The sequence below is a fragment of the Pagrus major genome, chromosome 8 (genome assembly GCF_040436345.1).
Source record: "Pagrus major chromosome 8, Pma_NU_1.0".
NCBI classification, from domain to species: Eukaryota; Metazoa; Chordata; class Actinopteri; order Spariformes; family Sparidae; genus Pagrus; species Pagrus major.
Genome location: NC_133222.1, coordinates 32418228 through 32481820, shown reverse-complemented (window position 1 = coordinate 32481820; position 63593 = coordinate 32418228). Strand labels below are relative to the sequence as shown.

At 41.4% G+C, this 63593-nt stretch overlaps 3 protein-coding genes across 3 annotated transcripts; 2 read left to right on the top strand and 1 right to left on the bottom strand.

Moving 5' to 3' along the window:
* Positions 1–5584: 5584 nt before the first annotated feature.
* st3gal2 (ST3 beta-galactoside alpha-2,3-sialyltransferase 2) lies at positions 5585–30035 on the top strand. Its single transcript, XM_073472811.1, has 8 exons — positions 5585–5618; positions 12390–12997; positions 24030–24089; positions 24513–24646; positions 27994–28173; positions 28519–28564; positions 29653–29772; positions 29862–30035. The coding sequence occupies exons 1-8, from the start codon at positions 5585–5587 to the stop codon at positions 30033–30035; spliced, it is 1356 nt and encodes a 451-aa protein (XP_073328912.1).
* Positions 30036–38984: 8949 nt separating this feature from the next.
* On the bottom strand, positions 38985–56773 carry aars1 (alanyl-tRNA synthetase 1). Its single transcript, XM_073471500.1, has 20 exons — positions 56682–56773; positions 54268–54423; positions 53903–54091; positions 53464–53609; positions 52314–52505; positions 50626–50770; positions 49452–49597; positions 49174–49282; positions 48808–48958; positions 46948–47072; positions 45714–45858; positions 45435–45613; positions 44384–44497; positions 44026–44232; positions 43570–43754; positions 41842–41950; positions 41108–41221; positions 40821–41027; positions 40331–40444; positions 38985–40248 (listed from the first exon to the last, which is right to left on the bottom strand). Exons 2-20 carry the CDS (start codon positions 54409–54411, stop codon positions 40069–40071), a joined length of 2901 nt encoding a protein of 966 aa, XP_073327601.1. The 5' UTR covers positions 54412–54423; positions 56682–56773; the 3' UTR covers positions 38985–40068.
* Positions 56774–57288: 515 nt separating this feature from the next.
* On the top strand, positions 57289–58929 carry exosc6 (exosome component 6). The gene is made up of 2 exons (XM_073472321.1): positions 57289–57608; positions 58219–58929. Exons 1-2 carry the CDS (start codon positions 57331–57333, stop codon positions 58763–58765), a joined length of 825 nt encoding a protein of 274 aa, XP_073328422.1. The 5' UTR covers positions 57289–57330; the 3' UTR covers positions 58766–58929.
* Positions 58930–63593: the final 4664 nt, after the last annotated feature.

The window sequence follows — 63593 nt, the reverse complement described above, 5'->3', positions numbered from 1 at the left end:
GGTTTACATACCTAAATTTTCAAAAAACACATTATTTTTCCTTATATGGTGCATTACTGCAGCACCCCTTTTCACACTGTGTCTTGAACACTGTTTTAGCTACAGAGTGAGAAATCTTGCATTTGTTCAATCTTTGATGCGAGTTGCACATGCGCATTACTCAACAGGATGTAGCCAATCAGAGGTATAGTAGGGCGGGTCATGCCGAGCAAAGGTAGTGTGATCAAAGAACGTTATAATTGATCCAAGATAACGCCGCTACAGCTGGTAAGCATGACTGCGGTACAGCCGTATATATTTTATTATATATACAGTATATATATATATAAAAATATATATTTATATAACGCCTGTTTCATAGTGACAAACATAAGTTACAGAAGTAAAGGCTTGACTCCAAACCAGGTGTTTCAGGTAGTGCAGGAGCAGTGTTATCTGTGGGAGAGAGTAACTCACTTTGGCGTGGACTTTGGGCTTTTCCACTTTGCAGACCTTTAACGTGCACAATAATGCTACATTACACAATAAAGCAGAGGCAAAAAGCATAATATGACCTTTTTATTTAAAAGCTCTTTAAATTATCTATAAATATGTTAATGGAATAGTTCATTTAAAGATTTCTGACTGTGATTTGTACGTTTAGGTCTCCCACTGATTATACCTTACTTTGAATGTAAAACCTAAACAACATTGAAAATGACACTACCTGGGGATCATAGAGAGGCTGCAGTTTACACTTAAATCATGAAGTTAAAGAACCTTTTGTACCTCCCTTCTTATCTCACTTGAATTGCTGTAGGTATTTATATATTTCCTTCTTTTTTTGTTTTGTACAATTGTATATGTATTTATCTGGAGTTGAGGAATAATAACATCTTAAATGAACTCATGATTAGGGTTTGGTTTTGAGAGCTAGTTCGTTTTTGTACATCCTCATACCCAGTCGACTGAATATTTCGAGTGCCAGTCACTCCCAAAACATCATAAATCACAGTTCCCACCAACAACATGACCTTTGCAGTGTACCAGTGACATTGGACATTGAACCTTCATTACAGCTTGCAGTTTGGTTAGCTTTAGGCACTAAAATTAGACGTTACTAATGTAACTTAATGAACCTACATAATTGTAGTTATGTTATGTAACTTGGTGGTGTAACTTTACTTTTGGTTACACACTTGGCAAGAACAGCAATCTCCTGGCTAAAAGTCGTGTGCTTGTTTGATCCGACCATCCATCCCAAACCTCCTCCTTATGTGGTCTTGCAGCCTATACCACTGCACCTGACTTCTTCCTTTGCTGCTCTGATAATTGCTCCAGCCACTGGAGTTTTTCAGGCTTTCAGGCTGTTTTTGTTTTTTGTTTTTTTTTACCACGAGTATTCTAAAATAAACACAAATAAAAAGTAGTTCTAATATTTTCTGAAAGGTCTTAGGAGCCTTTTTTCACTTTTTGAAATGAAAGCTACGTTATTACTGCTTTGAGAGCAATAAAAGGAATACACAGCTTACCTTTGGCTTAATTAGGCAATTGTGCCTAAGTAGAAAGAGCTGAAACGATTGGTTGATAGTTTGAGTCATTTTCTGGACACAAATGATCATAGGAAGTCTATCATAGGAAGATTTGCTGCTCTTTTGGTTTTATAATATTGTAAACTGAAGATCTTTGGGTTTTGGAGTTGTGGTTAGAAAAATTATGATAATTCAAGACAGAATTATTTTAATACACCAAAACATCATCTTAAAATTAATTTGTAGATTAATCAAAAATGAAAATAACTGGATGTTATTGGTGGATTTCCACTTTTCTCTTAAATTCATAACATGCTATTAACCAACCTCACTTAATTGATATTTGTGTCATATCTAGCTGTTCCATACAGGCTCTCCTTTTATCAGAAAGCAGCTAAATTACATGCCAAAAATCCAAGAGCTGCATTTTGGATCTTAAGAAATAGGGAATAATTGCAATCCACTCTGCAATCAAATGAAATGACTGCATTTTCGAGATCAGTGCTTATCACACTTAGTCTGTCAGTCCTCCATTTTGAAGCCCCACAAAATTAATGCCCTCAACCAGTAAATGAATGTGCAATTAAAATTAAAAGTAAGCTTAACTGTCAAACACGGCCAGTGATTTTAGACTCAAAGACAAATCTCTCGCACTTTATTAATAAGAAACACCAGACCAAGACGGATGTTGTAATATTTGGGATGTGACTGACATGTTTGCTAAATCGGCAGCATCACCAGTTTTTCTTTTCCTCGCTGTTTATAACCTGTCCATCTCGCACAGGCCCTTCTGTCTGAACAATGAAAATCTTTCAAACCTGAATCTTAATTGCCTTGGAAACATCAGATTGTTGCTTAATGAACCAATCCTTTCAACTCTCTACATCCTACATCATAAATATTGTTGTAAAAAAATGAATCTATAGTCAAATACAGCATGTATGTTTTCCTTTAATCTAAAACACTATTTTACCAGATAGAGGGCTAGAGATATGTTTCCTTGCAGCAGGTTGGATCACTCAGTCCCATGATCAAAGTCTGAGTTGATACACTGAAGTCTGCAGCCTGGCTTGGACACATTATGGTGAAGCCAAAAGAAAAAAATGGCTCTTAAATGCAAATATTTCATCCACAAAACAGATCATTAGGACGTACAGTATGCAGAGATTCATGAGTAGGAGGAAGATGAATACTGAAACTGTATAATGCCATTTTTAACAGCAATTTTGTGCAATCACACAGGCTGTATTACAATTAACTGAACGCAGGAATGAAAGAATAATCTCTTTCCATAGGATACCGACAGTGGGTTTCCATGACTACAGCCAAGGTGCAGAGACTTTCTACTCGCAGTTTATAAAAATGGAGACACTTGAATTCAATGATAAATAACACACATTCTCTTCTTTTCAAATTTGCTGCTCTTTGACTGTGTCTGGGATTATTTTCTGAGCATGCTATATTTAATTTCATGTTTGCATTTTCTCTCTTCTCTCTGTGTCACTATATGCTGGTCATGACTTTCTCTCAGTGTTTCTAGGTAGTGAGTAGAATGAATCAAAGCCAGGGGTGTTTGTCTCAGATACATCAAAACATAGACATCAAAACTGAGCTGCTGATGAGGGTGCTTCTTTTAGTGGTTTTCTTTAAGATGAATCCAGAGAGGTCTTCTGGTCAAGACTCAAATGTAGTCATGTTTTCAGACAGGGGACATTACCAATTTCTCAGACAGTATCAAAGACAGAGATTGTGACTGTAAGTAAAGCTCCCACAACATAAAACTTTAAAAGAGTTTAACAAGTGAAGAGTTTGGCAATGTGCAAATGCATTTTATCTGCAAATGACAGGCTGCAAATTAGTCATATCAGACAATATGGTACACTGTGTCACGGAAACATAAAACCGTGTCATTATCAAAATCATGTCCCATGAGAGATCAAGCTAATAGGCCTGCTAACTGGCATTAAGCAAGCAGTTAGCAAGATAGCTACCTCAGTTGTTACCTTGTTGCCTCTTCTTGCCTCTTTAAGGAAACTCTTAGTTGAATTTAATGTCTGGAGAGCAAAATGCCAGTGAGGAAGACAAAATAGAAGCTTACGGAGCTTTCATGTCTAACTAGAGCTAGCATGATCCTTGCTGGCCAGCAAGTTCGCAGTTAGTTTGCCAGCGAAATACCATTCAGTACCATACGAAATACTTTATTAATCCCCCAGGGGGGATACTGAGTTTAACCATACATATATATGTAGGACAATAATAAAAAGACATGCAAGTCATCGACATCATATCATCATCACATCAATTAACAGTGACAGTCAGTCACCAATGTTCATTAAAAAGCTTCACTGCAGCCGGTACAAAAGACTTCCTGGATCTCTCAGAAGAGCATCTCGGGATAACAAGCCTGTCACTAAAAGAGCTCCTCAGCTCACTAACACTGTACAATGGATGATCCTCATTTTGCATGACACTCTTGAGCCTCCTACCCATTCTTTGTTCCAGAACCACATCAAGTGAGTCAGGGGTCACGCCAACAATGGATCCTGCCTTTCTGATCAGTTTATTGATCTTATTCCCTCATCTGAGCTTGAGACACACCCCCAGCAAACAACAGCATAAAACAAGACACTGGCTAAAAATACTCTGATAAAACACATGCAGGAGTGACCTGCTGACATCAGAGGACCTGAGCTTCCTGAGGAAAAATAACAAATAATAATAAAGTACCTGTAGTTCACTAAATATTCCTGGCAGTAGCCCCCACAACCCACAAGTTTTTAGAATCAAATATTTAGCGGAGGCATATGGAAGAATTTTTCTGTACCACTATTTGGTGTGACCAGGCAGGGCTGCACATAAGGGGAAACCTTTCTGGGACCCAGCCCCTAGGGGGGCTCATGGAGGCTGGCAATAATTTTTTTCATCCTAAATATAAATGATTACCAAATTATATTTTGAACCAAAACAATCACCATTACTTATTAAAACAACACAAATAAGCATTTTATTTATTGTTGCTGCTTTCTTTTTTCACTGATCTAAACTAACTACTAGCTAATGTGGGAGTTAATGTCCTTGCAAGGCCAGGACCTGCACATGGGGATGCCAGAAAAGAAAGGAGAAGAAAAAGATGGAGCTGGCAAGAGCTGTAGACCAAAATAGTAATTTTATGACAATCTAGGATGATGTTGATAATAGAGAAGATGCTGTGCAAGTTTTCCAAGTATGAGAGAGAGAGAACACATGCATTTTTTTAATATGTTCAAATATGGTGCAGTGACATTTCCCCAGCAAACATACATAAGACCAAATTTACCAGAGAGAAATATTATCCATAGAAGATCAAGGTCAAGAGTTTGTTTGTGTTTCTGTGCTTTAATTAAGTGTTTAAAGGCAATTATGGCAATATTCTTATTTTTGTTCGCACATTTGAATCTTTGGATTTTTGTTTTGGATTCAGTGTTTCTGTCTTATCATTCAGGCTTAGTTTGTCGAAGCTGCAGGGCGTGCGTGTGCACCATCATTAGAAAAAACAGGAGAAGTGGGTGTTGCATTACAAAAGCGTCGGACAGCAGCAGCCGTGGTATCATCCCTTTACTGTTTCTGATTTTAGCAACAGTAATGATGAGAATACACACAAGTGTGCAGATAAAAAGGAAACACAAAGAGAGAAGGTGGTGGCAGAATGAGACTGTAGACTGCAGGCAGGCTGAAGGAAAGAGGCTTGTGTAACAAAAATATAGATCTAGTTATACAAAGACCATCAATTGAAACCTACATCTATTATTTACGTTGAAGTGAGGGACAGTGGAGTAAGGTGAGACACAGCAGGAGGAGGACGGTCGAGGGGAAGGTCGGAGGTATATCGGGCAACCAAAATCTTGATTGAAATGGGAAGAGAGAGGGTTGATGGAGTGGAACAGGAAAAAATGAAAAATGAGGCAGCAAGGTTAGGAGAAAAAATTGGAGGAATGCAAGAAGAGATAAATGACGGGAAATTATTACAACCTGTTTGAACCTTTTAAAAAAATCAATGAGACCATGTCCTTTTAATAGATGCCTCTAATGCGAAAATGTACGGCAGAGAGGAAACGAGACTGGAGAGAGGTGCGCTGTGCACTTGTAACGTCGGCTTCAGTCATTCATCGTCATAAACACGCTCATGATGAGAGGAGATGTGGATGAATGAGGAGACTAGGAAATAATCAGAAACAAATGGTAACTGTAGGAGATGGAGGGAAAAGGTGGGTGGTGGGGGGGAGTAGATTATGAGACGATGATGAGGAAAAGTAATTGAAAATGGTCGGCACCGTGATAACAGCTGCTAATAGCAGATGTTTCTCCTGGAGAATTTTGCTGACGCCTTATTTTAAACTGTGATAATGAGAGGAAAAGACAGGAGATGGAGAAAAATAAGACGTGAGCCGACTGAGAAGATTTGACTCACATAGGCAGGCTAATGGCAGGCTGGCAACAACGTGCTCGGTGACAGCAACAGTTAAGGCGAGTAATTAAAGTAATGAAATATGGTAATTAAACTTGGAAGGGGAGTAACACAGATACAGTGGTGTTAATATGCATCCAGACATACAGGCTGGCCTTAGCAGCTAATTGCTTTACTGGTCATCAAGCATCTCCAGAGAAATAAGAGCGGGAACCAGTGACGTATGGAGCATTCATGTGGTGTCGGAGCAATCAGAAAAGTGAGTTCTGGATGGGGAAATTGACTTTAACGCCCATGCGAGTCAGAACTCTGGAACTCTTTGGTGCACGACTTGACAATTTTGTCGTGTCATAAACAGAAACATGGCAGACGAGATGAAATGTTTGGTTGCTTGTTTTCATGGCTTAAGTAATAGTACAGACGAAGAGTGACAGGAAACGGGGTGAGAGAGAGGATGTGATGACATGCAGCAAAGGGCCATATGTCGGATTCAAAGAGGGTCGGGCGATTGGACGAATATATCATATATTGGCGATTGGCTCAACCCATCGGCATCATCCTTGCCCCTCTCTATTCAGAAAATGGGACCATCTGAGGAGCTTGTGACTGCACTATTAGTCAAGGTCATGTCAGTGCTTGTCTAAAGGTTAGCAGTCAGTCTTGCGTTAAAACAACGGAGGGGCATTGGTGGGGGTGTGTTGCCTCAGGTACCAACACATTGCACAGCCACTTTACTCAAAAGTTATTACTCAAGATAAGACTTATGGAGTTACCATGGCTATAAGTTATGTCAGGCTTTGACAACATAGGACATGCATTTTTGTAGGAGTCGTAGGGTCTTTGCATGGGATTTGTTAATGTTTCGACATTATGGAAAATACAGTATCTTGCCAGACTCATCGTTGAAAAGGTGAAGGACCTATTCTTCATGATTATGTTGCTAATTTGTGACTGCTACACCCCTCTCTGAAAGGTTTTTGTATCAGAAATTAGGATAATAAACCCTTCTTTTTTTACTTATTCATCATCTTTTAGATGCAGACCTGGGGGGGGGGGCAGGTTTCCAATGTCAATGATAATGAAGCTGGTGCTCACAGTTCTGCAGCAGTGCACAGAAGTGCGGAGTTAAACTGCGGCTACGAGTGCCAGAACCACATACATTTATACACTTTTGGGCATATGGTCTGGGCTGTGGACCAACGAGTGCCTAAAAGCCACTTGCACGCAGATGGACTCGTACTTGAGTTTGTCATTGTTCTGTTATCACGCATTCTTACCTACAGGATAAAGAGAGGAGGTGACTGAGGGTGTCATATACAGGAACACTCAACAGGAGGCAGAGTGAGAGAAAAGACTGACATTTTCCAGCACTTTGTAAGAGCCATTGTTACAGAAAAGCAGCTGGCAGAAGGAAATTGGACGATAATTGCTGGTTGTAAAAATGCGATGGCATCAAACTTCCTGGAATACGGCAGGACAATAGGTATGACTAAATGCAGAGAGCGACGGTAGAGGAACGTGGGGGTAGATGATTGACAGTTTAAAGTGGTGAGCTACTATTAAAGCTGGACTGAAATCAATGCAGAAGAAATGTTACCATTCAGAAGGCACTGCGTCGACAAAAAGCCAAGTTCACGTGCTGAATACTGCTTCCGAGGTATGTACACCTGGACGTGTGATGTCACCGGGCGTGTGTCCACGTGTTGGACTTACATCAATCTGATCTATATTCTCCTTTGGCTCCCATTTCTTCAGTAAAAAGCTGATGCGATGCATCATTTCACAGAAGACTTCAATGACAGCCATGTGGACATTATGGATAACAGCTGTTCCCATTAACAGCTGCCATAGTCAACAATTGTCTACATTTGTCCTTGGCTTTCTCAAAAATGAAAAATGAATTCAATAAAGACTGTTCCCAGTTGCATTGGGAGCGTTTCTTATTAAGACCAAAGGGGCAGAGGCGAGCTTTATACTCAAATTAATTGTATCCCTCGGCATCAATGACATTGAAGGAATACACAATCTGAAAAGTGAGCGTTTTTCCTCCAGTGTAACTGGTAACCCAACCAAGCTTAAGTTCATATTGTTTTCTGCAGCTTGTTAGGACTCAGAAGACAGCTGTAGTGATGTCACAAGCTCTGCCAGCTCTTCTTGCATGTATGTTTGTGTGCGTCTGTCTGACACTGGCTCTCCATTTTATGCCCGGGGGACGACGGTAAAGTTATGAAAAACAACCAGGACAGAAATGGAACGTAAAAAGAAAGAAATAGATCTTTGTTTTCTAGTACTGACCGATGGGTCAAGGTTGGGGGCTTGTGGTTTGTGTTGCCGTAACAACCCTGCATTTTTTACTGGCTGCCATGGCGATGCATCAGAAATAGAGTAGTGGAAAATGATCGTCGTGAGCAAAAAGGAGATGCAGACAGTGTTGCAGACAGTCGTCATAATGTAAATAGATATCACATCTAATCCAAATGAGCAAAATACAGTACACAACTAAGTGTTATTTGATAGAGAGCAACATACAGTACAGGGGGATTTCTACTTACAATGTGACTCAAGTCAATGTTGAGACAAAGTTTTTATTTATTTTATTTTTATTTTCATAATCATTGATTCTGGCGATTAACACTTCATGATAACCATCACTAGTAAATGCTACATTTATAGTTAATTAAACTTTAGTTTATACTTATCGGACTGGTAACAAACAATTACTTTGTACATAACAACTAAGCAACATTTATAAACATCAGTTACACATTTACAATAAACAATTGCTTGTTAAATGGTTATCAAGCAATAGTTTTGTTTTAAGGCACTGACCATCATATACGGATATTTTTTGTAATTAGACCTAGCAGTGCTAACAAAGACCTTACACTGGTGTAAATAAACCACATGTCCATTGCTCTTGTTGTTGTTTCAGACGCATGCTCATTACACAAAACAACGAGTGTGTGCGAATTGACATGATGATGTCATTGTATTTTCCAAAATGCTCAGTTTTGTACACATGGCTACTCAAAAAAACAGAAGGTTGCTCACTCACAAATGAGACGCTGAATTTTTCTGCCATTTTAGATCATAATAGTTGCTAATTATTTTTCTGTTGATTGATCAATCCATTGACCAATATTCTCAGCTCTACCTAAAAGTTTAGACAAAAGAAATTAAGCAGTAAAGATCGTTGCAGCACACGTAAAGGGGCGCTGTGGCACTTCTGTGTTGTGCTGGAGGCCGATCATTAGGTTATGTTAGTGGACTCTAATGTAAGCTACCGTTGCTCTCTGACAGGGGAGTGGAGAGAGGCACTGAGATGAGACAGAAGCAGAAGAATGTGCATAATTTCACATCCATTGGACCGTCGCAGAAAATCTGACCAGGGTCCTTCACACCGCGTCCAGTGTGCGATGATTTAATGAGCCCCTGATACCAAAGACCGCCTGTCAAAGGAGTCTAAAAGTTTGCCCAAAAATCTCCACATTGATTTTTCACATCTTATTCAATCACTGACCTTTTTGTTGGGCTGATGATATTCAGCTAGTTGAGTCACTCACATACGACCATATACTTTTGGGATGAAAACACAGTTTTTCTTCAACTTATACTTGAAGTTGAGTATTTTCTAGACGTGTGAATCATGCCTCAAAACAACATCAAATGTTAATAAGTCAGAAAGAAGAATAACTTTGGCTAAGCTCATATACATCTGTGGTCTTAATAAATACCTAGCTACATTGCAACCTGGCGGCAATTTGATGCATGATCATCTTGTACAGCTGCAGAAAACCCAGCAGCTACCAGATCTAAAAGGAGTTCGTAGTAGAGGTCTGTTCCTCTGCTTCTTTTTCTGCCCCGACTCCTTCAATCTGTAACCTGTCAGTCAGCTTCAACATTTCCAATTCAGCTTGGTGACATTTTGAAATTTATTCAGTAGTTTCTTTGTCCCTGAAAGACAAACTGAGCCCGAGTAAGAATGAAAAGAAGACTGAAACAGGACAAATGCAATTGATGCAGCTGAAAGAAAAATAAAAAAAAAAGGCTGCTGGAGACAAATAAAAGCAGAAAAAAATAAACCGTTTGAGGTGAGCCAGTTTGGACTGAGGGGAGAGGAGAGGAAATTAGATTTAAAAAGTGGGGGAGAGGATCAAAGTGGAAAAGGACATCAGGATTAAAGTTGTCGATATGGTCAATGAGGCTAATGGCAGTAAATTACATTCTGTCTTTTATCTCTTTCTTTTTATGTCTCTACAGGTTTTCCACGGGAACAGGAAGCTGGGCTTCAGGCTGGACATGGCAGTAGAATCCCTGAACAGCACACAAACACACAGACATTTGATCATGAAATAAAAGAGTGGGTGCAGTGGTTTGCGCCTCAGGGGTCCAGGTTGCACAGACTCACACACACACACACACACACACCAAAACTAGTCGTTGTTGCAGCAGAAAGACAAAAGAGTAACTGGGATCAGTTTGTGTGTAGGTGAGGTAAGCAGGTGTTTAGAGGGCATCAGGCAAACATGGGCAGGGCAGACAGCTGGCATAAAGTGGGCACTGCTTCGGTCTTACCCTCGGATTACAGTTTGGCAGATTAGAGCTAAGCAGCAGTCACCTCAAGCTCACCAGCCTCATGAAACGTACGCTGGCGGCCAACAGGGCACACACAAACAAACACACACACAGCAGCAGCACAGCTGTAGAACACAATTAAATTAGTGCAGCTGGCAGACGGTGTGCAACCCTGGCTTAACACTATACACACATTAAATCACAAAGACGTGCACACAAACACAAACTCTCTGGGCTGCAGGACAGCCGCTGCCCCCACCCTTCCTCCCGTCGTTCTCTCGAAGCCAGCTGGAGAGAAGATGAGATTTGGGGCTGATTGGTTTTGTCTTTTTTTTCCATCACACCCTCATCACCCTCACAACCCTCCATCCACCACTTTCACCGTTCCTTGGTGCAGCTTCGGCTCAAGATGAACCATCATCATAAAAATCTCGTCAACGGAAGAACATCGGACAATCCACTTGCAATGCTTTGATTACTTCTCCCAAAGGAGTTTTTGTTTTATCTTTTGGGTCTTTTTAAAAAAAAATTCATCTCTATGGCTGCAGAGTGGAGCAGAGAAAGGACTTCTTAACAAGTTGTTTGACTTTTTTGTGGATTGTTGGAACGATATCAATCTGGCAGAAGCCCTCGACTGCAGAGCTGACATCTAGAAGGTGATAGCTGTGCTCTCATTGGAACAGCTTCCCAAAATCTTCTGCTGCTCTCTTAGTGTGTTTGATTTTTTTCATCTCATTAAGATTTCATCACTCAACGCAAAGAGTTTCAACTTCTTTCTCTCAACTTTTTAAACTTTGTGTCTGCGAGGGACGCCAACAAAAGAGCGCTTTAAACTTGACACAGCTGCTACTCTCTGAGCAGCTCTCATAGCCTCTGTGACACTGGCAGACACGGACAATGGACTGAAAGGGCTGAAAGAGAGAAGGAGAGACCTTGAGAGAGTAGGTGTGATTAACCTCTAGAGAAAAGCAAAAAAACAGAAGAGAGAATACTGAGCTGCAGACAGAGAAACCAAGCCGAGACGGAGAGAAGAGAGGAACAAAACAGGTATTTTTTTGGTGTAGGATTGCTCGAGATGTGATGGAACACCCTTCAGGCCAGACCTCCTCCCTTCCACCGCTCCTCCTCCCTCTCCTCCTCCTCCCTTCCTCCCTCCCTCTCTCTGCTGCTCTCAACTAGTCTGCCAGCTTTCCTTGGCTACGTCGCTTCAGAGCCACGAGAGAGACGGAAAGAGAGAGAAAGCGGAGCGCTGGAGCCGAGCTCAACATTCACACAGATGGCAGAGGAGACGAGAAGGACCTGCTGCATGCATCCACGCAGTGCGCTGGATTCCACTGAGGATGAACGCTGCAATTAATGCAAAAAAAGAGGGAGGGAAAAGAGAAAGGTGGACATAAAGACAGTGGAAGCCAGAGCAGGGGAAGTTAGAAAGTAAAGAGGGAGGGAATGAACAAAGGATAGAAAGGTGGGAAAAACAGAGAATGATCGAGGCTGAAGGAGAGCTCACCTCTCATCGATAGCAAAGGACTTTCGGAGCGGTCAGGCTGCAGCTGTGTGTAATTCAGCCGCAACTCCAGCCTGTGTGTGTCTGTGTGTGTGGAGACATTTCTGTGTGTCAGAGGAACACAAAGCTGTAAAGGAGAGAGAAAGAGAGAATCCAGCGGGAGACGGGGAGAAAGCGTAGGAGCATCGCTGGCGCGCAGCTTGACTGTGAGACAAATTGACTCTGACACATTGACTTCCATCTGTGCGTGTGTGCGTGCGCGTGTTTTTACTAGTCGGATATAGTGGGTGATCTTGTGCTATACCGGGAGTCGTCCCAGTCACATTGACCGGGCCTTGGTGCTTGTTGCGTGGAGGTGACAGCGGCGGGGGAAGAGGTGGTAGAGGTGGGCTGGGGACAGTGGCAGGCCTAGGGGTGGGGGCATGGCCATGGGGGGGCCGCATCCCCTCCTCCACCCTGAACCGGGACAGGAGGTGGGGCTGGGGGTCCTGGGGCGGGGGTCCATTCAGAGGAGCTCCCAGACTCTCCGAGCTCAGGCCCTGGCTGAGCGGAGGGTCGACGGGGGCAGCAGGAGGTGGAGGTAGTGCTGCGGGAGGAGGCGGGGCGGAGAAAGGAGGCAGAGTGAGATGTTCCCGCAGAGTCTGGGTTCTCCTCGGCTCGCTGACTCTCATCTTTCTCACCTCGCTTTTCTTCTCTGTCTCGCTCCGTGGGGGCGTCGGCTTCAACTACTTGGAGCCGCCGGGGTGGGAGGAGTCGAGGCGGGTGAAGCTAGTGCCCAGCTACGTTGGTGCACACAAGTTATCACCACCTGACACCCAGCAGCAAAAGACATGTGCCTGTCCACGCTGTGTCGGAGACCCCGGTGTCTCTGATTGGTTCGATGAGAACTACGACCCGGATATCTCACCTGTGTGGACCAGAGACAACGTGCAGCTGCCTTCTGATGTCTACTACTGGTGGGTGGTAAGTAACCATATTACTTACACTTTCATGAAGCCTGAAAACAGGGGGACCTGCTAGCCATGTTGTTTTTGCCATTAATGCATTATGTCACTCCAAAGTTTACAGAGTTTTAGTGGGTTTACCTCACAATATTAACAACTTTTGCACACTCATGTGACAACTTTGAGACCATGGTTATCAGAACAATGTCTTGGAAGGGTCTTGGATAATTGGACACCACTGCTGAAAAAAACAGCATTTGAAATCTGGAAAGGACCCAGATTTAGCTGGCTACTTAGCGTGGCTGCAGTGTAATCCTTCGGGGCATCTACGACAGACAAAGTTACATTCACTTAAAGTGCTTGTCGTTGCCACTCAGGCTGAATTTGCTATTTTAAGATTCGCAAACATTACAGAGATAGACCTTTTTGTTAAAGAGTAAGATCCTTTTTATAACCAGAAACAAGACTCGTACACGGAGGAGTCGCTGTATTTCCTCTAGCTAAACTCCAAATTCCTCTCTCCAACATTTCCACTGATGTTTTCCTGCAACCACTCACATTTCGCAATTCGCAAAGCTAGCCTTGTCGTTTTTGCACTTTGTACTTTTTTTGTACAAATTAAGCAAATGTACTCTGTACAACATCTTGATTAGCTTAAGTCAGAACCAAATTAGCTGCCTACCCCTACTTTACGCTAGGCTAACTGAGTCCTTTCTCATCCACCATACTCAACATCCAAACATCTTCTCTCATCCGATTAATTTACCAAAGTGGTGTTGCACTCTAAAACTGTGGGGGGCGCCAAATTGCACAAAATGCCATATTCTACATAATGTTGCTTTAAGGTAAGGATGGCATTATCTCAAGCACATGTACAGTCCAGTTCAACCAAACAGTTCATGTCCATGTTTAGTAAAATGTTCCATTAAGTTTGTGACTCAGTGTGTCTTAATATATCTCATATTGTTAAAGTTATAGTTATGCAGTTACACTCATGTATAAAAGTATCTTATTATTATGTTAGTGGGTAAAGATATTTACATTAAGGTCAGTTAAAGGCACTATGTGTAGATCTTTTTATATGATCATAGCATCTTTTAAATAATTTTGATGGCTTACATTTGTGTTTGTAGATAAATAACAGTAACAAGCCCAATGGAAATGGGTCAAGTCCTTGTGTAGCTTTCAGTTGTTTTATCTCAGTGTCCCTGGGGTTTGGACCCTTTGGATAAAGGAGGGGGATCAGAGTCACCATACACATTTTAAATTCTACACGTTAGCTTTAACTTAACATTAAATATTGTTCTTGTTTACATGATTTAATTTCTCATTTAGGAATAAAACTCTTTCACAGGTCATCTAGACATATAGTGAACCTGCAGACTTTTTTCAGTTTTGATATCCCCACCTTCATTACAATTCATTAAAAACACACAAATACTCTATTACTTATAAATCACAGTATTATTAGTGTTCTGCAAAAGTCAAAACAACAGCAAAAACACAGTTTTGCCACAGCAACGTCAAATACTTTCCATTTGTGTGTATGGCACCGAGGGGGACAGTCAGTTGCATGGGAGTTTACTAGGACATCAACATATGGGGAGTAATACAACATAATCACAGATGTGTCCACATCTTCCTCATCCTCCCTTGTCATTGGGCCAACCAATCCCCTCTTACAAGTAGTACATGCTCCTCTTGCATCCCTGCCAGTCACATGTCATGGTTGAACAACATGGATGGTTGCTGAGCTTTTTCTTAAACCACCACTGAGTTTATTAGCCCTATTAAAAGGGCAAAGATGATAGCTAAGGCAAAGAAGGAGAAATCACAAATTGTATTCTGGCAAGAAACACACTTAAAGTCTTCTGAACATGAAAAGTTGAAGAAGATGGGATTCAGAAATACATTTTACTCCTCTTACAAAAGAGGTCGCAAACATGGGGTTGCAACTTTGATTTCAAACTCAGTTAATTTCGAATTCATATCAGAGATTAAGGATAAGGAGGGAAGATTTAAATTGGTCAAGGGTAAATTGGACCACAAAGAGGTGACCTTATTTAATATATATGCCCCTCCTGGGAGCAATAAGGCTTTTTTCGAGAAAATCTTTGATCTAATTACATGTGAAACTTATGGTGTTCTCATCTGTGCAGGGGATTTAAATATGATACTTAATCCCAAATTAGACACAAATAACCAAAAAAGAAAAAAAAAACAATTTAGAAATGTGGGTAAAGAAAAGATTACAGGATGCAGGATTGATAGATATATGGCGAGATTTTCATAAACAAGATAGACAGTACACTTTCTATTCCACACGCCATAATGTACACTCAAGAATTGACTACTTTTTTATGTACAACTCTGAAAAACATAGAGTGAAGGAATGTAAGATGGGCACAAGGGACCTTTCAGACCATTCTAGTTTGTACTTAAAATTACACGTGGATAGCAAACGCAAAAATACGCTATGGAGATTAAACACAAGTTTGTTAAATGACCCAGGATTCAAAACAACTATTAAAAAAGAATTACAAACATACTTGGAGAATAATAATAATGGGCAGGTGAATGCAGTGACATTATGGGACGCTGCAAAAGCTGTCCTCGGAGGTAAAATCATATCAACTACTGCCTTTATAAAGAAGGCAAAAGCCCAAAGACTGATTGACTTGCAAAATAAACTTCTAGAATTAGAGCAGTTGCATAGTAAGCAGAAAACTCCCCTCCTACTGCAACAGATGAGACCAATTAAGCAGGAGATAGACAAAATTCACAGTGAAGAGTTAGAGAAAAAGCTTCGGTTCATGAGGCAAAAATATTATGAGACAGGTTCAAAAGCAACAAAACTGTTAGCTTGGAGACTACACAAACAACAAGATGAAAATACTATTCATGAAATAAGAGATCCCAATTCTAATTAGACAACCTGTACACTGGATGGCATTCAAAAAGCGTTTGAGACATATTATGAGTCCTTGTACACCCAGCCAGATAGAGCAGAGGCACATACTGTAGAACAGGTTTTAAATCAGCTAGATCTTCCTTCTATTGGGAAACTACACAACGATGATCTCACAAAAGAGATAACTATTGAGGAAGTTGATAAAGCAATCTCTGGTCTGAAAGCGGGTAAATCACCAGGTACTGATGGGTTTCCTGGCGAGTGGTACAAGTCAATGAGAGAACAAGTGACTCCCCTACTCTGTGAATGTGAGGATGCCGTCAGGGCTGCCCTGCTAGCCTAGGACTCTTCAATTTGTTTATTGAACCATTAGCCCAACTAATAAGGCAGGAGACAGCCCTTGAGGGTATCACAATAGGAGGTACAGAACATAAAATATGTCTGTATGCAGACGATGTCCTTATAGCTTTGAAAACACCAGCATCAAGTATACCACTACTCATGGATCTCTTAACAATGTACGGCACATTTTCAGGTTATACCCTTAATATGGACAAAACCCAAGCTCTGGTCTTCAATTTTAACCCCCCGCAGGATTTTGAAAACAGGTACAATTTTAAATGGAACTCTACAAGTATAAAATATCTGGGAGTGAAATTGACAAAGGATGCAACTCACCTCTACAATGAGAATTATACAATGGCTAACAAAAAGATAGGTGACGATTTTAACAGGTGGGGCTCACTCCCTCTTGACTTCGGCAGCCGAATAATGACCACCAAAATGAATATCTTACCTCGATTACATACTTATTTCAGTCATTACCAGTTAAAATTCCCAACACACAATTTAAAGTATGGGATAAGCAAATATCAAGGTTTATATGGGAGGGGAAAAAACCACAAATAAGATACAATACATTGCAGTTGCCGAGGGAGGAGGGGGGGATGGCCCTACCATGTTTGAGGGATTTTTACGTAGCAGCACAATTAAGACCTTTGATTCTTTGGTGTAACCCTGAATATGAAGCCAACTGCAAAAGCATATGATCCAGATTTTAACCCAGCATCCCAGGATAGGGTATGGAACTACATCATACTCTTTATTAGTAAAGGATGGGAAATTAATGGACTTCCAGTCTATGTCTGAAAAGTATGGTTTAGGAAGACAAGATTTGTATAGACACATGCAAATCCAACATTATTATCAAAATGAGGTGAAGGGACAGCGTATGGAAGAACAATCTGGGGTTACACAAATGTTCATGAGAGCATACAACTCAGAGTCCACCCGACGTATTATTGGGAATCTGTATTCAAGTATTTCAATGATTAAGAACCAGTCAACAGATTATATAAAACAAAAATGGGAAAGAGAGTTGGATATTGTAATCTCCCCAGAGGAATGGTCTGCCATAATACACACCCAGATGTTGACTACAAATTCACAGAGTTGGAGAAACTTTTGTTGGAAGAATTTGGTGAGGTTTTTCATAACCCCAAAAATTAAATCAAAACAAACTGGTCATCAGACCTAATGTTGGAGAGAGTATGGACAACTAATGGCAGACCATACTCACATTTTCTGGTCCTGCCCCGCCTTACAACCTTTTTGGACTCAAGTACAAGCTACAACAAAGAGGATTCTGGGATTTGATATTGACTTTACTTGTCTTTCATTTTATTTGGGGAATATATCAAAGGATCTGCATAACAGGGACAGATATTTATTAAAAATTTTAATGGCAGCAAGTAAAAAAGCAATAACTAGATGCTGGCTTCTTAGAGACCCTCCCACCCTGAACCAATGGAAAAATATAATAAATGACATATACAGTATGGAACGTATAACTTTCATTTTGAGATTACAGAAGGAAAAGGGGAAAGATTACTGGGCTAAATGGGTTACATATTTAGCCAATGCAGAGTGTGACGGCTGAAGTTGTTGTAAACACAGCTGTGAACGAAAGTGTATCAACCTGTGGCGAGTATATTTAAGTGTATCATTCAATGTGACTGAATGTATGTATATGACCTCATGTTTGTGTTATGAAAAGGAAAAAAAAAAAGTTAAAAAAAAAAAACACCACTGAGTAATGTCTGAAAAAGTGAAATGAACAGTAGCTGGTCTGGAGTCCTGGTTCAGAGCTGCAGCCTCAATCCAGCTCTAAAATGGCAGAAAACTGCAAACACAGGCCAACAGCTGCCAAGTCATTAGGTCACACTGCTACAGGGAGGTGATGAACTAGTGGGGAGGCAGAAGGTAAAAATAAATGATGGGAATAAAAGGGAGACAGGGGTTGGATAGGGAAGACATGAAGATGATCACATAGAGCAAAGCAAAGAAAGGGGAAACATGGACAGTAGGAAAATGGGAGTGGTGAAATTACAGACGAGGGGAGTAAGGAATGAAAGAGATTTGCAAATAAATCAGAAATGGAGAGGGGACGGAGGACTGAAAAAAGATGGGAAGAAAGGAAGAATATTGAACATCTGGAAGAAAACAATAAAATAAATGAGAGAATAAAAGAATAGTTACATGTACAAGTATTTACAAGTACACGCACAAACCAAGGATATTTTATATTTGATGTTTTTCTGTTATTCTGTTATTCTGCACCACCACCAATAGCATGGAGTAGTGTGGCACACACAAGTTGCCTTGCTTTCAAATATACTGAACACAACTCTCAACCAGATTTTTAGTGCCTTTAGTGTAAGAATTGGCCAACTGCTGCTAATTTGTAGCTGCCATTAGCTAGTTAGCTCAGTTAGCAGTGGAGCACCTGGGGACTGTTTGTGCTTACATCACTAGCGCTTTGGACTGGGACAGGCTGGGGATACTGGTTAGCATGCTAACTTCTGTTGATATCTCCTTAACATAATACATATATGTCTTAACTTTTAGTCCACTTTTGATTGTTTTCAACTAAAATTTGTACATATAGCACCTTTAATAATATGGTTTTTAATGGAAATCTGGTGGAAAGATTCTGGAATATTTTGGAAAGCTTTTGGACAAAATGGCAACACTGCTCGAGAAACCAGCAGCAGAAGGGGAAGAGCATCTCGGAAAGCTTGTTTTTGGGAAGACCAGTAAATCATTCTGCCCTAAAGGGTGGTACCTGTCCACCTTTATAGGAATAAATAGACCATAAATTCTTAAATGATTTAGAGAACGAGGCTTGTATTTGGCCCATCAGATGCAGGCCTTTGTTTCTAATTTCCTGTTCTCTACTTAATACAAACTCAAAACATCCTCCACGCTACATGTTGCCATTATAATGTACAGAATAATAATTCCATCAGTAAAGCAAGAGTCACGTCAGGCGTTTCACTTTACCTTTTCACATTAAAAGTCTTTGGGCCTTCCTTTCATAGGTAGGCTTTTAGTATGAAAAAACATCAGGAAGGGTCAAGTTTTGTCCACAGTAAATTTGCCATGTGAGCTGTTGTCGTTACCCAGCCCTAATTAGTGACAATGGTCCTTTATTTTGATCGTGTTGGCCATGCCCCAACTATTATCTAAATATCTGCTTTTATATGAGAATCTACTGTATAATATACAGTAGATTCTACTCCAAATACTGTGTCTAAAGTATCTATAGAACACTGAGTGTTTTTGTGCGTTCTGGTCGGCAGATGTCCACTACAGAGGATCAATAAACACATTTTAACCTGACTTGGTTTGATGGATGGCTGGGTGGGTGGAGATGAAAAGAGAATAGAAAGAGGAATGGTCAGAAACCTCAGGAGGGATAATGCACCGGCCTCTACATGTGTTTCTAACCATGATACGGCATGGCAGAATTAAAGGTTGTTTCCTGGTGAGAAGTAGCCGTGTAAGTGCTCGCAAATGACTTGCTTGTCTCTCCTCTAAGGGAAATTCTGGTTTTTATGTTGAGAGTGGATGTAGCAAAACAAAATGGTGAAATAACCTCTCTGCTTTACCCTTTTTTCCCATCACTTTACTTGCTTCTGTAACCCTGCATCCAATCAACCATTGTTAGGAAGGAAGGAAAACAAAAATGATTGCTTGTATGCATGATTGGAGTATATGCTCTTCAATCAATTCTAATGTGTTATTATGCACTCCTGCCTCAGGAGGGGAAGGACTAAATGAATGAATTGAATGAAAGGAACATTTTGAAGAATGATTTGCTGCGCAGGACTTAAATTATTTAGTTTTGTGAGCCTTTTTTTAGATTTAGGATTATAAACACGCCATCCATCTTGGTTGATTAAGGGGCTTGATGTGTTACTCGTTTTTTTGATTCACTCGGAAAAATCCCTGTTGGTGATTTTTGATGAATAATCTGTGTGATATGCAGAGCTGAAACAGAAAACAGGCTTGAATTGAGCTTTGGTCATTGGTTTGGAAAGATGGCTGACAGAGTACAGGGGCCACATTTATAAGATAGTCTTGTGATCAGTTTTGATTTTAAGTATGTCTCAAGCAGAAAACCACATGTATGTACTGATTTATAAAGCCTCTCTTTGATGTGGAAATGATATGATCTGTAAGCAAAGTCTAGTCTTGACGTAAGTGATTCTCCTGCTGGTTACGTAGGAGTATTGCCGTTTGGGACACATATGGTCAAAGCCTGGGCTGAACTTTGTATGAGCTTTATGAACAATGTGCAGCGCCTTCACACTCCCGAGCTGCGTGTTTGACTTTGTTTGTTAACACATTATTTAGTCCACCGGATAATACATGTGGCCTCGCTTCAGGCTCCTCTGCATCGCTGTGATCTCACCCTCCAAAAAGTCAGATTTTCTCTCTTGCTATATTTCTGACAAACCCTCATTTGTGATCTATAGGTCAGTCACAGGTTTGTAAGTTACAAATGGGAGTCTTAGAACCTGCTTTGGCAAGGTTTTTCATGCTCAGCATCTTTTATGAATTAAAAGTAAGCGTGTTGGAATTGATTTTAAGACTATGGCCAAGTATAAATCTAAGAGCATTTTTATAAATGAGACCCCAGGATTTGGTTGCCAGAGATATTTGTGAATCCTTCACTTAGTTTGAAAGTCTTTTCTGCATCCTAAACTAGTGATTAGCTAAAAAGGTTTTAACCATTAAAACGTAAGGAGCATCACAGCTATTAAAGGGGCCCTATGTAGTTTTGGAGTAGAAATTCAAACTCAGAATTTTAATATTTAAAATATTAATGAGGTAATAATACAAACTCAGAAATATTCATTTATTTCCGTAACTGAATAAACAAGCTGTTCTCAGAGGAAAATAAGGTCCCAGGGTCTCAGTTGTTGACCGTATTATCTCTGTTTCTCTTCAGTCTCGTTAGCAAGCTAATGTTAGTTTTATAATTTGGTTCATTTAGCGCGGCAGCAGTTACACCTTTTTAAATATTTAGTTGCAGCTAATCTCTATGCAAGAAATTCTTGTGGTGCAACTCTTGTCAGTTGAGTGAGGCATGAATCTCCGCACTTCTCTTGTAATTATAGGCCGAGTTTGAACTTCACACAGCTGCTGCAAAATTGTACTTATATTTAAAAGTACGTGCCAGGAAGCTTATACTTTAGGAGTCAGAGGACAGCTGAGAGGAAGGAAGCAAGACTGCATTTGGCATGGCTGCAACAAACATCTGCCAAAAATGAGTAGCCCCTGAACAACAGTGGTGAGGCGAGCCAAGCTGGCTCTGGCATCACGCGGGGAGTCAGACACAGAAGAAGCCCGTGGATGGAGGGATCAAGGAGAATGGAAAAACAGAGGGAAGGAGTAAGAGAGAGGGAACAGCATGAGAAACAAAGTCAGAGAGCGTAAAAGATAGATTTAGTGGTCTCTGATCAGCACTGATGAGCCGCGTGGTGCGCGGGCGTCCCAGAGAGAGGAAGAGATGAAGAAAGACAAGAGGAGGAGGAGAAACAAAGAGGGAGCAGGGGAAATTAAAGAGGAGGAATTAGACATGAAGGCAGGAGACCACTGGAGAGGATGTGTGAATGAAATTGTAAGTGAATGAGATCTGTGTTGGGAAAAGAGAATTAAGGCCAATGGTGGGTGAAAAGGAAGTGGTGACAAAGGCATGTGAAAATGAGGATTGCTGTGTGGGAGAGGAGAAGAAAGAGGAGGGAGAGATGGCTATGGAGAGGAACATCCATGTGGTGGCTGCCAGTATCCTCACAGGACTTTAATGTGTGTGCAGGTGATCACTTGCTCTTTTTACACATGAATGCACATCTGCCTGCATGTTTTGACAGATGCTGACAGAATCCTTGTTTAACTCAAGCAACTTCTTTCTGTCAGCTGCTGCTAGTATGTGTCATCATTCTCTTAACATCCCACAAGGAGGCATTTCAAAACCATAATCCATGAACAAAAACACCACGCTTCACATTTAACTGAACAGGCACAGCAGAAATATATTTTTAATCTTGACTGTGAACGGTATTTCATGCTTCTAAGAACTCAAGCGCTCCGTCAGTCTACAGTGACTGGCGACTGCCTCAGAAAGGACTGAAAGAGGTTTTGCCTCCTTGTTCACACTGGCCATGAGAAGATCACTTCATAATGAAGTTCTGATGTGAATGATGCACAACTAACTTCATTCTGTACAGAAGTATATTCCAAAGTTTATCTGAAGCAAATATGAAGCTTCAACTTTCTGAGTTGATCAAATCCGACGGGTTTCTTCTAAAGTTACAGCCTTTTTAGTCTTAAAGTCCCTCTAATATTTAAAATCAATCTTTATTATGTTTTTTTAGCTGGTTAATAAATGGAGGGTTGAAAAGTAAAATAAAAAAATCAAAGACCCAAAATAAGCTGTGAGAAAAATGACCAGTAAAACCAGACTAAGATACCACACCATGCCATGCTAATATGGATACATATACAGATTCTCAGATTGTATAATGTTCACAATGTTTACTATCGTAGTTTTGTGTTAACATGCTACTATTTGCTAAATTACTATTTGCTAAACACAGGGTTGGGAATGTCATCAGTTCATCAGGTATAAACCAAAATACTGAACAAAGTAAAATCAGGTCAATACCACCAGAGTTTACACCAACAGGCTACATTTCTGTGAACGTATTGAATATCTGTTGGAGGATAGATTGCCATCATCTACTCACCCTCATGCTGATGGAAAGTCAGGTGAGGTTTGTAGTCCACAGAACATTGTGGAGCTTCACAGTAAAACAGTATCGTCAGGTGTAATCCAAGTCTCCAGAAGCCCCGAGATCTCAAATGGATTTGAAAAGATGTTATTTACACCCACGACGTGCGGTCGAGCTCGTGCACCCACTTCAGACGGGGTGTGTGCTTTTAGCTTAGCAGCTACAGTGAAGACTTCAGCTTTCAAAAGGGTGTTATATGTTATATGTATATTGTATATACAATACAAAAATGTTTTTTTACTTGGAAAACTAAAAGCTTCCCATTCACTGTGTTACTTAACTGTCAAGTCTTTGACAGTCAGGTACTTAAAGGCTAACTCATCTCCAGTATCTTCTTCTTCCACTTCTCATATTTCCTTCAACTCCATTTACATCTTGCGTTCTTTGAACTGCCCTGCGTCATTTTGCCTCCTTCTTATCTTTTACTTTTTCCACCCTGTATTTATTCGGTGACAGACGGTGTAAAAGAAAACTTGCCTGGAAAGACACAAAAAAAACCTTCAGCACACTCCCATGTTTAGGTGTAATAAACAGTTTATGTGCAGACAACCAGATCCAAGCAGGATGTTAAAAGCTGAAATATTTGAAGGGAGTGAGAAGTTTACGAGGTGTTTGGACTCTCCTGCACTTCTTGCTTTCTTTTTGACATTTTCCATCCCTTTCTCCACTGCCATCTGTTTCTTTTTTTTTATTTTGCTTTTTTATTATTCAGCCTTTTTTTGACATGTGGACAGCAATGTCTCTGCTCCTCTGAACCACAGCTCGCCCAGTCTGACTGCGTCCTGTCAGTCTGACACATGGCTGTTACCTAGGAACACGCGCACACTGGTGCAAGCACCTGCCTGCTTTCACATGAATGCTGACAAGTGCATGCGTACACACGGACATGGGCATACAGAAAATGACTAAATATAAAGTCTGTTGTCACATCCAGTTTGTCTGCAGAGGAGAAACGGCAATTCCTAACCATACTTTACCATTCTCTCTCTGTTTCTCACTAGATGCTGCAGCCCCAGTTTAAACCCCACAGCATCCAGCAGGTGCTGCTCAGGTTGTTCCAGGTATTTTATATTATTAATTTATCTTTCCATTACCCTGCTACTTTCAAATCAGCTAAGTCATTATTTCACACTCTTGAGCCAAACCCTGAGAGGAACAGATTGTTTTTATTAGACATTAAGGTCAATCAGTGACTCAGCTCATTCCTTTTTAATGCATCTGTTTTTCACTCTCTCGATGCATTCACATCAGGCTGTGGGTTTAGATATCTCAGTCTGGCTCCCCGAGGGCAGAAGGGGCTCATGTATTTTTCATGAATGGTCTCATGAAGAATTCACCCCAGTATTGAGAGGAGGATGCTTTTTTACTATCACGTCTGAGATGCAGGTTTTATGCCTCTTGCTGTTCTAGTGCTCGTATCTTATTTAATTGTCTGTGTAGCTTTGATCTGGTTAGCTTGATTCGATAATGGCTTTCTATTGCAGGTGATTCCCGGAAGGTCACCGTACGGCTCTTGGGATCCTGGACGCTGCCTGCGCTGCGCCGTGGTCGGGAACTCCGGGAACCTCCGCGGGGCCGGATACGGGGCGACCATTGACGGACATAACTACATCATGAGGTGAGAGGGGTGGATGTAACAGATGGATGAGACCAAGGATGCATCAGATGGAGCAGGAGTGAAAGATATGGAGATGAAGAAAGGAGGAGGAGGAGGAGGAGGGAGACAGCTGGAGAGAATAAGGGAAGAGAGAGAGTTCAAATGAGGAGCGCATTTTACCACCACACTGATTACAATGTGTCATTAAAGTTAAATAATGCAAGATTGTGTGTGACCACGAGGGAGAAGTACTTCTAAAGAAGAAGACAGCAGATGTGTCTTTCTAATTCTATATTTAATCTCACTGTCAATTGATGTCCTGTGTTCAACCCAGGAGGTCATCTGACTCATATGAGGTCACCACAGAAGCTCAAACACACAGATTGTGTCCCTCACATGCTCACAAATCCTTTTGTCTCCATCTATTCCCCTGGTCGTCTTCATGCAGCAGCGATGAATGACAGAGCCCGATTGTTGTCAGCTGGCATGAACACACAGCTATATGTTGTTTCCAGCATCGAGCGTGTCAGTGTGTGTGAGTGTGTGTGTGTGTGTATGTGTGTGTGGCCACATGCTTTGTGGCATTAAAACTTCTGCAGGAAACGACTAGTATTTTTTTTGTTTCTGTGTGCTCTAAAGGCATTAGCATCCATTAGCGTGACTCTCTCAGAGGACCTGTGTGGGCAGCCTCCAACTTCCCTCTCGTGTAATGCCATCTCATTGCTGTGTTTTTTATTCTCATTTGTTTTTTAAAATCAGCTTCAACCGCAACAGTGCTGCTCACCCCCACCACCCACCTCCTGTCTGTCGGTTCTCCATCCACCGCTATCTGAGCCAACATCTGTTTCACTGACATATGGGCAGGCGCACTCGGTGGCCAATTTTTTTCTTTTTTCAGGTGTACCTTCATGTTTACATAAACACCCCTCCAGACAGTGACTCACATCTACTGTAAATACAGCAAAAGTCTGGAGCACACAGACAGAGCTGAGTGCTTCAGTTACTGTCTGACTGAAGGACAAATCTACTTATTATATCATATTATTTAATGTGCTGCTGGAAAGTACATGTCATCAGACTCGTTACAGCTATGAGGCAAACCACAGGTAAACAAACGACTCAGAACAATTTTGTGTATGTAAGGACAAACCGCTCATCCAATCTTGAATCAGATGGTCTTCAGCAGGAAGGTCAGGATCAGTTTCAGGATTCAAGTTTCTGCTGATGAAAACTAAACATTTCCTGGTTTTGCTGCTTCATAATAAAAACATCTAAATAACTACAGAACAGGGGCCCTTTATTGTGAGGAATTTATGGGAAATTAAATGTGCTTATAACCGAATTATCAGAGCTTTGTTAGCGGCAATTCTTCGATAATACTGCAAGGAGGGAGAGCATTTACTGCCGATCCTTTGAACACTAGCCAGGACGAGCACGATCACAGTCAAAGACGCATCTTAAAGCAGGTAAGCCTGTTGTAATCTAACTGTAGATCCCTGCCACGCTGGGCTGATGTGTCAAGTTCAACAGTGTGAGGCCAAGCCAGCACATGTGTATGAAAAAGCCCCATAGTTAACACCTTGTTTATTCTCAGCTTAGCTTAGTTGAGCAGTTCACTGTCAAAACACACAGATCAGCATCTTTAAAGTCCCCCTCCAGTCAGTGTGTCTCAAACAGATAATGGGGGCGTGTGTAATAGTCATATTTAGTTATTACCATGGCAAGATCAACAACAGTAGCATGGATTAGCGGTAGCATCGATATTAGCATGGTAAAACAAGAGCATGAATATTAGCAGGGATAGTGCTAGCTGTCACTCAAACAGAGATTATAACCCCTACAGGAGGATGACATATGTCTCCCAGATTGTACTACAGTCATAGGTCATTATTCCATGTTAGCAACAGCTTAAATTTTGTGACTTTAAGTGACAAAATTAAGTTATTTGTCAAAAAATATTTGGCAAACTGTGTGGCTCATCAACAGTGCCAGGAAAGGGCTGAAAAATATGAAATATCATAAAAATATCAGAATACACTGGAGGGGGCCAGGGTTAGGGTTAACCCATTTCTAACAACAGTTCATCCTTCCATCTCGCACTTTTGAGCAGCATCTCCAGCTATAGTGCAGTTTGCCAGATATGGTCAGGGCATAAAAATTCCGGTTCTGGTCTCTTTACTGGCACAATGTTACCAAACCTGGCAATCTCAGTGTGATGACAAGAGTTGGGGAAGCACAATCTTTGCTCCTGGCTGTTTTTTGTTAAAAAAATAGTGCCAGCTAGTATGACTGCAATTTGTTGTTTTTACATTTCTTTTAAAACATTTTCATATTAACAATGACTCAAGTCTAATATGAAAGGTATTGCTCATATGTAGTGAGAAACCCACAGATAATAATCACCTCTACTTTGCAATTCTCATCTGGTCTGTGGAGTATTTTATCACCTTTCAGCTCATTGTTTTGGTTTTACAGCCCCTACCTTTTCTGTTTTCATTGCTCTGTGCTGTTTCAGTGGAAACCCTCTGATATACCCACTGTATGCTACCTGTCTAGCACTAAATGGCAGACAGACACAGTTAGTGACTAGATTGGGGGAACATAATGGAGCATTTAGCAGCTGAGACAATAATGTCAGCTTTGTGTTTACAGCTTGTTGGGCTGCCACAGATGGCCTAAAAATCAATTAATGCAGGTTTAATGGAGTCATATTATACTCATTTTCAGGCTCATTATTTTATTATGGGTTACTACCAGAATAGGTTTACATGCTTTAATGCTCAAAAACGCATCAGATTTCTCATACTGTCCAGAGCTGCAGCACTGTATTCCCCCTCTGTCGCTCTGTTTTGTCTCCTGTCTCTTTAAGACTCCCCCTCCTGAATACCCAGTCTCCTCTGATTGGTCAGCTCACACACGCCTGAGCTAACATCGCTAACAACAGAGCAGCTGTGCTAAATCAATTCTTACATACCAAACTAGCCGCTAGGGATAAATTATGCAATTGTGTGACATGATGAGGTAGTGCGATGTCACAAAGTCACAGAATTAAAGGCGGGACTTCTGACAAGGCATTCAGGGGCAGTGTTTTTTGTGGGAGAGAGGAGCTTCCCAGAGGAGCTGTTGGTGCAGACTTTGATCTTTGAGACCTTTTAATTTCCTAAAATGTGTAACTGCTCCTTTAACCACTCCTTTAAAAGCCCTCAAGTTGGTTCCAAAAATATTACAGAAAATCTATTAAGTCAGCATGAAATGAGATCCCTGTGAAAATGTTTTGGCACCTATGGCACCTCACACGTTGCCAGCCAACAAACTGTGACCTAAGGACACACAGTGAATCTCTTCTGTCGTTCCTCTCTTGCTCGTAGGATTAACCTGGCCCCCACGGTGGGCTACGAAGAAGACGCCGGCAGCCACACCACTCACCACTTCATGTATCCAGAGAGCGCCAAGAACCTGGCGGCCAACGTCAGCTTCGTCCTAGTTCCCTTCAAAACTTTGGATCTCGTCTGGATCACCAGTGCTCTGTCCACCGGCCAGATTCGATTGTAAGAACACACGCGCACACACACACACACACACACACACAGTTATGCATAAGCACGGATTAACACGTATGTGACCGCATACAAACGTGAAATTAATTCTGGAAACATACAGCACACTGCACAAAATGTTGGCACCCACCATTTGACTTTAAGGCACACAGATGCACATAAGTATAGTTTGAGGTCAAAAATTCACTTAAATCTACACACACAGTAGAACTGTGACAAGCCAGAGAGTTGCTGGACTGGAAAAATCTGTCAGCCGTCAGTCATCCAGGATTCATAGCTGCAGCAATCACATAAAGTGCTGATTGAATGTGTTTAATCAATTTCTCTCTCTCTCAGTACGTACGCTCCAGTGAAGCAGTTCCTCCGTGTAGATAAAGACAAGGTGTGTATTTTCAACCGTCATTGCAATTACTTTTGGCCGCTCTCACACTCACAGTAATATGCCAACGCAGAGTGACCCCGCCATGCTGCAATTATATCATCCCCCTCCCCATTGTTGATGAAGGATTACAGTTAGATTATAAACCTTTCCATTGTTTCAAATAATCTTCCGCTCGCTCTTTAATCCCTGAGAATAAATAAACTCAGACTAATCCCCTCTCTGTGAAGACTTTGTGAATATCTTCGCCTGGTCAGAGACTCAGTTTTTTACAGTGTCTTTGGAGCCGGCCCAGAAATATAGATTTATAAGATTTACTCCTCCTCAGCTGCAGAGCTCTGATCAGCCTAAAGCTCTGTTTGTTGGGACCGAACATCACCCGGAGGTAGATGATAAGTGTGTAATTACTATTCATTTGGATAACAGTGCTTTTAATCTTTCACAGCAATCACATCCTCGGGGCGTATTAAAATTTAACTCTGCAAAATCTTTCCTTGTTCGGTCGGACCTTTTGAATATGCAGCCACCGTGATTTGCATGAGGTTATCTTTTGTGTTGTTGTCTGAACCACCCGAGCGAACCTTTTAGTCATGAATTGAGAGGCACTTGGATTTAACTACACATAAAGTAGTAATATTTTTGAAAAATAAATCCATGTTTTGTGGCTGCTCCTATCTTCTCTGCCTACCTTCCATGGAGGAGTTTAGTTTTGATTTTGCTTTTTGTTAAAGGTGCAGTATGTAGTTTTGGGAAAAAAATTCAAATTCTAAAAAAGCAACTTTTACAATACTGGTTATAATAGTTAATATAGTTCCTACATTCAAAGAAGAAGTGAAGCTAACTGGAAGCTTAAAACACGACAGAGCAGAACAGAGGCGTGTGTGAGCTGACCAATCAGAGCTGACGGGGTATTCAGGAGAGGCCTAAAAAAAGCGTTTCAGACAGGGGGGGAATAGTTCAGTATGGAAAAACTGATGCAATCTTTGAGTATTAAAGCACCTAAATCTATTCTAGTCATAACCCAAAATAAAATGATGAACCTGAAAATGAGCATCATATGTCTCCTTTAAATATCTCTGTCCATCACCCAGGTCCAGATCTTCAACCCAGCCTTCTTTAAATACATCCACGACCATTGGACCAGACATCATGGGCGCTACCCCTCCACTGGCATGCTGGTCCTGTTCTTCGCCCTGCATGTCTGTGATGAGGTCAGTTTCCCTTTTCTTTGTTTTTACATAAGTGCATCCTGTATCTTCTTGGATCATGCTGAAACAGCAACTCTACGACTCTCCTCCAGGTGAATGTGTTTGGTTTCGGGGCAGACAGTCGGGGAAACTGGCACCACTACTGGGAGCAGAACCGTTACTCCGGAGAGTTCAGGAAGACCGGCGTCCACGATGCGGACTACGAAGCCCAGATCATCCAACGGCTGGCAAAGGCTGGCAAAATCACTGTATTCCCCGGGAAATAAGCAGCATCTCACCCTGTGTATCTAATGTTCCAACAGTGGTACGGCAACAGACCCTGAAGAAGCTGCTTACAATGTGTTAGATACTACCTTTCACCTACCTGCACCAGTTTGGGTTCCCGGCTTTCAGAAGGTGAAATGGTACCAAATGCCATTCCATTCACTTTCTGTCATATTTGAGAGGTTGTAAGCCAGCTGAGGCTCTGATTTGTGAACACAGCGTAGACACTTAGAAACCAGGAACAGGGTACATCCAGATCCAAATGTAGTCCACATATCTCTTTCCAAGGGGAGCATGAAATAAAACAGAGGGCTGGATTGCAGGAAATCTCAACAAATCAACATAAATACCAACTTTGAGCCGGAGAGAGGAAGATCTCAGATGCACATGTCCCACTTCTGGACTCTATCCAGTGGAAATGTCCAGTTCAGATGAGTATCTAATCCTCGTACAGAAACAGAAATACTGTATGCTACATACTGAAAGTGCCACTGAAACAGCACCATCAGCATCTAGACTATTGCTTTGTGGCCATGTAGTGTCAGACAGTGACAAAGTATGTAAACTTGGACACTAGACACTGTACTATTTACACTACGGACAGAAACTGTGGGGCTATCAGAAGCCATTGTGCTGTTGTTCATTTTGAGACTGGAGGACTCCATCTCTAACAGAACCCTGGGCCATGTCTACCTGGAGAATAAATTGATCTTCTCAGATCTTATATGAGGCAAAACCTCACTGGCCACTTTCCACTTTAATAACTCCACTTTATGAGAGTTCTGCCACACAAGACGGTGTTACGAGCACCTTGTCTGACTGTGATGGGCTGTGAAACAGTTGGTAAAAAAGGCGGTAGGTGATTGCTATGAGTTTATATCGCATGACTTTCCTCTAAAGCCCTCCCCACGGGTCTTTAACAGGCTTAGCAAGGCCTCGACACCTTGCAGCAGACTCACAGAAACACGATCCAGACGTTTGCCTTTTGGCCAATCTGACTCAGAACGAGCACTGCATCACTAGCATGAGCTTCAGCTTCTGCGGAGCCAGTCAGACTGGTTTTAAACACCACAGCAACCACCGAGCCCACCGCAGTCTTTGTTCACATCCAGACAACGGGAGAAATGTTCTGGGAGAGCGTTGGTTTGATTGCATGAGACTCTAATGAGGCCAAAAGTCCATCTCCTGGGATTTCATGTTTGGATGGAGGCACGCTGGTTTCTGGACCCGAGTTTAATCCCCATGTGGTCTCTCAGGGTCTATTTTGGGAGGGGAGGACTGGAGACAGAGCTTTGGGGAATTTGAACCAGCCTGACAAAGGCAGTGTGAGAAACATATAATTTGCTCCAGCATTTTTTAGGAAGAAAAGAAAAGTAATGACGTTGTTTTACTATTGTTGATATGCAGCAAACTCACTCTTCTGTACAAACTGTACAGGGTCGACCACTTTGGTTCTGAAAGGACTGAGACACAAAAGGAACATCGCTCTGCTTCTTTTCCCTTTCACAGGCCGACAGCTACAACCTGACACCTGTATCCCAGCGGGGTTACAGACTGTCAGGAGCATTTTGCCCCAGATTATGAAAGAAAACCCCACTGGATCCGCAGCTCGGCTTCATTAACCACTAGCCCCGGTCCCCGCTCGGCCAATTCAGACGTCAGCTACGTCTGGAAGTGGTGGAGCCACCGAACGCCTTAGACTTTACCTCCATAAGATGCACTTCCTGTTCTGATTTTCATGATGATGGCGTATCCCCACTGCAGACTGCAGATTTCATTTGTTAGTTTTATGTACTGTTTATCTTTAAGTTTACACTTTGGCTGGATTTATGCTATTGATTCAGATTAGATTTTCTTTCCCACCCAGGTGGCCCAGTAATGTTTTATATCATGAAATAATACACACTTACACATTTATAGCCTCCAGACAAATATTAGTCATGGAAATGCTGCTAGACTATTGAAAAACATAAACATCAGTGGGAAAACAGAAAATGTGTGCCACAGAGAGGAAGGGAAATAAAAGTATTTAGTTTGAGCTGAGGTTGTAAATCCATCCGAAGATGTGTTTATCAAGAAGCAGCTGGTGGCTGACGTGGAAGTGTGCTCAAGGTTCCTATGCAGATCTGAAAAATATGGAGAGGTGGAGATTCAAGGAGTCCTCAAGATAAGGATTTGTTAATAATATTAAATATTCACGGCTCAATACGCAACATTTAAAATAAAGGCACCTTGTGGAGTTTTTTACCACTAGTAGCGATGTGAGTTGTTTTGTGGGGGTCCTTGTTTTGTCTGTTCTTATACATGCGCACAAGAACGCAAATGTGATGCTCATTCCTGCCTTTATTCAACTGATCTATCAGGCCAAGAAATCTGTTGCCGAGAAATGTGCCAACAAAGGCAGGGAAGAAGAGTGCTTGCAAGTAAACCTTTACGTAAACGATGCAGGATTTAGCGTATTAAAGCTTTTAAGCTTCCCACCCTGAGCGTGACATCAGAGGAGAATGGCGGCCATGTGAATGTGGTCTATTGCTAAAACTTGGATCAGTGCATGGAAATTTGTGGCGTCAGGTTTAACCAACTGACCCCGCCCACTTCAAACAAGACTGAAGAGCACAGTCCGAAAAAAAAAATCAGAAATTTCTCAATTGTTAAAACAAAACTGCTGCAACTTTGTCAGAAAACTGTGTCTGGTGTAGGATCCTGTGACTCACAGGCGGAAGCAGAGAGTTTAAAACTATTAGGAGGATGCTGGTTACAGCTGAAAGTTCAGCAGAACTTCTTTTCTCCTCAGAGGGAGTCGGTGTATTGTTTGTGACTCATAGCGTGCTATACGGTGAGCTAAAATAAAAAAAGAACTCCGCCACCTTCAAAATGGTAAAGAAAGATGAATTTGTGAGAAGAAGCTGTGTAGGAACCGTGAGTGCAAGCCGCTGCAGCAGATGGTACTTTTATATGAAATAACACCTGTGTATGTGTGAGAGCAGTCTGCTGTTTAAAGGTGAGGGATTTAACCACATGACATTATTAAGTGTTTGATTTTTTTTTTACTTGTACTTGCTGAGAAAGGTTCGAGGTAGACACACACACAAAACGAAGTAGGTCGGGGTGTCATACCGCCCCCAGCAGGCAATGTGAAGAACTGTGCCTCCTATCCTGATATCACTTCTGGTGTATTATTGTGTTATCTTTGGATGATATCGTGTAACCACATGTGACTCTCATGCATCAACTCATTGTACTTTATCTGCTGTCAATGTTTTTATCCTACTTTGCACATAACCGTTTTATTGGACGCTTTAGTGTTGAGCTGGGCTCATTTTAAGGGTCAGTGCAGCTGAATTTGGACATATTGTTTGTGTTTCCTCTCTCTTTGTCACACACACACACACACACACGCCGGATATATACACACACATTCATGCTTTCGTGCCTTGTCCTGCTGCTGGACTTCTCTCGCCTACAGCTGCTCCATCGGCAACTCACACCTGCTAACTTTGCATTTTTTTTTTAGCCTCACACACACACAGACACACACTTCTTCTGGCTGAGAGCTGTGCCTTCTGAGCTGTGCATACACACACACACACACACACACACTCTGCCTTCTGCTCGGGGTACAGACGCCTCACGCTCTTCACTTCTTACTGCTTTGTACGCTGGCATTGTTTTTTAAGGATCGCTGTAGGCTAAAGCTGAGGATGTGAACTGATGCAGTGTGACTCGCCGTGAATTCATATTAGGCCATTAGCTACTTTTTTTTTTTTTTTTTTAACATATAGCGTATACTTCTGAGGCATTCCTGCTTTGCTAGATAACATATAGTGAGGAATGTCAGACAGAGAGGGTCATTTGCTGGATTCAAGCCCACATAGTTGCAGGCACCTGTTTTAAGTTTAGCGGATAGTGAGGGTGACAAAGCAGCTTAAGATTCAGACGTATCAGCTGCAGTGCCCCTGCTGTTGTTGATGTTTTGTTTCCCAAGATGCTCCTTCCAACTTCAAAATGAATGTGTAAATAGTTTTGGAGATAAACTTCAGAACGTCTCTGCGCTCTCTGACAGGAGAATAACACATTCCTGTCACAGTCTCGCACCTGCAGCAGGTAGAGGAGTCTTTAACCGTCGACTGTGTTCCAGCATGGAAACTGTTATCAGCTTCTGCAATTTCTCACAGTTGTAAACCAGAACATTGAGATCAGATAAAGGGAGGAGCAGGGTGATCCCTCTCTGCTGTGCCAGCCTAAATTAGAATGGATGTTTTTTTTTTTTCCTGCCTACAGTACATGACACAGATCTGAGAGTGTTCCCTGTAGCATTTCTAGCCTAAAGTAGGTCTTTTCTCCTGTCGCTGACCCAATACACCGGTTCTTTTTTTTCCTCTGGAGTTGATTCTTAAAATAAGTGGAAAAGGCACCGGTTTTCAGGCCAGCGTCTGAGGAGCTGCGTCGGTTGAGAGCATCTTGTGACGACGTGGTTCTTGATTGTCCAGGGAGTAGCGTGTTTTTCTCAGGTGAAATCTAAACGTGTGAGAAGGGTTACAGCGACAGAGACAAGTCAAGTGGAGCGCTGTCGCGACTCAAACTGGACTGACTTCTGTTTATTTATTGAAATTCCAGGCCAGACTCTCCAAAACATCCCTCGGTCTTCTTTGCTGTCCAGGTTCCTCTCTCATCCAGGACTATTTTTACACCGTTTTTGTCTCACACATTATGTGCTGAGGCACATTTCAGTAAAGCCACACACACACACCCAATTACTGCCCGAAAAGGTGTTATCAAGCCTTGTACGGCTGCACGAAGCAGCAGACACAAACAACTGGATAGAAAAAAGAGACACATTAGGTTCATTATATTTAATTCTTGCAGGGTAATTACACAGAATGAGCATGGAGACGAGCACAGTCTGAAAGCACACCTGTTCAGCTCAGAAAGAGTCGATGTTTTTGTGTCAGAGAAAGAATATGCATCGACTGTAAAGGAATAGTTTGACATTTATTTAAATAAATACAGTTGCTCAGTTGTAGTTCAGAGTAAGACAGGACAAGATTGATACCACACATGCACTCATATGTGTGTGTTAGATGTAAGTTTACAGCCAGGAGACATGTAGCTTAGCATAAAGACCATAAACAGGGGGAAGCAGCCAGCCAGCTAGTCTGTCCAAGGCTAACTGCTCTAGCCAAGAAATAGTCCTAACCTACAGCAAAACTAGAAATTGCTTTTACACTTCTGTTTTTGACAAGATAAAAAAAACTCAGCGAGTTCTATTGGGGTTAGCAGTTAAAGGTGCAATATGTAAGAATTGGCCAGTTGTTAAAGCCATACTCCAAAATATAGGGGGCGGAAGCTAACTGCCGCTAACTGTAGCTGCTATTAGCTAGTTATCTCAGTTAGCCGTGCAGCTAGTGGGCTGGACTGGGAGCTTGGAGCATCAGAGGCGTGTTGGTGTTAACGCCGCTAGGACAGGAACTTTGGACCAGGACGGGCCAGGGCTAGCTGGTAGCTGCATGCTAACTTCTGTAGACATCTCTGCAACACAGTACATAGAAGACATATAATGTTAAAACTGTTATTTCTTCACATTCTTTAAAGATGTTTTCAAATGTTTTCAACTAAAATTCTTACATATTGCTAGGCTAGCTGTTTCCAGTCTAAGCTGAGCTAACCCACACTTAGTTGTCACTTCTTGTTCACCATACAAATACAAAAGTGATATCAATCTTCTCATCGAACACTCTGCAAGAAAGCAAAATGGCATTTTTCCCAAAATGTCAAACTTCATACTTGCTACTTGTTTCCTCTAGCTGTAGAGTTTTAGGCTTTTTGACTCTGAAGTATTAATCTGAACCTCACTGTCGAACACAAAATCAGAAAAATTGGAAAATTGGACTGGTTGTCTAGCAGGGGATAAACAATCTTGACAGTGTCTCCAGCCGGAACACGAGAGAATCTGTGCCAGAGAAGAAGAAAATCACAGCTCTTATGGCTTGAAAAATACTTTTAATACCATTCACACCTCCTCAACCTGTTTCTTTCTAGTAGCTATAGATTACGGTGGCTGCAGCTCGGTGTCGATCCAAAGTAATGGAGAATAAGGTTTCTGTAGCAGGGACAGAAATATCCCTGACTGTTAGAGAAAAAGCTCTGAGGAACAAATACATCCTGATCAAAACACTGGCTGCCCAGGCGGCTGGCATGGTGACATCGCCCGCGACTGTTGCCAGCTCGCTGTGGTGTTTGAGGCTGAGGTGAGGACAGCCTCAGGCGGCTCTCCTCTCATCAGTTCACTGGTCTGCATTGAACAGAAACAGCTCTTTAGCAGCAGTCACTGAGCTGCAGACTGCACATATCAGACTGTCTCTGTGGATTGTAACGCTAACACTCATACCTCTGTCAGCTGTTGTGCTAGCACCCTGCAATCAAGTATGAAGTATCAAGTAGGATTAAAGGCTGCCTCATGAATACATCTGGCATAACAGCAAACGTACAGGTGGCTCATATGAAACACACTGCAGGAAGTTAAGAGTTCCCTGTCTCAGTGAGGAAAGGTGAATCTTTGCATACGGGATGTTTCCTGCTGTCTGTTGTCATCTAGTCACGCTTTTAATGTCTCATCTTCAGTAGGACTGCCTGTTCGACAAGGTAGGACATGTGTATTTACTACATTGAAACATATGTATGATATGTGATCTGACTCTTTGTATCTTATGCTATTGTACAAATAAAAGCTTCATGAAACATGGGCTTAAAGTGTGATGTGTTTGTGAAGTGATGGCTTTGATTTACACTGAGCTATTGAAGTACTGTGGTCTAGAGCAGGGGTGCCCCAGGTGCAACTCTGCCCACCATACTCAGATTATTGAGAATAATTAGAGATCTTACATATTTAAACAGCATTTTTAACCTAATAAAAAAGATTAAACAGCATAAACTTCATCATACATTTTTTTAATATTTTTTTTGTTTTGGGTAAACATCTGTCTGACCGTACCAAACCTCACAGTGGGCCAACTTTGGCCTGTGGGCCCAACTCTGGGCAGCGCTGGAAAATAAAATCAGTTAGCACTGCTGAGATGTTGTTGAGCACTAAGCTACGCTGATACTTTTAGATACTATCTGGAAATGCTGAGAGAAATATTGTACTTCAAATGTAATCAGTAATGATCAGCCAGTTTGAGAATTCAGAAAGTAAATGAAAGTGTCAGAAGTCAAATTGTTATTTGAAGCAAAGTGGCTCCTTCTCAGCAAATCATGGCACGACTCAAGGTTTCTAACGACCTAACTGGATCAGTCGCAAAAGCACCCAAAGTGAACACACCATCAGAGGATCGATACATCAAGCTTAGTTCTCTGAGAAATAGAAAAGCAACATTGAGACTTTAATCAGCAGAAGTCCTGACAAAAGAAGGCTGTCGATTAGCAGTTTCTAAACCACTTCTCAGTAGGGAAAGCAAGGGTGGAGATTTATTGTAAAGAGACAAACACGACAGGGAATTATACCAGTGTTTCAAACCCACAGTGAAACGTGGTGGGAATATTCTGGGGCTATTTTGCCTCCCCTGGAGTTCGACACCTGAGCAGAACTGACTCACACTGACCAAGTACCACTCCAGTCTTCAGAGACATGCTACACCCTCTGGTTTGCATCTTTTTCAAAGATGATATCATGATTTGTGATGAAAAAAAAAAAATAGTATTAAATTATGAACAAATGCAAAATGGATGTATTGGTACTCTGGCTTTCTTCCACAATCCAAATTCGTGCAGGTTAGGTTAATTGGTGGCGTACTCCGCCACTCGCCTAATATCAACTGGGACCATGCTCCCGCCCCCTGCGACTCAGCACAGAATAAGCAGGTACAGATAATGGATGGATGTATGTATGCATGTTTATGTCACACTTTGTAAATGTAATTGAAAAGGGCCATTTTGCATACTGATTACTTTTACTTATGATACTTTATTCGTTCAGAATCCTCCTTCCACTGCTGCAAGCTGGCATTTAGTTTGCACGGCCAGAAAATCTCAAGGACAAATCTGAAGCGGTATAAGGAAAGCAGTGACTTACTTTAGTTCTTTCAGCTCCAAAACAAACATTTAAAGCAGGTGCAAGAAATATTTTTTACAATAACAATGGCTCACATGATTAGTTCTATGTGATGAGCTGACAGATTTGCTCAGCTTTTTGGGTTTACAGTCAACATTTGTGTTTTGTTTGATTCCCACTGCTCGTCAGCAAAAAAGCTGCAAAAAGGAAACTGGATGAGAGAGGGAGGAGGGTGACATGCAGCAAAGGGCTGCAGGTCGGACTCAAACCCTGGGCCGCTGCAGCGAGGACAAGGCCTCTGTACATGGGACACCTGCTCTACTAACTGAGCAGGTGGGCGCCCCAAGAAATGATTTGTGAAGTACAAAACTTCACACAACTTTCCATCAGCATGGGGGTGAATAGATAATGACTTCATTTTGGGTTAACTGGTCCTTTAAACTAGAGAGCCATCTTTTTCTCAGGAGTTAGTGAAGAATAAAACTCGGGGCTAAAAGGAGTTAATATTGGATTTACTGCAGGACATGTTAAAAAGGTGCCGTTTGCTGCATATCAACTTAAAGGTGACATGTCAGTATTGTTTATTGCTGGTTTCTGCTGCCCTAAAGTGGCCAAGAAATATTATTGCACATAAAGAATTATTAACCAATATTGTAAAGGCAACATCAGCCCTGGACAGGTACAGGGTTAATAATGAATGGTCCTAGGACTGGCAAATTAATTCATACCTCAATTATTTTTGTTCAGTGATCCACAGCTAATTATCTCAGCCTGACCTTGCAGTGTAATTGATCACCACTAAACTCAGCCAATACTTCAGAGTAAACTCTGTTTGTACCTTCCTCCCTGTAATTAATCACCGATAAAAAATATATCAGACATTTAAAAGAACCAGGTAGACACATAGCATTTAGCGATCATATTTATTCCATTCCCATAACGTGACATTTCTCTGATAAGGAACAACTACAATGATAAAAGACATTTTTAACATTCTGCATTCAATCAATGATTAAATGTCAGCGAAATGAAGTTACACAGATTAATTGTGGACAGGTTCATGATCATTTTATACAGTTAGTGAATTATTAATTTACTAAATTAAACCCGTCAACGTATGTCAGATAATGGCTTGTTCTTTGAAAAGCAAGACTATGATACAGCTACTGCTCGTGCAACTGAAGTCCAACCAATCACAGGAGAGAACTCTGGCCTTCGTTCACACAGATGGACGGAGCCACTGTTCAGAGGTCACATCAACAGTCTTAAGCCAACAAAGGACATACTGTGTACACTGAACCTAAATCATTTAAGAGATGAGCTGACTTTCCACTTGTCTTTCCGAGTGCTGAGCTTAAGTGGTACAAGAAACCAATGGTTCAAAGCAGCCCTGAACAAGAGGGAAAGACGAAGTGCTTTGGGGGCTGTTTTAAAATAGACAAGAAGACTACAGTAAGATGAAACAACCAAAGAGGCAGGGTGGAAGTTTTTCAAGAGCCAACTTTATGCTCAGAACAGGAGTCCGAAGCTGAAACTACAGTTTTTGTTGCTTTATCTGAGGTCTACAGTACTTGTAGGAGGCTAAAATCAATTACAAGTACACTGCTTTTCTTTTCCTCTGTACACAAGCATGCAAAGAAAATACACCTTCTGTCCTCTTTCCCTTAACACCCATATATTCAAGCAGATTCCACAGGGATGTTTTTTTACTGGGAAAAGTCATCAATCATTGTCCCAATAAATATATAAGTGGCTCATTTACAGCTGGCTGAGTGTCAGTGGTTGTCTGTTAACATATCAGGAGTTTTGTTTGCTTTCTTATCTTTTCTGACACAAAGGGAGAAGAAAAGAGGAGAGGAAATGGAGACAGGAAAAGTTTGTTGATTTGCAACTTAGTTAAGACTCAACCAGCACCTTTGATTCAACTTTACGCCGCAATCTCCTCTCCTCCTCCCTCCACCCACACCCCCTACAGACACCTCTCTCTCTTAATTCTCTCCTAGTTTAAGCCGTGCAAACTCGTTGGCAATCTGTAGCGCCTCCTGCATGCACTGCGTGTTCCTGCCTGTGGCCTGGGCTGACATATCCTTGCCGCCTCCTTTGCCGTCCAGAAGAGGGCACAACTCCTGAACCCACTCGCTGGCCTTCAGACCACGGTTGGCCACATCCTGGAAAGACAAGGGGTCAAGGGTGTGGTTAGACGTGTTCTAGGCCCAGCACACTGTACAACTGAATGAACAGGTGTGTTACCTGTGGGACTTGACACAGGCAGGTGATCTTGCCGGCGTCGGGGTCTACAGTGAAGAGCATGGCAGCGGTCTGAGGGGACTGTTTCTTTAGCAGCTTCAGTGACTCATTCAGTGCCTGAGATAGACGAAGAAGTGAAGGATGAAAAAGGAGGAGAGAAGGAGGGGGAGAGTAGAAAGAGGAAAGTCTCCTAATCAGCACTATTGATGTCTCAAGGTCAGAATTAATGGGCCACTGAGCTGATTTGGTCCCATGGCAATATAACACAAGGAGATAAGCTATGAGAGTGCCTGAGAAAATGTGCAATACTGCAGAGATAAACTGAATTTTAATACTGTTTGCACTCATTTATTTTTGTTCCTGATGCAGATGAAGTCTTGGGGTTTGGATTAAAGTTTTCTTCTTGTATGTATATGTAGGGTCTTAATTCAGCTACATAATTTCAGTCTGTTTCAAAACATATAATTTTGGAGGTAGTTTAAAGTCCTCTCACCTTAGCAGAGGCTCCGGTCTCCATCTCCATGATGAGCAGCGGTTGGTTGGGGTTGCTTTCAATCACCTCATTGGTCTTTGCCAGCACTCTGTTCTGGATGTCAGCCTTGTAGTTGCGGTCCAGGTCGTCCATAACCTTTTTCAGGCCCTTCAGGGTTTCCCTCATCTCGTCCTTCTGCCACTGGGAGATCACAGCGGTGCCTATTGACTACAGAGAGAACAGACATGTTGACACCACCACACAAAGTTGTTTGGCTGGGATGCTCTTTGCACAGAAATGCAGTTTACCTCCGTCATGTCAGCGATCTCCTTCTGGATGTCCTTGTTCGGGGCTTTCTGCTGCTTCACCTTGTCTCCCAATGCGGACAAAGACTGGTGCAGGGAGTCGGCTTTCCTCTGGGCCTGGAGAATGTGAGACACAGAGGCATGAAACATGGGCAAAGAGCAAAAAAAGAAGCAGAGTGGGGGAAGCGAGAAGGAAGATGAAAAGGCAAAATGAAAAAAAAGATACAGAGGAGGATCAAACAGGAATTGTTGTCTAAAAATAGTAAAGATTAATTTGCCCTCAGGGCCTGGATAGAGGGGAAAATGCAAAATGCTCCCATCTACCTCCAAATTTGACAAAAGTAAAAAAAACCTGCTTCATTAAACTTTCATGACCGGGGTGCTTTTTCTTACCAGAGACCCAAATAAGTCATAGTTCCTCAATCTGAGACACATCCTCATTTAATTAGTTAGGTTTTTCATTCATGAGTGGCAAGAAAATGTCTGACTATTTGACCATCAATATGCCAAAATAAGTAATCATTTCATTTTAGACAGACGTGCACTGTAGGAATGATAAATCCACCTACTTTTCTCGAAATCTTGGCTTAACTCTTTTCTGTGCGAATGTGGGTGGATGGTCGCATATGAACACAATATTGGAAGCAAGCGCTTGAGGTATGTATGTATGTGTGTGTGTGTGTGTGTGTGTGTGTGTGTGTGTGTGTGTGTGTGTGTGTGTGTGTGTGTGTGTTGACCTTCTGGGCCTCTGCTCCTGTCACAGCAACAATGCGGCGGATGCCCTTAGCGATGGCCTCCTCTGAGACGATGACAAACGGCGAGGCGTGACCCGAGTTCTGCAGATGGCTGCAGATAACAGAAAGCAACAGCACATTATGAACAGTGTTATACAACTGTGGGAGGCAGCTGAGAGGGAGAGGGGTGAGGAGAAGGAGGAACACGAGCAGGAGAGAAAACATGACAAAACAACAGCGGTAGGAATAAAAGGGGCTCTTTGAAGTGGCTGCAGATTAAAACAGCATCAAAGACAACATCAGTGTACTAAAGAATATTTTAAAACATTAAGCAGCATAAAATGGTTGGACATGCACCGAAAAAACAAGCTTGATGTAAATGTCTCCTCCTGAGCCAGCTTCAACACCTGTGCACATAAAATACCGCTCGGAAATCATTTTGACTCAGACGGTAATGAAATTAAATAAAAATTCCTGCTATAATTTATGTAAGAGCAGGGACGTCTTAGCATTCAGGTGAATTTTACAGCCACGAGCAGACACTGCAAAAGTCAGTGAAGCAAGTCTAATCGTTGGATTGAGCTCTACAAAATGTTCCAGGCCTTCTCCGCACAGGGACACAGCAGTCTCACCATGAAGGCCCACAAATCCAATTAATGGTTTCCACTTTACACACCACCACAGGGCACATCTGATACTTTTGAAAACTTCATGCAGATGAAGTCATTTAGTCAGAGACGTCTTTACGTCTCCATGTTTATGGGAGTTATGTTGCAGAACACCCGCAGTAATACCAGCAACACTTCAGATGTAATGGTGAACATGCACTTACATCAATGCAGGAGCTAATGTAAGAAAAGTGCAAACAGGTTTAAATGTTCCACCCCGTCATGTGTTTTTGTTCTGCTACTTCACTCCTTTTCACAAACATTTGAAACTTTACAGAAACGCAATAAACAAAAACCATCATCCTGTGTAATGACACACAGCTACTGTCAGGAGCGTGTAAGTGCAGAAACAGTGAGGCTGAACCGGGATGAAGCCACGTGGCAGCAAAGTACAACAGCACTACAAGCCAGATGGAGCTAACTGTAGCTATTGTACCTCATCGGCTAGACTTTTTGAGTGAACACAAAAATTCATGGAAATTAAATTAAATTTAATTCAATTTAATGGCATTATGTTTCTTTATGCTTAATAAAACAAATGACAGACAAAGTCACAGTCTGATCTTGAAATCAACTGTGACCAAACAGGCATTTACTACGTTTGGCTTCACCAGGCACAGCTGAAATTAAATATTGCACCCATAACTTAATGGCCCAATGGGAATATACACTCAGATACTGAGGATGATATTGTTATCTTTGCTGTGATATTTTCTGAAATATGGTCGTCTCTGCTTTAGACTGACATCTAAGACAGGGAACAAGAAATATGAATTTCACAGTGTGTTTTTATTTCCCCTTCACTGTAACCACATCTCTTTCCCGAAAACAAAAATCTGTCACACCTGACATTTGGGATTATAAATGCTTCATTGTTGAACCAGGACTATTCATAAACAAGATGTAAACATTTTCCACATGAGTTTTGTTGTCATGTAGTTTTGCAGTACTTATTTGGTCAATCCAACCCAACTAAGATGCAGAGTATCTATTTGCACCATGACGGGCCAGTTGGTATCCTCTGTCACAAGTAAGCAGAAACTAAATGAGGTATCATACTCACGTTCCACCACAAAACTCAATAGAGGTGAGAGAACCAGCAGCGCTCTCGGGGTCCTTCAGCAGCTCCTCAACGGGGATACCAATAGACACAACTCGGACAGGGTCGGGGTAGGTCTCATCGAATACGGCACGCAGACCCTGAATGGCCTTTGCTTGTGCAAGAGGGGCTTCCATGGCATAAACCGGCTGCAGAGAGCAAAGTATTGGAGAGAAAGCATTGTCAACTGAGGATTTAGATGGAATTTGTATTCATATCTATTACCAGATTGAAGTAAAAGAAAAATCCAATGTTATAAAAGAGGCAAGGCCATGTATAACATCAATCAGGTTTGAAAGTTCAGTAGTAATATTATTTCTTATTTCTTTTTCAGGGAGCCCAGAAGATGTTTAGTTAGTTCATCAACATCATTAGGAATAAATATAAAGACTTGAACTATCTTGTGTGTGTTCCACTGACCTTGGCTTCTCTTATCAAGGCACAAGCGATCTCCTCAGTCCGCCGGACCTCCCCTGTGCTCAGGGCACCTTTAGCAGTGAAGTCAAAGCGTAGGCGGTCGGAAGCGACCAGTGAGCCCCTCTGGTCTGCTTCCCCCAAAACCCCCCGCAGGGCGAAGTTTAGGATGTGTGTGGCGGTGTGGTTGCTCATGATGGGCCTACGACGAGCCTGAAAATAATAACAATTGTTGGATAAACAAATCAGAGCTTAATCCAGAGCCAATAAACCAGACAGAGCACAGCAAAATATCCTGAGGAAGTCTTTTAACTGACCAATAATGAACAATATAATTTATGTGGTATTCTACATATGTTCTCACCTCATCTAAACGTATGGTGACCTGGTCTCCAACCTTCAGCGTGCCATAGACCGTCCCCACATGGAGAACGTACCCTCCTCGGACCTGTGTATTCTTCACTGTGAACTCCATCCGCTGCAAATAAACAAAGATGAATGGCGAGACAACGTGGTTAGACATGTTTTTTTTTCTTGCTGATGCATTGTGTGTTTCGTTGTAGCATTTGGAGATTAAATTTACATATATTAAAACTCATGTTTCAAAATGTCAGAAGTGCTTTGATGATGTCAAACATGGAATAGAACATTGAGTCTTATCAAGGCAGAAAATGTTCCCTTCAAAATTTTTTGAAAACAATATCATGACAAATACAAAAGACTGACATCTGAATAGACATCTTGACAGATGGTCTTCTGCAAACTGTGATATGAATGTGTTTTCATGCCGATCAGGTTCTCACCCATGAGACAGATGAGAGCAACTTATCATTTTTCATCTATTCTCTTGTCCAAACTGTTATTTTGTTTGGCAGTCTCTGTCGACTGGCAGACGGGTTTTTTTGCCTGCAGGCATTATTTCCACCAACTATCAGAGCCATCAGTCCAGCAACCCTGATTCCAAAAAAGTGCGGAGGCTGTAGAACATAAATAAAAACAAAATGCGATGTTTTGCTTTTCTTTTTTTTTTTTACCTATATGAGATTGAATACAGTACCTGGACATTGGACATTGTTTTACCTGCAATGTGATCACTGCATAGTTTTGGGAAAAAACAAATTACACTCTGAAAATGAACCTAATGAGGGCTTTCTAATGCCTCAGACCTCATGATTATTTTATTTTATAGCTACTTAAGCATTTTATTGTTTCTATACTTGTCCTCATGTTTTGATTGTATTTGCATTTGTATTTGTAACTTTATAAATCCCCGAAGGGAAATTAGGTTATCTATCTTATCTATCTATCCTATCTATCTGATGTTCTCAAACAGCATCAGGGGAGCTCATTAAAAACCACAGAGAAGCACACACCCATCCACTTACAACTTTTTTTCATTTCAACATTGCACTTACATCCCCTGTGCCGTCGTCCTCTCTGAGCATGTAGCCCTCGTCAAATGTCTGTCCACCCTGCTCAGCGTAGAAGGATGTCTGGTCCAGCAGCACACCGCACTCCTGACCTGTGGTCACTTCATCACAGAAGGCACGGTCACGGCGCAGGGCCAGCACTGTTGCTGAGGTCTGCTCAAATTCTAGACATGCAGACAGGATGATGGTTAGTGCGTGAATGTCCTGAAGATTCAGCCACTGAAGCTCAACTTTAAGTCTGTTGTGAGAGTTGAAATCACTGACCGTATTTGCCGTCTCCATCAGCAGTGTATTTGTATTTGGGAGAATCATCTGTGGCGGGTATATTTTTGTTTCTCAGGTCTTCAATGGCGTAAATGTCCAACATGATGTGGTCCTCATCTCCTGCGCCCTTACCCTGGGACTTCAACTACACACACACACACACACACACACACAAACACAAACTGTGTTGTTATTCGGTTATAAACACAACATCTACAACAATGATCAGTTCAGTGGACACAATATTATTATTACAAATATATATTTGTAAAGAGAAACTAATGAAACATTTATTGAGAAGTGAAATAACTACAGTTATTGAGAGCCAAAGCAAATCATTATTTTTTTTCTTCCTAATCTGCAATTTAACTTTGTAACTGGACAATGGCAACATTTTAAACCTGGTAAATAAGGGCTACAGATCTTTCTCATGCAAGTCTAAACCTGAATGTATACAATCAACAAAAACATAAATTTGCTGGTTTCCCTAAAATGTATATTTTCATGAATTGGTTTTGTTCCAAAAAGAGCATACAATGCAACAACGCTAGAGTGCAGAAGTGTGTGCACTTTCACAAAAACATGGTCTCAGCCACTTGTGTAATGACACTAAAATTTCCACCTGTACAATCTAATGTGACTCAACACATCATCCTATCTTTGTAAAGCTTGCAATGATCAGTCTGTGTTCTCACCCTCTCATGTTCATACTCTTTGAACCCACGTCTCTCTGACAATATCAACAAAAGCAAAGTTTGCAAGCTTCACAAGGGATTTACTGCAAGTCTATTGTGTTGTATAAACTTAGATTGTGCCTAATAAACTTGAGTCTATATGACAGGATAAGGAAGAAATATAAAAGCATAGTGTGTCGGACTCCCCCATCTGGTAGGGAGCAGACTGTAGAATCATCATGTATATGGACAGTTCATTGTGATGTGTTGGACAGCAGTCTGAATCTGCATAAAACTAGAAAATAAATCAATCGCTTTGCAAAATCAAACAACAGGGGATTAATATGGTGCTGTAAAGTCGATGAAGGTTTATTTAAACAGCAGGTGCATGGCTCCTGATTCTAACTTACAGTGCAATACTACACAGCGCTGACGCAAGGCAAAATGACGTACCCCTGGGACACAAACCACTGTTCAGTGAAGTTTCCGCTCACAGAACAGTCTGGCCAAATTCAAACAATCAGTAACTATTTCCTCCACCCCTCCTTCCACCTCCTCACCTGTGCTGCCTTCTTCTCCTCTTCGAAGGCAGCCAGGTCCACGGCCATGCCTTTCTCCTCTGCTATGAGGGAGGTCAGGTCCAGAGGGAAGCCATATGTGTCATACAACAGCCATGCCGTGTCACCTGGAAACACAGACATCAAGAGGAAAAAGGAGAGGTGTTTGTCTGGAGCAACAATGACAAACAGCTTTACTGTGTTCACATACAAGGAATCTGACTTCACTTTCAAGTTGCTTTCCATGTTACACACAGTTCTTATTTTCAGGAAGACGGATGGAAACAGACATCTAAAACAAGGATTACAAAGCTAATTTAAGATAAGTAGACACACAATGTTTATACTGTCAAACTGTGTCTGTTAATATTAAGCAAGAATACAATAGTGCAAAGAGTGATGGAATAAATGGAGTGATTAATATAAGGATACTTTATCCCTTTAGCTACACTGGCGCCAAAATCCACCTACAATTATGTACGATATTATCCCCTATACTGTTGGTGGTGCAAACAAACAGGACAGGAGGTGCCTTTTTGAGCATGTAAAGTATATATTGACTTGATATCTCCCGATCTCTCTTTTTTTGCTGTTACTGTTTCAACATGTAATCAGATTACATTTTGCTGCTCCAGCCCAGTGCTTTAGTGTGCTAGAACAAAGTTGAAAAACTTTGTGAACTGCGGATAGTCCCTACAGATGCCTTCACTGCTACAGAGCTCTTCTCTCAGGCTCTTTCTCATGGCTCTGAATTTTAAAAAATGCATATTTGGAGCTCCCACCTTCATTATTCATTAGATGAGGGTTCTTGCAGGTCCCTGCACTACAACATTGCACCATGGTTATGCACTGGCACGGACAAAAAAGATCCATTTCAGAGTGGAATATCAATGCTGATGACCTCTTTGTTTGCACCTCCAACTACATGGCAGATTGGTCACCATGTGAAAGAATATACATGACATGTTTTTATGTACAGTATATGCATTTATTAACGTCTATATACTGTACAGCATGCTTAGATTTATATTTGACAGAGATGATGATTTGTACATATTTAAACAGTGTCTAAACTATAAAATATAGAATATATAACTTCTTGGTGATGCTTCAAGACTACTCCCGTCAACTATAAATGTTATTCTTATAAAATGATGAAGCCATTATTTTGATCAATAGATGGGTAGTTAGATGTGAAAAGTGCAAAGTCACAAGTGTCGTTTCTGCATTTCCAAAAATCCAAGGACGCTGTGTTTGACTTGTACTTTGGCACTGGCAGCAGTACACAACAATTTGTCCATTTTAAATATTGAATACGAAAGATTTGAGACATCACGTATGATGGTCGGACACATGGATCAATGAAGGAGAGAGACCAATCTACAATGCCAACAAATGTATTCTTATGGGATTAAAAGAAAAAAAGAAATGGAGGGAGGGAGTGACAGAGGAAAAACTGAAGAGAGTAAGTGCTGTGGGTGGTTAGCAGTGAAATGAAGTAGAGTAAGGTTTAGAGGATGACTTTTAGATAACTTAATATGCAGATTGATATTTAAATACATATGTAAAACAAAAGGTAAAAGTGTTAGCTCTTTCAATTCTGATCATCAATGCAGGACATGTAAATGGTAAGCAGACTTGCATTTCTATAGCACTTTTCCAGTCTACTGACCGCTCAAAGCGCTTGTCACATTCACCCATTCACACACACATTCATACACTGATGCAAGGTGCCAACTGCACATCCTGCTCAAGCATGCTTCGACATGCAGCCAGGGATTCTAACCAACGACCTTCCGATTGCTGGACGACCCACTCTCACCCAGTGGTGAGTGGTACCGCTTCACACCAATCGTGTCTCACCTGGGATGATCTTGCAGTCTCCCAGACTCATGATCTTCCTATCGAGGATACGGCGTCCCCTGCTGAGGGTTTTGAGGAACTGCACCTCCTCCTCGTTAATAATGTCTTTCACCATTTCTGGGTCTTTCTTCAACTCTGGGAAGGCATCACCCTGGAGAGTGAGAGTGAAAGAAGACGGGGTGAGAGAGGGATGGGAAGAAGAAGCAGAGAGATGAGATGGGAGAATAGAAAAGGCAAGAGAAGAATAGTAGAGAGGAGATGGAGTAAGAAAGAAACTCAGATGTCACCATTTAAATCACTTGTCATGAAGTAGATGTAAGAACTTATTATTGTGTTTAATATTTTAAGATTTTTTTAAAATCTCACCAGGGACTCGACCACCACATCCACCAGAGTGGCGAAAAAGCCTTTCTGAGCTTCAAGCTTCTCATGGGAATAACGGACAGCACGACGCAGGATCCTCCTCAACACATAGCTAAACATGGTGGAAACAACAAAACATTATGATGTAGTATAGAACAGTTCAGTGTTGCTCATACACACAAATTACAGCATTGTGTGCTCCACTGGCTACAGATAGTGTCTACGCATATATTATTTTAGCTTTGCAATTCCCTCCTTTTTCTTGCTCTGGCATGTCTCACCCTCTTCCTGTGTTGTCAGGCCGACCGCCATCTGATAGGGCAATGGTGATGGTGCGGGCGTGGTCAGCGAGCACACGGTAGGCCATGTCAATACCGTCAGCGTCCTCAGCACCTACTTTACCGGTGTAGGGTCGAGCACCTGTACCCTGAAATTAAATGATATTTTAAATGTGTATTAGATTAGTGGCTCCCAACCTTTATTTTTTTCTGATGTATGCCCCCAGCCTTTCATCACCACCACCCACCATGCCCCACACATAATAAAGGTCTCACTTAAGCTGATATTGTACAAACATTTTTTATATGTGGTAAGGTGATCTTGGAATTATTTTTTGTTAAGGGTTGGTCTCTTTCTGCAGTTGCAGAAATGGTTAACGTTTAAACCATGCATCTAGTACTTACAACTAGACATCTGTGCTTGCTTGCTCGACTTCATGATCATCTGAAATCTGATGATCTCACTCAAGCACATGTTATTAATACAGTATATTATAACTGACTCAGGTCAGTGGGAGGTGTGTCCTACAGTATGCAGATGACCTACCTAGGCCTAGTTTATTGGATATTATGACAGTAAATATACTAAAGATCATCCTCACCCATTTCTAATCCTTTTTCTGCGTTTATTATCCTCCTAAACACAAAGTGAAGTAGTTATTCTTACTGAATCACAATTTGTATTTCTTATTATATTTTTGACACATATACGCTTGGTTAGGAATCACAGCATTATATTTATTATGTTTCTTTCACCACCTCAGGAGGGGATTTGGATCGCATAGCTGCCGCATAAGTCCATTATTAATATAGCTTTTACCAATACGGCATTTTAACACACAAGTACAATCACACAGCAGAGACCATTGTGGTTACCTTGAACTGTACGATAAAACAGCAAATGATTGGATGGCTGGGTGTTCTATTTCTCTACCAGCAAGAATTACTACAGCTAAAAAATGTAAATTGTCTAATGGCAAAAACCAGACATTGGCAAAATTCAGTGTCAAGGAACCAGATGCTTCAGGCTCTTAAGTAAATAAGTCTGTGACCTCATCAGACCTGCGATATTCTGCATTAAAGTATACCGGCTTGAACGTGCAGGAGCTGACAAGTATGATTTTTCTATCCTGTTAATGCTTCCATTCAGTTACACAAATCTGGGGCATTTCCGTACCTTCTGAATGGCTTCAAAGTAAGGGATGAAGAGGTCAGTGTCATAGTTGGACATCTTGTTCTGCAGGACGGACACCAGGCGCTCCAGACCCATCCCTGTGTCAATGCTCTTCTTAGGTAGAGGCTTCAGCTCAGTCTCAGACTCTCTGCAAAAACAGGAACACATGTTAACTGATCAGTATATGAATGTATGGACTTTTGACAGGTAGACTTGCAGCTGGAGAGCAAACAGGTTTTTCTTACTGAGTGCATGTGCTGGAAACATGATTTGTTTAGGAGTTTGCCTCTTCAGTTTGTTAAAGGAGAATCGAACAGTTTTGTTTGGTTCAAGTCAAATTTTTGATTATGTTGGATATTCTATTTTTTATCACAACATTATTTCGGTCTTGGTCTTCTGCCAATCAAATACAAACATGTCGAACCAGATTAAGGTTTTACACATCCAAGTAAACAGGTTTTTTGTTTCTATTGTAGAGCTCAGATGATGATAAGGTGTGTCCAAATTCCATCAGCTGATCTAAATGTATGGGCAGGCTCATGTCATCACAAAGCCAGTGATCATTTGAACATTCTTTATATAGTCCACTGAACAGGTTACAGGCCTGTATGCAGAGCGAGTTTGTGAGTGTTTTGTTCACCTAACTGATGATCAGAAATAGCAGCAGAAAAATAAGTATTCAATTTCCTTGTAAGAAACATTTTCGAGCAATCACCTGCATGGAGACTAAAATCAACTCTATGAACACTTGATTTAGTTTGGTTTTAGGCTTGCCTGTTTGGTTTGAATTGGTTGAGCTGTTGTGGAAGCTGTAAATCAAATTCTGAGGTCAAAACAGCCACACCAAGATAACCTGAAAAGGTGGGTCTCAGTCCACTTCCTACTGTACTTGAAACCAGTTTGTTAGGTTTGAAACTGAAAAAAGGCAACTACAGGACTTTATGATGATAATATGTGAACAAGCACGAACTCAAAAGCTAAACTAGAATCTGCTGATCATTGAAACAGTCAAGTAAGCTATCTTTTAACAATCTGTATAAGGAACGTAAATATTTGTGTCTATGAATATATTGTTTTTGTAACCATGGTAACGGGTATGCGCACCCACACACATCTGCAGGGATTTTTGGTAATCATTCAGAAAATAAAACAGAAGTGTGCTGCTCTTGTGTCCTACTGCATCGATGTCAGGAGCTCCTCATTAAAAAAATAAGTGCACAGGTGGGACCACACAGAACGACCTAATCATTGGGTTAAGTTGAGTTCCTGCTTCAACTAATAATCACTTATTCCTAATGAGTTCTTCGTGATATCACAGAACATAAATAGACGCATAAACAGCCAGTAAAACTGCCTGACTTGCCGTGAGTCAGCAGAATTTGAAGGTCTATGTGACACTGATGTTTCAGGAAGGCAAGAACTGTCCAATGAATTCATTAGCTGTCACTCCATATGCTTTCATGCTTACAGCTCTTTGTTCTTTTGTTTTTACTGACTTTTTTGCCTCAAAACTCTGACCATGAGTTGTTAGCATGAAGGTACAGACAAACACAATGAACCACAAAGAATTTACCCACAATGTGGATGGAGAAATAAATTAACCTCACAAAATCGATTCATTTGTGCAGACAGACTGTACATATAAGATCTTTTAACAGCCCCTCGTTAGGGTCTCTGTGTTTGTCTGTTACCTGTTGAACTGGATGAACACCAGGTTCCAGATCTCCAGAACATTGGGATCGTCCATGTTCACCAGGTGAGAGGCGTCCCTTCCTCCAATGCGGTCGTAGTGGATCTCACTGCAGGGGCCACAGGGACCGGTGTCTCCCATCTCCCAGAAGTTGTCCTTCATGCTGCCGGGGAGGATACGAGCCTCCTCCATCCTAAAGAACGACACATGAGCAGATAGAGAGGATTGAATTAAAATCAATTCTGTTGGAAGGTAACAATGAGGTTGTGTGAAACTTAGGACTATGAGCATTAAATTTCACCCTCCATTATATCTTACATACTTTGGTACATTTATCATAATGTGTAATATTATAGTATATTGGATTAATGTCATACTGTTTAATTACATAATATGTTATATTTCTAATTTCTATATTTTACAGACTAATTAATTGTCATAACTTAATTGTATTACAAACTTACAAAGCTATTAAAGACTTCCTCACTATGCCACTCTTATCTTGTAATTTGGATTTCAATTGCTCTAGTAAAGTTTCTATTTTATTCCTTTTCTTATGTTAATGATATACACTATACTATAGTATATATTGTTTACTTTCACTATTTATCTGTACTTATTTCTGTCCTTGTGCTGCTGAAAACCTGAATTTACCCTCTGGGGATCAATAAAGGATTATCTTATTGTTAAAATATAATAAACAGAAGACACAAAATGAAGAAAGAAAGATTTAAAAGATAAAATAAACATAAACTAAGATAAAGGCTACAAAAACAACAGAAAGAAATTATTAAATTTGAAAATGTTTGATGTATGAGGTCTAAAAAGAGGTGGAGTCATGGTGAGGGAGAGAATCTTCTAGGCCGTTGTTGTAGGCAGTGAGGTGGCTCAGTGGGACTGGGGGAGGAGTAGGCAGTTCCACAGGAAATGATCACACAACATCACCCAGTTACTTCAAACAGGCCCACACAAACAGTAGACGTTCTGCAGCATTCATGCAGAACTAAAAATGCAAGATCTATGACAAAGAGCTGTAAATGATTTGTAGAGGAGGGATCCGGTCCTCCCAGGAGATAAAAAAAAAAAAAGGAAATCGCAGCGGACAGTGATTATTAAAAGTTGCTTAGAGAATCCCTTAAGGAAATGCTCACCCTAGGTCGATCCAGATCTGTTTGCACTCCAGGTCGGGCTCCAGGCCTGCTTCAGCGCTACCCCCGAAGTAAGTCACATAAAGACGCTCTATGGGAATTCCAAACTCCTGGGTCAGCAGATCCAAGGCCATCTTACAGGCCAGTTGCTGCAGAGGGAGGTGGGAAGATGAAACGAGACAGAGAGGACAACAAGCCAGAAGCGTAAGAGAAAGTATCTCCAGTGTGGTGAAGAAACATTTGTGTTCATGATTCTAAATCAATACACAAATTAATTATTGAACATAAACATATTTTATTTATATATATATATATATATATATATATATATATATATATATATATATATATATATATATATATATATATATATATATATATATATATATATATATATGTATAAATAAAAATATAAATTAGGAAGACAAGAACAGCGTAACACCTTGAAGTAGTCCCCAAAGGACCAGGAGCCCAACATCTCGAAGAAGGTGTGGTGGTAGACATCTTTACCCACGTCGTCCAGGTCGTTGTGTTTGCCTCCTGCACGAATACACTTTTGGGTGTTGGCAGCACGCTGCAGCCTGGCCATGGGGTGGGACGGATCGATGGTATTGAGGAAGATGGGCTTGAACTAAATGGGATGCACAAGAAGCAAATTTATGAGTTGTGTTCTATTAAAAGTCTGCTCCAAGAACCTCATAATTTCAGTCCAAATGCTGTGAATCAGTGGGTATGTCTAAAAGAGCCAGCCTGAAGGACAGAGGCACAGATATTAGTTGAAGACTTGGAGACACATGGATAGTGTACCTGGTTCATGCCAGCATTGGCGAAAAGCAGTGTGGGGTCATCCAGTGGGATGGTGGCTGACGAGTGGACATACTGGTGCTCATGGCGACGGAAGAAGTCAATGAACTTCTCGCGGATTTGAGCTGCACTCAAAGAGGAGTCCATTCTGAATCAGCTCTTTGAACAAAAACACACAGAGGAAATTATAGACTTTAACCATCAAGCATGTTGAAAAGGTCAACTCTAGTGGGTAGTTATGGACATGGAGCGTTTAATTATGCTCCATGTCCAGTAAAATTGTTGTGGGTCCCTGACCTTGTCCCACAGTGACAACATCAACACTGCTATGTAACTTACTAGTACAGCTAACAGCATGGCAAATAAAAAGACAGAAACTAATCTGAACATGTGGTAGCAAATCCTAGGTATAGGGGCAACATATGGAAGACATACGATTTGGTCTGGTTAAAGAAAACCTTTCTAAAAATTGATTAAAACATCCAAAAAGTTACACTGTTGTTGAAATTTCTTTTACTAAAACCAAAAATGTTGCTTTTTCTCTGTTTGAGTATGTTGTATGTTAATAGCTGCAAAGACAAAAGTATATCAAGTGTGGGCTCCCACTGTGCACTTCTTCCTAAATGTGAGTCTGAATCTAATGTCCAGATTGGACTGAGCCAGCGCTTACTTCAAGGGATGGGATGTCTGCTGAGCACAGCCTAGGGAAGTTAAAGACTCAGTTGCCTTGTCAAACCAGTCATGTGAGTCAAACCTGGTTGAACTTCCATGTGATAAACAATGACATGAACATGAACACTGGTTGGTGCTCTTCTGTCACAGAAGGTGGCTTCTGCACCTCCCAGGTTGTCTAACAAGGTTATCAGTGGCACTACAAAACAGTTTTCAATTGCCACAGTGAGGAACATTACTACTTAAGTAATTTGGTCTTGTTTTTTTTCTCATTTCCATATCCCTTTGTAGCCACCACTCAAGTCAGTTGGTAGGGGGTGTGTCCTGACAAGCTGCTTTAGCAGAGATGCTCTACTCTGTAATTTCCCTTCAACAAATTGGCCTTTGGCTCTTCTCATAAAGCAACACCAACTCAGGAATCCTGTGAGGCAGCTAAGGTGTGTCACGCTGCAGGGCTACACTGCTTTTAACGGATTCTGATGGAGCAGTTTTGGACCTGAATGTGTTCCAACACAGCACTGTAATATTACTTCAGTGCATCCTCACTGGAACATTCAACCTACAGATGATTTCACTTTTGTCAGGTTCTTTGTATCATTTTATAACACAAAATGCCTTAAGACTTGATAAGCAATCACTTTTTAATGTCACCCGACATTGCATGAAGCAAAATTTGAGCCTTTACATACCCAATTGAGAATAATTTTGGACTTGTTTTGGATAACCATGTGCCATAACTCGGTATCAATGGTAAGTCTTTACCAAAAGGCAGCACAGTTTGATTCCCATCAGTGAATTCATTGTGTTAACTAGATAGCAAAGGAAACCACACAGCTGATGCCTTCAGCTCTCCGGGGCTCAGGAAGCAGACGGTAAACAGCCACTGTCCCTATCCTGACTACCAAACCACCCAACTGACAACCAGAGAAAGCAGACTCATGTGGGTAATGGGATGGAAATTTTTAGCCTCTGTGAAGAGTGTTTAAATAAATAACAGTGTGTCAGAGGAGACTTCATCAGCAAGACAGAAAACAGGATACAATAGAGGCTAGAGTGACAAAGGGGAAATTGTGGGCGAATTGTGCAAATTTAAGGCTGCAAATAAGGACACAAATAAGGAGGACAAGTTGGTCCTTACTTGTTATCACTAAGCTAACAGGAGCTCAGGTGGGTGATAAATGCTGAGATTTATGTCCACTGTATCTAACTCTAAGTTAGTCCGTGGAGCAGGCTGTGTTTTGTCTCCAAAGCTTGGCTAAGTGATTTCTATCATTTGGGGGACTTTTAGTGCCCACAAATAAAGACTTAAATGAGTTATATCCGCAGGTCTTAACGCTAATGTTGCAGTAATTCTCAGAGGGTTAATTTACTTCTCTCATGCCAGTTAAAACCAGTTGTCCCATGCCACCTTTAAACCTCTGCTGTAAACAAGCGCACAGGGTATTGGACCATAAAATAGTGCCATTAACATCAACATAGACGACACCATTACTCTCAGCCTGTTTATAAAAAACAGCATGTTGCATTATCAGATTGTCAGCTGAGTGTAAACTGCTATGTTGGGCAGAGGCATTAGCTTGACAAGCTGACGTTAGCAAGCTAAATCTTAGCTAGACAGGCTACCTCTATATGGTCAACCTGAGAGAGACATTTTAGCACACAGCTCTAACCAAAAGTCTACTTTACTGAATGGTACATTAAACGTTATTTAGTCTACTATAACTTGAGAAAGCGATAATACTCACAGAAGTCGCTATTCTCGCAGAATGAATCAGTAACAGCTCCCAAACACACTGCTTTAGCCCACGCCGCTCGACCAGAAAGACAGCACAGAGCTACTGGACACGCCCACGGCAGCCGCCCATTGGTCAGGCCACACCGGTACGTCAACAAATCTTTATCTCTATTGGACAAGCCTACTGTCAATCTTAGCCGAACCCGCCACATCAGTGGTACCAACTTCCCTGACTCGGCTGATGCAATTGAAAAGACACCGGTGTCACTAGAGATACTTGCCCTGCTTGTTAAAGAAATGTGGTGGAAACATATTCGTCAATAAAAATATTTTTTTTTATTTTATATAATAATTTATTTATTATTATTATTTATAGTTGTTATTTGTATTAGTTTGTGTCTTTAGGTTTCAGCCCATTCATTATGAGATGTACCACCAAGTTTGCGATAATTTGTGATTTTGTGACATAATAATCGTGATTAAATATTATTGCTCATTACTGCAGCCACACACATATGAGATTTTCTATCTGATGTAGTTTCATGTAATGCCACGCAATAGCGGAATCATTTTTCTCTGCTTGTTGTGTTTCCGGCGGACATATTTAGCGGCGGACTAGTTCACACGCTGCTGTTTGGTTCATTACATTTCACTGCGCCATGCCGACTGACACCAAACGTGTTCGCGGCCCAGAAGTGTCTCAGAGCCCGTCTCTGTTTCTGTGCGCGCCGGCGGGTGCTCTCCCGTCGCACGGCCCCAGAGCGGACGGTCGGCAGCGGGATCAAGTGGACGTCCGGCCCGTCTTTGTCCGCTGCGGGCTGGTGAGCCAGGCTAAAGGGTCCGCGTACATCGAGGCTGGAAACACCAAGCTGATGTGCTGCGTTTACGGCCCCAGAGAAACCGAGAGGAAAGATGAGACCGACATGAAATGTGGAAGGTGAGTAGTGAAATGTTTTTATCTATTCATTCAATTTATTTGACTCGTGATTTATTGACAAATGACTGTGTAACTTATGTGACCAGCAGCATGTTAACTCATATTAGCAGGCTTCAGATGGATAACTGTCAGTTGAGTGATCTTCAACTTATTACCAAGATTTTATCAAGATGTGTCAAGACAAACTGAAACATGTAACATAAAACTAAACAACAGGGCTTAAATGGCCAAAACAACATCAGTGGAAACTAGACCAAGTAATAATTATTCACATAATACACATAAATAAACCCTGGTCTGACCAAAGTACTTTTGTTTCTGTCAACTTTAAAGGCCAGTAAGAGCTTCTGGCTACATTATATGCCAGGTGACATCTTGTCACCACTATTTAAATAAAAGAACTGAAAAAGCAAATAGAAATATTTTCTTTTAAAAGTGGTTATAACCTGTAACATATTTACCATGTACTGTTATTTATTATCATTTTGAATCATGTGAGTCTGAACTGGATTTAGCTGGGTTTGCCCTCAAGTGTCCACATCCCTTCTTCATGTTATCCCCCTGAAGTGAACAATGATGTTTATGTCGCTGTCTTTCTCTGTCTGTCCAGGTTGACGACTGACATGCGTTTCGCCCCATTTTCCTGCCTGGAGAGGGGCTCCTGGATTCAGGGAAGCCAGGACAAAGACTTCTCCCTGATGCTGCACGAGAGTCTGCAGCCAGCTGTGTGCCTCCACAAATATCCCCGCTCCCAGATCGAGGTCAACGTGATGGTTCTTGAGAACAGCGGCTCAGTTCTGGCCCATGCCGTCACATGCGCTTCTCTTGCTCTGGCAGATGCAGGGATCGAAATGTATGATCTGGTGCTTGGTTGTTCCATCCGCCAGGATGGCGCCTCTTACGTGGTTGACCCTACTTACAGAGAGGAAAACAGCTGCAGCTCAGTCAGCAGCGAGAACCAGGGCGGTCTGACTGTGGCGTTCCTCCCCAGCCTGAACCAGATTTCTGGGCTGCAGTCAGATGGAGAAATGGCAGAAGAGACGCTGACAGCTGGGGTTCGGACCTGCATTGAGGGATGCTATAAACTGTACCCAGTCATCCAAAAAGCTCTGGCCAGAGCGGTGCGCAAGGCTGCTCCCCCGCCATCAGAGAGCTGAGAGACTCATTAGCCAAAAACAGTTTTTTTCATAGTTTTCTAGTTCAGTTTCCAATCCTTACTTTCACAACAAGACCTATTTTTCTATGTTGGCTATAATATGCTGTAAGTGAAACTTGATAACACAGACTTCTGAATTTTCTTATTAAATAATTTAACAGTGTGCTTGGGGCTTGAAGCTTTTTCTTGACATTGGAGAATTTTACTGACATGGAAAGGGAAATCAGATTTCTTAGCTGGTATAGTTCCTGAATGTATTGTCATGATGCAATCTACTAAATGCAAAACAACAAAATAAATTCTTCTTTTTCAAATGGTCAGACTTTATACGAACATCCCAGTTAGATGTGCTAACAGGAGGTCTCAACACAGTCGTGCTGTTGCTCTGTTATTAGCTTTGCTGCAGGTCAAGGTTGAAAGCCAGGCCACATTGTCCTGCTGGGAGGGCCAATGCCATCGGGGAGTGCCAGTGTCATGAGGGGTGTACGTGGTCCACAGCAGTGTGTGGATGGGTGGTGTGTGTCAAGTGGCATCCACATGACTGGGACCCAAGGTTTCCCTGCAGAACATGCATTGTAACGAGATGATCAGTGTTATTTGTCCAGTGGTTTTATTGTTTTAGTTGATCAGTGTATGTTGCATCATCATGCCATCACCTCTGATCACACACTGGGCAGGAAAATATCACATAAACAATATTTTGTTTCTATAGCTTTATTGATTTTCTCCTAACACATGCTCACATACAACAGGCAATATACAGTAGATCATAAATGACCAAAATGGAAGGAGAGGAGCCAGGGAGGATTAGGTTAGGTTAGGTTCCTACTAATGTGAGTTTGAAATGAAACAAATGAAACTTTTGGCCACAGGGTGGCAGTAAATGAAAGATCCTGTTGGTGACCACAGGATGGCCGCTGTCTGAACATATTGGTGACCTCGGTGGTGACCTCGGTGGAGACACCCACTGGTGCCAGAGAGTGGATTGATGATCTCATAAGAGTATTTTAGGATACTTTATTCAACTTCACTAAACTTTTCTGTTTTTAATGATCCAACTGTATGATGAACCACATTTGTGTTGTATCTGACCTGTTTTTACAGTCAGTGTATCCAACACATGTTTATAAAAGAAAGCAGTTGATTTCATTTGCTTTAAGGTCATGACACTCGGTGTGTCTTTGGAGCAGGACATGGGAGAAAACGTCTATCCATTGTTATTTCATAATTGTGTTGAAACAATAATAAAAATGTTTAAATTCAGGGTGAAACACAAACATAAAGCCTAAATGTTCAAGGTTAAAAGCCAATCTTTTATTTGGCTTTATTCCAGTTGAATCCAATGGATCTTGAACTGATTCTGAACTTGCTTGTGTTGCAAGGAAACCAGATACCCTGAAGGAAACCAACGCAGACGTAGGCAGGGCCAAAAGTGCCATTGTGAGTCATGCTGCTCTTAAAGATGAGGAACAGAAAGACAAGTGGGCAGGAGGAATGGTGGGAGGCGGTATCTATGGATTGTCACGTTGAATCAGACTTCAATGTGTGCCACTCCCAAACAAAATTTGCAAAATTTCCCAAAGGTCATCTGGATTTGTAGTGATAGAAGGACCACAGGTAGCTGTATATTCAGCTGCACCTGGTACTGACGTTTCATTGTAGGAATCTCTACACATATTCATTACCTTCAGATTTTGCTTCTGGGTGGTACATAATTAGGTATTTAAACTTTAGCACAGTTAGTTAGTTTAATGAAGACACGGTCAAACCCAATGTGTGAAAGAATCCAAGGCCTCACCATGTGAAGTGACCCTCAAGTTTCACATGACCCAACATCAACTGCAGTTTAGGAGGATGGAGCATTAACCTCCACTGGCTCAAATAGTGGAAATTCTGCTTTAGCTTCTGGTGAAGAGAGGGCTCTGAAGTTAAGACCGAAAGGGCAACAACCTAATTTGTCCTTTTTGTCCCTCATCGTGTGTGTGTGTGTGTGCGTGCCTGTGTGTGTTAGGAGAAGATGCAGAAAGAAACAAATGAAGTTTATTGCACTTTTAGTCCCTGTTTCATAGTGTGTCACTCTTTTGACACTTTGGTGTGATCGGGAGGCTGAGGTCAGCCAAAGACCTCGTTTTCCCGAAACATGACCATCCCAGCATTCCACAGTTCAGTATGACACTGATACACACACTGATTTCCAGTCAGGCAGATTCACTTCTCCAGAACATGTATTTACTCAGCAAAATGTTTGCTCTTCTGCTTTTAATCAGTCAGGGGTTTGTAACAGGACTTGTTTTAACTGGCGTTGCGAGCACATTTGCATAAAGTTGGAATGGCACGCGTGGAAAGAAAGACTGTCAAAGATATGGTCTACCCTGATCCTACACATTGTGACAACAGTTGTATAATGTCCTTTGTCTGAGAAAATAAATTCAAGTGACTTTACTCTGGCTGGCTTTCCAAGAATCCAAGTCTGAGGTCATGAAGTGGATATCGACAGAAGTGAGAGTTGACTACACGGAGAGGAACATTAAGGAGTTGCCTCTGCTGCATCATATTTGACCCTTATTCTTATGTAAATACAATTCTGAATTGCTGGAATATCAAATGTCCATGCCTAGATGGCCATGGATGGAATTACTGTCAGCGAGAGAGTGTAGCTAGCTGACATTTAAATAGAAAATTTGAAGTCTGTTCTATTAATGCTGCTTTCACAAAACGTCCACATGACGAGGACCACTGAACACCTCAGCGAGCACATAAAGGTAGCAGGGTGCAGATGTCATCTTGATGTGTCTCCTGTTCACAGCAGAGGCAGAAGAGAAGAGACTAAACACGTGAAGTATGTCCTGTAGATGATACAGACATGTCTCATTCACTCAGGACCCAGGTTTTACTGAGCAACCATAATGAAGTCATGTGGATGTGTGTCTTCAGCTGAGTCACTATGGGAGGTATATAGTACTTTATCACTTTATGAGTCTCAGTGAAAGTGTGTGAGTGTGTGTAAATAAAAAAGCTGATGTGTCAGTGTACGTCACCATTATAGCACAGTACTGACAATCCTCCAGGCTAATAAATGCCTGTTTACGTGCGGACTGGGTGCTTGGGTGTTTATCATCTGTGCTGTTTATTGTACTGTGCCCATTGTGTGTGTGTCATAGACCTCATTATCATCCTGCTCTGAGCCAGACAATACAGCTGCCATCAACAGCTATCTGTGGGTACTGAGATATGTAACACGATGCAGTCAGCTCTCGAGTCGATCCAAAAGGCCCTATCACCCTCGGCCTACAATCACGCAGTCCAGTTTAAAGGACCAGTCTGTAGGATTTTGTGGCATCTAGCAGTGACTGAATTCCCTTCTCCTCAGCCTGCTCCTCCAAACATGTAGGTGAACCTACTCTAGCCACTAAAAATGCAAAAAGCACAACAGGTCCTCTCTAGAGTTAATGTTTTGTTTGTCCATTCTGGGCAACTATAGAAACACTGCAGACTCCTTGTAAGAGGATCTGCTCCCTCTGCCGATATAAAGGCTCATTCTAAGGTAGCGAAAACACAATGATTCTTATTTTCAGGTGATTATACATTAATGAGAACATAATTATGAATATTGTATTTAGTTTCTGTCAATAGATCCCTCTAAATCCTACACACTGGACCTTCAAAGTGTAGTTTATGTAGCTTTGGAGAAGAAATTAAAACTCAGAATTTTAATATTACAATATTAATGAGGTCATAATACAAACTCCATGCCTGAATAAACAAGCTGTTCTCAGAGGAAAATAAGTTCCCCAGAACACTGTTTGAAGCTAGAAAGGTGGCAGGGTCCGCCACATATAAACAAAGTAAAACAATACGAAATTGTGTTGTCCTAAATATTCTTTATATATGTTTACTTTCATGTATAATTCTGTCATCCTGATTTTCCATACTTTAATTTTAACATAATCTATTTATACATCTCTTGTATGGTCCAGAGTTTTGGCTTATTTTGAATGTGGGTCTAAGAGCAGAGCGTGTCATGCTGTACAGATAGTAAAGCTCTTTGTGGCAAATTTGTGATTTGTGATTCTAGGGTATGTAAATCAAATTGACTTGACTAGACTTGGGAAGTATCTGGCACATCAGCAGCCAAATGCTCGCCTGTTCGCCAGGTTGTCGTTAGCTTTGTCTGTCTGGCGTTTGGTGTTGGGGAGATAGTGTTTAGAATGGAAATGGCAGAGCCTGAAATGACATGAGATGTTATTGACTGGAAGGCATGAAAGTCCAGAAGATTATGAGGTTGTTCACATTCTGACAAATCAAAATGTCAATGCTGGAAACCCCATTTTACAGTATATGTTGACTGAACTTCACATTTTCAGTGATCTGACTATTGACCTGTATTGTTTATGTAGACATAGAAATGTTGTCACAAACATTTATATCCATAGTGTAAAAAAATAAATAAAAAATCTCTTAATACCAACACTAAACAGCCTTATGCAATCAATTCAATTCAATTCATCAACATAGTTCTTAACAGGTTAAATGTGAACCAAAACATCCATCTTTTTAAGAATAAAGCCACAAAAAGACACCTGAAGTAAGATCAATAATCATTTGTAAATGTATAAATAAGGGAACTTACAGCTACTGACCCTAAAATCACCTTCCCATCTGACTCATCACTCAATTTCCAGCTAAGGCTGGGTGAGGTGTCAGGCCCACTAGACCGTTTTCATGAAACAATGTTGCGAAATACCTTTTTAACACGAATAAGAGCTTGCAGCCATTCCAGTGGCCTAGTGAGACTACTGCAGTGCATTGAGCAACACGCCAAAGGTCAG

Coding starts and splice junctions, on each gene's coding strand:
- st3gal2 (XM_073472811.1), top strand. CDS start 5,585: ATGTACGGCAGAGAGGAAACGAGACTGGAGAGAG. Junction 28,565..29,652: donor TCCGTGTAGATAAAGACAAG/GTGTGTATTTTC, acceptor TCCATCACCCAG/GTCCAGATCTTCAACCCAGC. Junction 29,773..29,861: donor CCCTGCATGTCTGTGATGAG/GTCAGTTTCCCT, acceptor ACTCTCCTCCAG/GTGAATGTGTTTGGTTTCGG.
- exosc6 (XM_073472321.1), top strand. CDS start 57,331: ATGCCGACTGACACCAAACGTGTTCGCGGCCCAGAAGTGTCTCAGAGC. Junction 57,609..58,218: donor ACCGACATGAAATGTGGAAG/GTGAGTAGTGAA, acceptor CTGTCTGTCCAG/GTTGACGACTGACATGCGTT.
- aars1 (XM_073471500.1), bottom strand. CDS start 54,411: ATGGACTCCTCTTTGAGTGCAGCTCAAATCCGCGAGAAGTTCATTGAC. Junction 45,859..46,947: donor AGGAGAAGAAGGCAGCACAG/GTGAGGAGGTGG, acceptor GTGTGTGTGTAG/TTGAAGTCCCAGGGTAAGGG. Junction 44,233..44,383: donor TCACCATACGTTTAGATGAG/GTGAGAACATAT, acceptor TATTATTTTCAG/GCTCGTCGTAGGCCCATCAT.